At 42.7% G+C, this 60,948-nt stretch overlaps 2 protein-coding genes and 1 long non-coding RNA gene across 4 annotated transcripts; all 3 read right to left on the bottom strand.

Moving 5' to 3' along the window:
- Nucleotides 1-332: 332 nt before the first annotated feature.
- Nucleotides 333-5,880, bottom strand: LOC141110520 (uncharacterized). The gene is made up of 3 exons (XR_012236300.1): nucleotides 5,770-5,880; nucleotides 4,416-4,596; nucleotides 333-1,359 (listed from the first exon to the last, which is right to left on the bottom strand). It is a non-coding gene; the product is annotated as an uncharacterized lncRNA (long non-coding RNA).
- A 15,314-nt stretch (nucleotides 5,881-21,194) lies between these two features.
- LOC141110519 (C3a anaphylatoxin chemotactic receptor-like) lies at nucleotides 21,195-30,602 on the bottom strand. Its single transcript, XM_073601902.1, has 2 exons — nucleotides 30,386-30,602; nucleotides 21,195-22,611 (listed from the first exon to the last, which is right to left on the bottom strand). Exon 2 carries the CDS (start codon nucleotides 22,554-22,556, stop codon nucleotides 21,609-21,611), a length of 948 nt encoding a protein of 315 aa, XP_073458003.1. The 5' UTR covers nucleotides 22,557-22,611; nucleotides 30,386-30,602; the 3' UTR covers nucleotides 21,195-21,608.
- A 17,637-nt stretch (nucleotides 30,603-48,239) lies between these two features.
- LOC141110518 (formyl peptide receptor-related sequence 3-like) lies at nucleotides 48,240-59,107 on the bottom strand. Of its 2 annotated transcripts, XM_073601901.1 has the most exons (4): nucleotides 58,964-59,107; nucleotides 56,046-56,129; nucleotides 50,568-51,584; nucleotides 48,240-48,443 (listed from the first exon to the last, which is right to left on the bottom strand). In XM_073601901.1, exons 1-3 carry the CDS (start codon nucleotides 59,095-59,097, stop codon nucleotides 50,588-50,590), a joined length of 1,215 nt encoding a protein of 404 aa, XP_073458002.1. In that variant the 5' UTR covers nucleotides 59,098-59,107; the 3' UTR covers nucleotides 48,240-48,443; nucleotides 50,568-50,587. The 2 variants fall into 2 exon arrangements, with proteins under 2 accessions (XP_073458002.1, XP_073458001.1); XM_073601900.1 differs by having other exon boundaries at nucleotides 48,240-51,584.
- Between the last annotated feature and the right edge of the window lie 1,841 nt (nucleotides 59,108-60,948).

Here is a 60,948-nt window from a genome sequence, read left to right as displayed (position 1 = left end):
GGGAAGCAGCAAGCAAGCGAGCAAGTGCGCACGCATTTGTTGACTGGCTGGCTGAAGGGGGGGGGGGCGCTGGCTGGCTGGCCGGAGAGGCCGTGGGCCGCCCCAGCCCAAGCAAATTGAGCACCATCCGCCACTGCTCTTGATTGCAAGCTTGTAGCGCCTGGTAGTTGGTAGTTGTATATTAAGTAATACCTTTTATTGGCTAACTCAATTTATTCAAGATACAGGCTTTCAGGACCCCTTAGATTCCTTCTACAACTTTATCCATTTCTGAAAACCTACATAATGGTGTATAGAAGCTTCAGTTCAAATAAACACTGTATGCAGCAGTATTTGCAATGCAATTTATTTTAAGTTTATTTAAAGTCACTCATTGCATTTTGCATTCTAATTTTGATGGATGTTCTTGAATCCCGGCTTCGCTTTTTACTTAACAAGGCATAAAGAACGGGATTCAGGCAACAGCTGACCGTCACCAGGCAAATGCAAAGAGAGCTCATGGTGAAGTCTAGATGCAAATGTCGGCTATTGGTCCGCTTTGCTATAAATGGCCACACATTGTATGGAAACCAACAGCCGAAAAAGCCTCCTACAGCAGCTGCAATAATCTTGAAAGTCCTCTGAAATGCCTGTGGACGTTTATATTTATCAGTATGCAATTTGTAGATAATTAAACCGTAGCAGATAAGGATTACGGCAAAAGGCAATGCAAACATGACAAGACTTCGAGAGATCATGAAATATTTTTTAGAGGAGCCATATGATGGGACCTCATGCTTACGTATTACATAATCTTTTAGGTATTTGTGCTCTGGGACAGCTGCAAAAAACGTATGAATTTCATCAGGGAAAATAAATATTTGCAGTACAACGAGTGCAAAACACAAGATCCACAGAACAACCGAAGCAGTGATGGCTAACCCACGGGTTTTATGTATTTTTGCCCAAATCGGCCAAAAGATGGTCACAAATCGATCAATACTAATGACCGTTAAGAAAGCAACACTGGTAAAAGAGTTTATGTGCAGCATGGTAACGTTAAAATAGACAATGGGTACACAAACTTTGTTATGATCCAATAAGAGCCATTCGACTATACGCACTGGAAGAGAGATACAGCACAAAAAGTCAGCGATGGCCAAATTGAGAAACCAAACCGCATTGACGGTCTTCATTCTGCAGCCTGTGATCCATATGACCAAACCGTTTCCAATGACTCCCACAATAAATGTGAAAAAGTAACAACTGATAGTTGTTACTTTTGTGATGGTGTAGGCTAGTTCATATGAGGATTCGGTATACATTGTATCCTTTTGTCTTTTTGCAACTTAAACCAAATTCTTCAAGCTAGATGCGCTCCTATAAAAAAAAAAAAAAAAAAAGTAAGAAGTTGTTAAAAAGGCAAGGAAATTGATGAGTCCATTTACCAATCTTTACACCCAAGATTTACACATCTTTGACACAAGGTTCACACACAACTTTCACATATGATTCTTTTGAAATTAAAAGTTCTAATCTTCAGTGCAAGTCATAGTACTCATTTTCAGATATTTACAGTTCTTAAATGAAGTTACAAAAAAACACAAAAAACTAAAGTATGTAATTACAGCTACTACTAGTTATTCACATTTAGATGGACTTGCCCTACAATGTTGAAGATGTTTCACCAGAAGCATTTTTAGCCACACTAGTTACTCAGTTACTTTAACCCTTTCATGCCTAAGCCTATTTCTGACATTTGTTGCTCACAAGTTAAAATCCGTATTTTTTGCTAGAAAATTACTTAGAACCCCCAAACATTATATATATATATATATGTGTATATATATATATATATATATATATATATATATATATATATATATATTTAGCAGAGAATAAAATGGCGATCATTGCACTATTTTATGTCACACTGTATTTGCGCAGCGGTCTTCAAACGCAATTTTTGGGGAAAAAAGACAATTTTATGAATTAAAAAAAAAGCTAAACAGTAAAGTTAGCCCAATTTTTTTGTATAATGTGAAAGATGATGTTACGCCGAGTAAATAGATACCTAACATGTCATGCTTTGAAATTGCGCACCTGTGTGGAATGGCGACAAACTACGGTACCTAAAGATCTCCATAGGCGACGCTTTTAAAAAAAAATAACGGTTACCAGTTTAGAGTTACAGAGGGGGTCTGGTGATAGAATTATTTCTCTCGCTCTGACGATTGCGGCGATACCTCACATGTGTGATTTGAACACCGTTTACATATGCGGGCGCGACTTACGTGTGTGTTTACTTTGCTGCGCTAGCTCGCGGCGACAGGGGCGCTTTAAAAAATATATTTATTTTCCTCCTATTTATTTTATTTATTTTTATTTTTTTACATTGTCTCTTTAAAAAAAAATGATCACTTTTATTGCTGTCACAATGAATGTAAACATCCTTTGTGACAGTAATAGGTGGTGACAGGGGATCGTGGTTCAAAAAGACCCCAAATCCCTACTTTGCATGTCAAAGTATTCAGATTGCCAAAAACGGAATACTGTAATTTTTTTTTTTTTTAAATCGCCGCCATTAGCAGCCGAGTAAACCGTCTTGACGTCGCTTCCGTGTTTACACATAGGAGACTGTTTCCGGCTTTCTTCCAGTCTCACTCTAGCCAGCGGAAGGGCAGTGCAGCTGCAGGCATCACCCCGGTATAACCCCTGAAAGCCAATGAAGGCCGCATAAATGCGTACAGTAGGCGCTAAGGTTCACTCGTACAAACAAATGGCCACTGCCCCCACCTATAACTGCCCTTCACAGCAAGGAACACATGGAAGGGCAACGAATGTCAAACAAAGCCAAAGAAAATTTCTGGCTCAACTTGCTAACCAACCTGCAACCAACCAAATTAGCCTAATGCCGCGTACACACCACTGGACTTTCCGGCAGACTAGGTCCGATGGTTTTCCTGACGGACTTTTGGCGGACTTCCGATGGACTTTCCGAACGAACGGACTTGCCCACACACGACTGGACTTTCCGGCAGACCAGGTCCGACGGTTTTCCCGACGGACTTTCGGCGGAGTTACAGCAGATTTCTGAACGAACGGACTTGCCTACATATGGACTAAAGTCCGTTCATTTTGAACATGATGAGGGGATTAGAAAAGGAAGTCAATCTCGCCGCTTTTATCGGCGAGATTGACACCTTGCGAGCCCCATCGTGGGAGCCAGCGCAGAGCATACCAGACCCTTAGGCCTGGTAAGGATTTTAAGGGGAACCCCCTACGCCGAAAAAACGGCGTGGGGGTCCCCTCAGAATCTATACCAGACCCTTATCTGAGCATGCAGCCCAGCCATTCAGGAAAGGGGGTGGGAACGAGCGAGCGCCCCCCTGCTGAAACGTACCAGGCCGCATGCCCTCACCATGGGGGGGTGGGTGCTTTGGGGAAGGGTGTCCCCCTTCTCCAAAGCACCCACCCCCCCATGTTGAGGGCATGTGGCCTGGTACGGTTCAGGAGGGGGGGGCGCTCGCTCATCCCTACCCCCTTTTCTGACCGGCCGGGCTGCGTGCTCGGATAAGGTTCTGGTATGGATTTTGGAGGGACCCTCATGTCGTTTTTTCAGCGTAGAGGGTTCCCCTTAAAATCCATACCAGACCTAAGGGACAACTTTCTCACGCTCGCTGCAATAGGAAAATGTGTTTTTCCTATTGCAGCAAGCGCAAGATGTACAGTACCCTGACGCGCGATAGGATCGCACTAGAAACGTTCTCGCGGGCAGGTGCTGTAGCTGCCCTTGCGTCGTATTTGGTCTGTCGGACCAGCATACAGACGAACGGATTTCCTGATAGGAACTGGTTCCGGCTGAGTTCCGGCAGGAAGATTTGAAACATGTTCCATTGGCTGGCTGTTGGGGTAGACCGTTCAACATGAACAGAAACAAACAAGTATTGTATCATTCGATACGATCAAAAATATGTATAATACCATTCGACATGAAGATTCAATGAAGCAGCTAAAAACATACGATCGCCGCGAGCGGACATTTGCGGCCAAATGCTCCGCCCATAGGCTATAGAAGAATTCTAATATTGTTTGACTAGTAATAACAATTAATAATTATAATTATTACTAGTCAAACAACATTAGAATACAATATAGCTTGTGGGTGGAGCATTCGACTGGAAATGAACGATCGCAGCGTCATACAGTTTAGCTGCTTCGTCAAATCTTCTTAGAACATCCTACAGACACCATGAGCCTTCAATTGACAGATTCGACCTAAATTAATTTGGATTTTTGTACCAATGCATTTTTTAACGAAACAAAATAAATAAAAATGAATTTCGGGAGTAACTAAATAAATGTATTTTTTGGACGAAACCGAAATTCCGAAACAAAATATTTCAGTGTGCACATGTCTACTGAAGTGAAAGCACCTGTAATGAGTCTAGGAGAAGATGTCATCTGACAGCCCTCGTGGCCAGTGGCAGGTCTCTATGTAGGGGTGGAATTCAGAACGGGATCTCCACTTATAAAGATGAACAACCCACAAGGTGATTGGAACGTGGTGCTTCTTCATGGCTCAGTACCATCCTCATTCCTGGGTAGCCAGGGTTGCTATTGATAAGACACAGACGTTATATATTAGGTATAACTATACTAAATATTAAAGCCTTCAAAGGGTTATGACCTCAACCTCAGAGCAAGAGCCAATAGTCAGTATCACAAAAATCGAAGTAAAGTAAAACATCAGTACTGTTTATTAAAAAGTCAATGCCACATTTTATTCACCCTTTGCTTATCTGTATAGCCAAAACTTTTTTTTTCCGTTTTGGATACAGTAGGGAAGGGTTATAACTGTTGTCACTTTATTTTTATTTATTTATTATTATTTTTTGCTATATTTGTCTTGTTGGAGAGGTTTCCCTCCACTTCCTGGCATGGTGAAACAACAGTTGGCGAAAAGAAATTTATACAAAATGATGGAAATGAGATGCTTTAAAGAAAAGATACCGCATGTGAACACTTATCCCCCCCCCACTCATTCTGGTGACAACTCTAAAACTTTTGCTTTCCAATCACTTTAACTGTGCGTCAATGACTCCAACCTGAATAAATATAAAGGCATTTAAGGACAGAATTAAGAATAAGCATAGAGAATTGGCATAAATAAAAAGAAAAAGTGACAAATGCCACATAAAGGTGGAAATGAAATAAAAAGAGCCAGCTAAAGTACAGATTAAGTATTTATAGAGGCTTTTAATAATAACAATGAATAATAACAGTGATAATAATAATAATAATAATAAAAATGCAGAATCTATTTGATTCTACTATATACACTTGTGTAAGTATTTGTATGTATGGGAATGTACTGTATGCCTTTGGTCTACAATAGGTATACACTGAATTCCAAATATTAGTAAATGTTCTGTACACCTGCATTTCTTTGTATACTATAAGTATGACATTTGTCTCATATATTTTGAAAAATTCCAATAAAATAAGACTGTTCAGAAAAATGCAGATTCCATATATATTTAATGCCTATGTATGCAAACTGAATACATTTTGTAAGAAAAGTATTGAGAGGTTTTGTAACTTGTACACATAAGTGAATTCATTAATTTCCCTCTTACTGTCTCAATTGCTTTGTCTATCTCTCTCTTTCCCGAACCTCTCTATAAAATGACATCAGTTAGAATTTTGACTATGCGTTGTCTACTAAATGGCGTGCTTCCTATAATTTTTATGACTCTCTTACAATTTTTTACAGGTTTATTCTCTTACCAGACAACTTGTACTGATTAACATGGTGCCCTCCTTGAGTTGGGTGTTGTTCAGCATAGAAAAGTCTTCCAGTGAATAAGATTCCACACACTTTATAAGCACATTTATGAAAACTTATATTTATCTGCTATAGTTTAAAGAACATCAGTTCCTGTTTCCTTCCCTTATCAGTAAAGGCGCATAACCATAAAAAAAAAAAAAAAAAAAAAAAAAAAAGTTAAAGCAGACATATACTTTAATCGTTGTACATAGTTAACATATTACAATTGTCTTTGGAGCCTGCTTGATGATCTGAATATTGAGATTAACATAAAATACTTTTTTGTGGTTTTGCCAATTAATATATTATAATAATAAATAATATAAAGTATATACTTTTAACCATTTTTATATTATTTAGCCACTTGCTGCCAAATCACGTACCTGGTACGCCATTTGACTTTAAGTGGTTGAACCAGGGTGATGTCTGCACTACCTTTTTTTTTTTTAGAGCCGATGGTTGGCTCTCTTGTAATAGCAATGGATTGGCTAACCAGCTGCTTGGTTGTTATTACAAGCAGCGGGAGGGGGCGATCCCCCCTCCCGCCGGATTCCGCGACCTGATCGGGCTCTCCTCTCCCACCGGGAGATCCTAGCCACTAACCAGCACGTACGCCGGCTAGTCGGAGTCCCAAAGAAAGCCGGGATCGGCTGTGATCGGGTCACCGCTATGGTAACCTAGAAATTATGACATGACAATAGGGATAAAACTTTTTTGCGGAAGGGAGTTTAATAAGACACGTGACCACTCATTAAAATTAGAAGAAAAGAGGTTTAACCTTAAACTACGTAGAGGGTTCTTTACTGTAAGAGCGGTAAGGATGTGGAATTCCCTTTCCACAGGCGGTGGTCTCAGCGGGGAGCATTGACATTTTCAAAAAACTATTAGATAAGCACCTGAACGACCACAACATACAGGGATACACAATGTAATACTGACATATAATCACACACATAGGTTGGACTTGATGGACTTGTGTCTTTTTTCAACCTCACCTACTTTGTAACATCTAATCGTTCTATTTTACCGGCATCTTTCATTTTTTGAAAATCAAAATTATTTAAAAACGATGATCTTACCGCTTTGAATGCTTGTAAAGTGGTTGTAAACCCTTACACACCACTTTTACTTACACGTAAGCCTATAATAAGGCTTACCTGTAGGTACCGTGAATATCTCCCAAACCTGCACCGTTTAGTAGATATTCACTGTATCCGCGTGTGCCGACGTCATCAGCTCAAGTGCATTGAAGAAATGGCTTGCTCATGCCATTTCTTCAGCTCCTGTGGCGTTACCGGCGGCTCCCGCACGCGTGGGAGTGATGTCATCGCGGCACCGGCTAATCACAGCGCCGGAGCCCATGATACCCAGAAATGGGTCTGGGAGACATGTCACCGGCGACATCAGTGTGCCGGGACAGCTGCGGGGGCTTCAATCTAAGGTAAGTATTTCATAATGAGCTAGTATGCTATGCATCTCACATGACTATATGTCTATACATGACTACGCAATTGTCATTCAAAGTGTGACAGCGCTGAAAGCTGAAAATTGGCCTGGGCAGGAAGGGGGTAAAAGTGCCGGAATTAAAGTGGTTCAGGGGCGGCCCATTCATTACTGGCGCACGGGCACCGCCCCCTTTTTCCAGCCACCCCCTCTATGACTAATGGATAGATTCATGAATCTATCCATGGCCACCGCTGCCACTCCCTTTTGAGGCGTCCGGCCCCTTTTTGGACGCCGGGTGCCTAAATTTCAGCGGCGGGGTGTTTTTTTTGAAGCACCTGATTAGAGCCATAGGCTCTAATAGGCTTCAAAAAAGGTGGACTTGGAGCACAGAACATTGCGCTGGAAGTCCACCCAGATGTGTTAGAAAAGCAAATTAATATTTGCTTTTCTAACACTGAACTGCCTCTCCGCCAATCAGATAGCGTGGGTCTAATACCCGTTACCTTATTGGCTGAAGGCACAGGTGCCCTATTGGACACCTAGCAGAACGGAAGAAGAGAGAAGGGGGAAGCATGGAGGACAGACTAGCCATCCCAGAACTCACCGCCGTCACCTGCTGCCTGACCCGCCACTAAGATGGGGTAAGTCCCAGGCAGACAGCAGGTGGGCAGGGGTCACACTGGTGGCATTTAATGGGCACAGGTGGCAGCATTTGATGGGCACAAGTGGCTGCATTTGATGGGCACAAGTGGCTGCATATGATGGACACAGGTGGTTGCATTTGATGGGCACAAGTGGCTGCATTTGATGGGCACAAATGGCTGCATATGATGGGCACAGTGGTTGCATATGATGTGCACAGTGGCTGCATTTTATGGGTCATAAGTGACTGCATATAATGGGCACAAGTGGCTACATATGATGGGCACAATAGCTGCATATGATGGGGCCAGTGGCTGCATTTTATGGGGCATAAGTGGCTGCATATGATGGGGCACAAGTGGCTGCATATGATTGGCACAATGGCTGCATATGTTGAGCACAGTGGCTGCATTTGATGGACACAATGACTGCATATGATGGACACAAGTGGCTGCATTTGATGGGCACAAGTGGCTGCATATGATGGGCAAAAGTGCCTGAATTTGATGGGCACAGTGGCTGCATATGATGGGCACAAATGGCTGCATATGATGGGCAAAAGTGTCTGAATTTGATGGGCACAGTGGCTGCATATGATGGGTACAGTGGCTGCATATGATGGGCACAAGTGGCTGCATATGATGGGCACAATGGCTGCATATGATGGGCACAGTGGCTGCATATAATGGACACAAGTGGCTGCATTTGATGGGCACAAGTGGCTGCATATGATGGGCAAAAGTGCCTGAATTTGATGGGCACAGTGGCTGCATATGATGGGCACAAATGGCTGCATATGATGGGCAAAAGTGTCTGAATTTGATGGGCACAGTGGCTGCATATGATGGGTACAGTGGCTGCATATGATGGGCACAATGGCTGCATATGATGGGCACAATGGCTGCATAGGATGGGCACGGTAGCTGCATATGATGGGCACAGTTGGTTGCATATGATGGGCACAGTGGCTGCATTTGATGGGCACAATGGCTGCAATTTATGGCACAGTGGCTGAATTTGATGGGCACAATGGCTGCATTTAATGGGGCATAAGTGACTGCATATGATGGGCACAAGTAACTGCATAAAATGGGCACAATGGCTGCATATGATGGGCACAGTGGCTGCATTTGATGGGGCATAAGTGACTGCATATGATGGGCACAAGTGACTGCATAAGATGGGCACAATGGCTGCATATGATGGGCACAGTGGCTGCATTTGATGGGGCATAAGTGGCAGCATATGATGGGCACAAGTGGCTGCATATGATGGGCACAATGGCTGCAAATGATGGGCACAGTGGCTGCATATGATGTTCACAGTGGCTGCATTTCATGGACACAATGACTGCATATGATAGGCACAAGTGGCTGCATATGATGGGCACAAGTGGCTGCATACGATGGGCACATGTGGGTGCATTTTATGGGCAAAAGTGGCTGCATATGATGGGCACAAATGGCTGCATATGATGGGCACGATTGGCTGCATATGATGGGCACGAGTGGCTGCATTTGATGGGCAAAAGTGGCTGCATATGATGGGCACAAATGGCTGCATTTGGTGGGCACAAGTGGCTGCATATGATGGGCACAGTGGCTGCATATGATGGGCACAAGTGGCTGCATATGATGGGCATAAGTGGCTGCATATTATAGGCACAAGTGGCTGCATATGATGGGCAAAAGTGACTGCATTTGATGGGCACACGTGGCTGCATATGATGGGCACAGTGGCTGCATATGATGGGTACAGTGGCTGCATATGATGGGCACAATGGCTGCATATGATGGCACAGTGGCTGCAATTGATGGCACAGTGGCTGAATTTGATGGGCACAATGGCTGCAATTGATGGCACAGTGGCTGAATTTGATGGGCACAATGGCTGCATTTGACTGGGCATAAGTGACTGCATATGATGGGCACAAGTGACTGCATAAGATGGGCACAATGGCTGCATATGATGGGCACAGTGGCTGCATTTAATGGGGCATAAGTGGCTGCATATGATGGGCACAAGTGGCTGCATATGATGGGCACAATGGCTGCAAATGATGGGCACAGTGGCTGCATATGATGTTTACAGTGGCTGCATTTCATGGACACAATGACTGCATATGATAGGCACAAGTGGCTGCATATGATGGGCACAAGTGGCTGCATACGATGGGCACAAATGGCTGCATATGATGGGCACGAGTGGCTGCATATGATGGGCACGAGTGGCTGCATTTGATGGGCAAAAGTGACTGCATATGATGGGCACAAATGGCTGCATTTGGTTGGCACAAGTGGCTGCATATGATGGGCACAGTGGCTGCATATGATGGGCACAAGTGGCTGCATATGATGGGCACGAGTGGCTGCATATGATGGGCATGAGTGGCTGCATTTGATGGGCACAAATGGCTGCATTTGGTGGGCACAAGTGGCTGCATATGATGGGCACAGTGGCTGCATATGATGGGCACAAATGGCTGCATATGATGGGCATAAGTGGCTGCATATGATAGGCACAAGTGGCTGCATATGATGGGCAAAAGTGCCTGCATTTGATGGGCACAAGTGGCTGCATATGATGGGCACAGTGGCTGCATATGATGGGTACAGTGGCTGCATATGATGGGCACAATGGCTGCATATGATGGGCACAATGTCTACATAAGATGGGCACGGTAGCTGCATATGATGGGCACAGTTGGCTGCATATGATGGGCACAGTGGCTGCATTTGATAGGCACAATGGCTGCAATTGATGGCACAGTGGCTGAATTTGATGGGCACAATGGCTGCATTTGATGGGGCATATGATGGGCACAAGTAACTGCATAAGATGGGCACAATGGCTGCATATGATGGGCACAGTGGCTGCATTTGATGGGGCATAAGTGACTGCATATGATGGGCACTAGTGACTGCATAAGATGGGCACAATGGCTGCAAATGATGGGCACAGTGGCTGCATATGATGGGCACAAGTGGCTGCATACGATGAGCACAAGTGGGTGCATTTTATGGGCAAAAGTGGCTGCATATGATGGGCACAAATGGCTGCATATGATGGGCACGAGTGGCTGCATATGATGGGCACGAGTGGCTGCATTTGATGGGCAAAAGTGGCTGCATATGATGGGCAAAAATGGCTGCATTTGGTGGGCACAAGTGGCTGCATATGATGGGCACAGTGGCTGCATATGATGGGCACAAGTGGCTGCATATGATGGGCACAGTGGCTGCATATGATGGGCACAAGTGGCTGCATATGATGGACACAAGTGACTGCATATGATGGGCACAGTGGCTGCATATGATGGCCACATTTGGCTGCATATGATGGGCACAGTGGCTGCATTTGATGGGCACAGTGGCTGCATTTGATGGGCACAAAATCTGCAATTGATGGCACAGTGGCTGCAATTGATGGCACAGTGGCTGCATTTGATGGGCACAATGGCTGCATTTCATAGGCACAGTAAGGCTGCAATTGACATTTTTTTTTTTAGTATCTTTCAGTTTGTTTGCGCCCCCCCCCCCCCCCCCAAATTTTGAGCACCAGCCACCACCGAAGTGGTTAATATTTTTTATAAGCAGTGAAACAGAACAATCACTGTAGATCGTTTATAATGGTAGATCACGATGCAGAACTGATACTAGTTCAAACAGGAAGCTAGGAACTGTGATAGCGGATCACCACAAAGCAATGTTCAGATCAAATATTGGCACAAAATAAAACATTGCTGCAGTTTCAAGAAAGTAGAACTCTTTATGTAGGATAAACTAATCCAACTCACAAAAATAGGACAATCTAACTCAAACTATTTACTCAAATCCACTACACAGCAGTAAAGCTGCATGTGCGGTCTCATGGAAAAGCTGGAGACCTTCTATGTATGCTTTGGCAATGTAAGCTTATACAATGCTTCTCGTCTTGAATGGCTGTGTTTATTGTTTAGATTTGTTGCCCAAAAATATGGCTATTGGGTACCCTGGAAAATCTACAACTTAAAGCAGAATTAGAGCCAAACATAAAAATAAATAAACCATAAAATGATCAAATAAAAAATGCTTTTCTGTAATATTGACTTTCAATTTGTAGTTGTTCTGAACAGTTTTGCAAGGTTTATTTACTGTCTGTTTCCCCTACTGAGGAAAAGCACTATTTAACCAGGCATATATTGTCACTGGGGAAGAAAATAGAAAATCTAAGATCTTTTTGGTTGTGTTATGAACATGAATAGATTAGGGAAAATTTTCCACAGGGAGCACCTGCTCTGGTAACAACATCTAAGGCAGCCCATACATTAGTCCTTTTTTTCATTCATCCAAAAAAAAAAACAAATTTCCCTACCCACACAATAGGGGAACCCTTCCTTGCTGATTTATTGTATTCTGACAGTCTGGAGATTTTCCCACCGTCAGAATACACTCATCAGAGATGCAGACTATAGCCGCCAGTGCAGATCAATCCGGAAAAGCCAGACAGGGTGGTTGCACAGAAGTCAATTGGTAGAATGTTCTGTACAAGCGGCCTGCCCAAACATAGATCAAAATTTGGCCAGTCCCTGCTGAACCAGATGAATTTCTAATCCATGTATGGTCAACTTAAGAAGAGTTGTACCTTCAGTTTGGAGTGATTATTTTTAAATTGTAGCACCACCCCCGTATGAGCCGCTAAAATCCTCTCTTGCCTCAACTCTTCCGCCAGGCACACAGTATTTTCCACAGCCAGGTACACACTTAGGCTAGTTTCTTGAATAATCAGACTAGGGATTTTGGTTGTTTTTGATGTATTATTGAAAGCTTGGATAGAGAATGTGGTGGGATACTCCAGATTCAACTAATTACATGGAGGACAACTTGACTGTGGAATTCCTACTTGATGCAACATGCACACCTGAGCAAGTCCTCTATGGGAAGGATGGACTGTTACTCTTCAGGACACTAGTCAGTATCCCCTTTCTGCTGTACCCAGTAGCTGACTCTCCTAGCACAGAGGGATAGCCTAAAGAACCAGGCCCCAAAATCTTTAGTCTGTATTCACAAGAGTCTCAAACAGATCCTCTTCGGCACGGCTCACCTCAGTCAACTCTTCAGAACAAATGGGTCAGCTCTCCATCTTCCCGGCCTCCAGCCTGAGACCACATGGCAGCAGGTGTTGAGGAGGGCCATTGGCGTCACCAGCCTGGGGACACAGGGGGCACTGACCCCCCCAACATCATACTGGGGCCCCCCATGTGCCCCCCCAACAGGGCCGGACTGGCCTAATGGGGCTGTCTGCCCTGGGACTCTGCCGTGCATGGCTGCAGCGCAGTGCTCCCCTCCCTCCTTCTTACACAGGCAGCGGGAGACCCAAGACTGCAGTGTCACGGAGCTTTGAAATGTTCTGCCACGCTATGAGAAAAGTCCCGCCCTCCTCCTAGACCAGGTCGTGTGATAGACGCAGTGTTCTGTTTATCACACGAGCTGGTCTAGGAGGAGGGCGGGACTTTTGTCATAGCGTGGCAGAACATGATTTCACAATCACACTCAGCTCAGTGACACAGCGCTAAGGCTGCAAGATGGTGAGGCTGTCATGAGGGCATAGAGGCTACAATGAGGTCACAGTAAGTAAGGCGGCAATGAGGGCATGGTGAGACTGCAATGAGGGCACAGTAAGACTGCAAGGATTGGGCACGGTGAGACTGCAATGAGGACACAGTAAGGTGACAATGATGGGCACAGTAAGGCGGCAATGATGGGCACAGTAAGGCGGCAATGATGGGCACAGTAAGACTGCAATGATAGGCACAGTAAGGCTGCAATGAGGGGACGGTGAGGCTGCAATGAGGGCACAGTAAGGTGGCAATGATGAGCACAGTAAGGCTGCAATGAGGGCACGGTGAGGCTGCAATGATGGGCGCAGTAAGGCAGCAATGATGGGCACAGTAACGCGGCAATGATGGGCATAGTAAGGCTGCAATGAGAGCACGGTAAGGCTGCAATGAGGGCACAGTAAGGTGGCAATGATGAGCACAGTAAGGCTGCAATGATGGGCACAGTAAGACGGCAATGATGGGCACAGTAAGGCGGCAATGATGGGCATAGTAGAGCTGCAATGAGGGCACGGTGAGGCTGCAATGAGGGCACAGTAAGGCGGCAATGATGGGCACAGTAAGGCGGCAATGATGGGCACAGTAAGGCTGAAATGAGGGCACAGTAAGGCTGCAATGAGGGCATGGTGAGGCTGCAATGAGGGCACGGTGACGTTGCAATGAGGGCACAGTAAGGTGGCAATGAGATGGGCACGGTAAGGCTGAAATGATGGGCACAGTGAGGCTGCAATGATGGGTACGGTAAGGCAGCAATGATGGGCACAGTAAGGCTGAAATGAGGGCACAGTAAGGCTGCAATGAGGGCATGGTGAGGCTGCAATGAGGGCACGGTGAGGCTGCAATGAAGGCACAGTAAGGTGGCAATGAGATGGGCACGACGAGGCTGCAATGAGGGCACAGTAAGGCAGAAATGATGGGCACAGTAAGGCCGAAATGATGGGCACAGTAAGGCGGCAATGATGGGCACGGTGAGGCTGCAATGCTTTGTCCGTGCTGCAACCCCTCCCTCTTCCCCTCCCACCCGCCACATTTTGATTACAGTTTCAGGAAGAAGAAGCCAGAATCAATCCTCAGATTGCCAACATCCACGTGAGTTTATACATTTTTATAGTTGCCCCCCTACTTTTGTCCCTGTCCCCCCATGTGCCCCCCCTAAATATGAAAGCTGGAGACGCTACTGAGGAGGGCAAAGTGTCCCCTCCTCAGCTGGACTCTCCTCTCTGAGCAAAGACCCCTTCAGTGGCGGTCCGTGCATTGTGGGCACGAGGGCACCGCCCCCTATGCCTGCTCCTCCCTATGCATGCGCAAGTCCCCTTTCAGGACGCCGGATGCATGAACTCCTATGGCGGAGTGGAAGGGGGTGTTTTTTTTAAGCACCTGATTAGAGCCAGAGGGTCTAATAGCCTTCAAAAAAGGGTGGGCTCGGGGCGCAGAGAGTGCGCCCTGATCCAACCCAATGGTGTGACCATAGCGAATGAATTTTTGATATTTTCACACCATAGTGCCTCCCCGCCAATCAGGAGGCAGGTCAGTGAGACCTGTTTCCAGATTGGCCAAAGCGCCAGGTGATCCTTTTGGATGCCCAGTGCTTTGGTGGAAGAGGAGACAGAGTGGAGGAGGCTGGAGGAGGGGACTCTCACGCCACCGGTGCTGCCTGGAGGAGACACAGGAGGAGAGGACACCACAGCCCGGTAAGTGCCAGACCTCCTGGATTTTTTTCCTATAAGTGTGCCGTGAGACACGTGAGGGAGGGTGCTGTCATGCTGTGTGACGCAAGTCCCGTTAGTGTGTGGCGGGGTGGGGCTTGCTATCATGCTACACTATCTGTGATGCTGATCTGTATACTCTATTTGTGATGCTGACCTGTATACTCTATCTGTAATGCTGATCTATATACCCAATCTGTAATGCTGATCTATATACCCTGATCTGTGATGCTGATCTATATATACTATCTGTGATGCTGATCTATATACTCTATCTGTGATGCTGATCTATATACCATATCTGTAATGCTGATCTATATACTCTATCTGTGATGCTGATCTATATACCATATCTGTAATGCTGATCTATATACTCTATCTGTGATGCTGATCTATATACCATATCTGTAATGCTGATCTATATACCCTGATCTGTGATGCTGATCTACATACACTATCTGTGATGCTGATCTATATAAACTATCTGTTATGCTGATCTATATACCATATCTGTGATGCTGATCTATATACCCTATCTGTGATGCTGATCTATATACCGTATCTGTAATGCTGATCTATATACCCTATCTGTGGTGCTGACCTGTATGCACTATCTGTGATGCCGATCTATATATCGTATCTGTGATGTTGATCTATATATCATATCTGTGATGTTGATCTATATACCGTATCTGTGATGTTGATCTATATACCGTATTTGTAATGCTGATCTATATACCGTATCTGTAATGCTGAGCTGTATACTCTGTCCTGTGATTCTGGGGCTGTATACTCTGTCTTGTGATGCTGATCTGTATACTCCTGACACTATGGGTGGAAGCAAGTGGAATACAGGGGATAGAGTGGGTGGATTCTATAAGGAGTGGGGCTTATGTAAAGTGGAAGGTGTCAAAAGGAAAGGCGGGGTTTAGCGCCCCCCCCCATCCTAAAACTTCACCAGCCACCACTGGACCCCTTCCTGTGTGTCTCACTAAATATAAAACTTCCAATGCACTAATCCCAACACACACATTCCTGTAGAAAAAAACGTGTGCTGTAGCAACCAACGTCTGAAACCGTGTAAAGTAAAAGCAAACAAATGTCATCAGCACACCAAGGATCTCCAGAGTGGGTCCAGAGCTTTAATCAGTGGTCACATAGTTGCAGCAGATTGAAACATTTCAGAGCCACACAGGACACATGCCTGATGAAGAGGGGGGGGGGCGCTCTGAAACGTTGCAATCTACTGAAACGATGTGATCGCTGATTAAAGCGCTGGACCCGCTCTCGAGATCGTTGGTGTGCTGGTGACATTTGTTTGCTTTCGCTGAATATAAATACCCCTTCCCAGCATGCATAGGGGCCCCATGCCTGTAATTGGCTGGGATGGCTTTCATATTCATGCCCTGATCTACATGAGTCTCTCCTGTCTATCCAGCAATTTCCAAAGCTTCCTGGATACAGATCAGTCAACACAGATACAGAAACACTTGTGAAGCACACAGGACTCACTAGCTGAACCAATGTAGCCTTCCTGTTATGCAGGAAAGCTGCTATATTTTACCTCCAGTCTCCTGTTAAGCAGAAGACCACATTCTTCCAACTATATACATTCTATCAACTTACCTAGGAGGGTGCTACAGCCTTCTAAATTGGTCTCCAGGACAGGAAATAAAGAAAATTCTCCCCAATTAATTACAGTAAGCCGTGTGTAAAAAAAAAAAAAAAACTGAAAGGGATTATGCACAGCATATAATATTTTATGTTCCACCACAATATAGTGATTTTTTTGTTAGCCATTGCTATCAGCCGAAATGGGTAGGGGACATAGTCAGCCTGTGATATTGCAATCTGACCACAGGAATGCCATGTGATGGTGTTGGTGTCCTGTAGGTCCCATTAGAGGAGACAAGGATGCAAATTGACTAAGTCAGCATGGGTCTACTTCTCTGCTTGAAGCACATCGTACTTATGGGAACTGATAGGGTCACCATGTATTTAATATGGATACAAGTTCCTACATTAAAAAAGTAACTAGTATACTGACTCTGAGGGATAGTAGAATGAAGTTCCAAATTCTGAAAATAAAGGTCAACATACATTTTATTGCAATACTCACCAGGGACACTATCATGGCATGACATCTGTATGTCCCCAGAGTTCTATCTTCTTCCCATGAGATAAATAAACCACATATTGGTAGGTTATTTGGCTCCCACCCAAGATCCCATGACTGGCCTTGGGGCACCATGTTTGTTGTTGGATCATGGAACGTTTGAATGTTTATTGGCATCTCCATGACCCTAGCTAGTGATCCCTAGCTGAGCATGGATAGAAAGGTCCTTTGGCTGCTGTATTGTGCAAGCAGAGCCAGACTCTGGGGGTTATTTACTAAAGGAAAATCCACTTTGCACTGCCAGTGCACTTGGAAGTAAAGTCGCTGTAGATCTGAGGGGGACATGCAAGGAGAGGAAAAAACAGCATTTTAGCTTGCACATGATTGGATGATAAAATCAGCAGAGCTTCCCCTCATTTCAGATCTACCCCTTAGGTTTAGAGCGACTGCACTTCCAAGTGCACTTTCAGTGCAAAGTGGATTTGCCTTTTGTAAATAACCCCCTCTGTCTAATATTTGTTGGTAGCTTTAGTTTGTGTGCTAGGCTTTAGGACTATGATGGGGCATTATTTTGAGGGAGCAGGTTACTGATTTTATTTGTTTGTTAATTGGCAATCAAAGAAAAATTTATAAAGGCATGAAAAGTATTGCAGGTTTTTGATGTGTTTACACCTTTATTGATATAGTACATAATATTGCATGTTATATAGGACACAATAAACAACAGGTAAGAAATGTACAATGCTCGCTAAAAGAAATAACAATAATTTACACAATAATATTACAACATTTAAAAAAGAGTATGAATAATATTAAAGACGACTGGATATAATATACATTAAAGATAACTAGATATAATAAGTTCTGTAATGTTACCAGTCATTAAAGTGTGACTTCATTTTTGTTCAGAAATAATGTTGTTGTTTGTTATTGCTGCAGTAGCTTTATGAGGAGGACAGGCGGGCGGCTAAGAAAGAGGCGTAAAAACAGATGGCTGGACCAAGTTTTTATCTCCCCATGGCAGTCCACCAAAATTGTAACACTACTGCCTGACAAGATGCTGCATTTATCCTGGGTTGGAGAGTTTGACAGGCGGCACTGACAGTCATACTCACCCATTGAGATCAATGGAGCTGTACTGCAACTGTAAGCCAACCACTTGACTTGCAGCTGTTTTTTTAAATCAATCCTTTTTATTATTTTATATGAAAACAACATTAACACAATACAGACAAAACCACAAAAATAAAAATCACACCAAACAAACCCCCTCCCCCCAAAAAAACCCCCAGACCACCCCCATTCAACAAACCCCACCATCCCCCCCCCCCCCCCCCGCTCACTCGGAGTATATATGACACACAAAAAAAAGAATAGAAAAAAAAGAATAACAATATCCAGTATTACAAAGCACACAGTACCCAATGGTTGACATGATACCTAAGTCATAGATTGAAGCCACCTAGACCAAATAACATCAAACTTATTCAGGGAGTTCCTTACGGAATATGTATGCCTTTCGAAGAGAATAATCCTTGCAGTTGTTGCATGATCAAGCAATGTAAAATTGTTTTTTGGCAATTAGAAAAGTAAAAAAAAAAATTTTTAAATTTGAGTCAGGAGGTGGCAGTGGTGTCTCCTGAACACCTGCCAGCCACTGCTAGACTACCCTCTAAAAAGTGATCCACCACAAATCAGTTTTCATACTAAGGTAGGCTTACTGCCTGTCTGAAAGAACCCTTCCAGAAGTTTCAGTTGCAGAAAAGTTGTATACAGTATTAAGTGATAATCCAAAATAATACACAAACCAAGAGCGCTATATGGAAAAGTGACCACAAGATGGTGCTGTAATGTATAGATATATCAGTTCATTGTAATGGGATCTTACAAATCAATCATTTATACTAATGATCCAAGGGCTGTAATAAAGAGGCGGGACCGTGAAACGCATTGCCATGTCAATTAGGTAGCTTGCTAGCCAAGCCTCTCTCTGTTACAGTGGCTGGGGCTTCCTTCTGGCCATCTAGCTGTTCCTGATAGGCCACTTCCAGGTCACTGTGACATCACTTCCGGTGTGTGGGTTGGTGGCTGGCTATTGCTCTCCCATTACATCAGCGATTACTCCCTTGGCGCCCCCCTGGAGTTCCCCTGGGCATAACATAGATTGGATTACACACCTAATGCTAAACCTGGTGATCCCCAAATTGATGGGCTAGTATGCAACATCTAATGTTCTTGCCCCCACTACACAGTCTTATGCAAGCTTACCGCTGTAAACTTTTTAAACCTATAAGATTTTTGATGCCTTTCTTTGCACTTACCTACCTCCCACCCACCGTATAGACAAATGACGGGGGACGGGATGCTCTGTTGTTCTATGATGTTGCTCCAGTCTCACCACGCATGCGTGCCCAGATGTGCTGTGCCACTGGGACGTGGCTCTTTACCCATGTAATCAGTTGTGTCCAATCACAGCTGATCACAAGTAAACAAGATAATGCAGTTTATCGGCTCTCCTCGCCTCACAATGACAGAGTGTGAGGAGAGGAGAGACGATCAGAGGAATTTCCTCAGAGGGGAGATCTGTACAGATAATCAGGGCACTGATCATCAGTACAGCCCAAACAGTGCCCACAGTGATGTCAATTTGTGCCTATCAGTGATGCAAGTCAGTGCTGCCTTTCAGCGCCCATCAGTGGCTACTCATTAGTGTCACCCATCAGTGCCCATCAGTGCCACCCATCAGTGCCCATCAGTGCCGCCTATCCATGCCGCCTATCATTGCTCAAAAGTGCCTCCTATCAGTGCCTATCAGTGCCCATCAGTGCTGCATATCAGTGCCACCTATCAGTGCCCATCAGTGCTACATATTAGTGCCTCCTTTATCAGTACCACCTCATCAGTACCCTTCAGTGCTGTCTCATCAGTGCCCATCAGTGCCACTTCATTAGTGCCCATCAGTGAAGGAGATAAATTACCTATTTACAAAATTTTCGGAAAAAAGCTAAGACAAACTTTATTTTTTCTAAATTTTGGTCGTTTTTTGTTTTTGTTTTTTTAGCAAAAAACAAAACAAAAACCCAGCAGTAATTAAATACCAACAAAAAAAGCTCTATTTCTGTGAAAAAAAGATAACATTTAATTTTGGTACAGCGTTACATAACCGTGCAATTGTCATTGAAAGTGTGACAACGCTGAAAGCTAAAAATTGGCCTGGGCAGGAATGGGGTAAAAGTGCTGTACTGTTTAAAGCGGTTAAATAACATTTTCACTATTGGATCATTTGCATATACAATTGATTTGTGAAATCCCATTACAATGAACTGATATAGCTATACATTTCAGCACCATCTTCAGTCACTTTTCCATGTAGCGTTCTGGTTTGTGTGTTTTTTTGGATTATTATTCCACAGCTTCTAGTGGAATAGTCTGAGCAGCTGGATTGGTGACTTTCACTTGTTTTGGCTACATACTGTTCATTGGCGGACGCTCACGCAGGGCGCCTGGGCGCTGCCCCACTATCTATGCACCCGGCCCCTAATCTACATGCAGGGCGCCGGACACATGGATTCCAAAGGGTTATTTTTTTTTCCGAAGCACATGATTAGAGCCTGAGGCTCTAATTGGCTTAAAAAAGGGTGGGCTCTGTGCCCCAAGCCCACCCAGTTGTGTGACATTAGCAAATTCATATTTACTAATATCTTCCTGTTTACTCCTCCCAGCCAAACAGGAAGCTGGTCCTGAGATCCATTTGGCCAGGATCCTAAGATCTGATTGGGCGCAAGTCCTAAGTCCTGATTGGCCGGGAAGAGAAGCGACCGCTGGGACTCGGGAGGAGAAGCAGGGGGGAAGCCACTGAAGCTGCAACCTGGATGGCAGGGGGGCTGTCGGGCAAGCAATGTGGTGATCGCGCAAGGGGGAAGCAGCGATCAAGCGAGCATGCACACGTGCCCGTGGGGGGGGGTTGTTGACTTGTTGATTGGCTGGCTGGAGGGGGGGTAGCTAGGTAGCTTGCCAGGGAGGCCGTAGGCCGCCCCATATCAAGCAAATTGAGCACCCTCCGCCACTGCTCTTCATTGCAAGCTTGTAGCTCCTGGTAGTTGGTAGTTGTATATTAAGTAATACCTTTTATTGGCTAACTCAAGCTATTCAAGATACAGGCTTTCAGGAACCCTTAGATCTTTTCTCCAGCTTTATCCAATTCTGAAAACCTACATAATTGTATATAGAAGCTTCAGTTCAAATTAAAACTGAAAGTAACAGTATTTGCAATACCTGCAATTTATTTTAAGTTTATTTAAAGTCACTCATTGCATTTTGCATTCTAATTTTGATGGATGTTCTTGAATCCTGGCTTCGCTTTTTACTTAACAAGGCATAAAGAACGGGATTCAGGCAACAGCTGACCATCACCAGGCAAATGCAAAGAGAGCTCATGGTGAAGTCTAAATGCAAATGTCGGATATTGGTCCGCTTTGCTATAAATGGCCACACATTGTATGGAAACCAACAGCCGAAAAAGCCTCCTACAGCAGCTGCGATAATCTTGAAAGTCCTCTGAAATGCCTGTGGACGTTTATATTTACCAGTCTGCAATTTGTAGATAATTAAACCATAGCAGATAAGGATTACGGCAAAAGGCAATGCAAACATGACAAGACTTCGAGAGATCATGAAATATCTTTTAGAGGAGCCATATGATGGGACCTCATGTTTACGTACTTCATAATCTTTTAGGTATTTGTGCTCTGGGACAGCTGCAAAAAATGTATGAATTTCATCAGGGAAAATAAATATTTGCAGTACAACGAGTGCAAAACACAAGATCCACAGAACAATCGAAGCAGTGATGGCTAACCCACGGGTTTTATGTATTTTTGCCCAAATCGGCCAAAAGATGGTCACAAATCGATCAATACTAATGACTGTTAGGAAAGCAACACTGGTAAAAGAGTTCATGTGCAGCATGGTAACGTTAACATAGACAATGGGTACACAAACTTTGTTATGATCCAATAAGAGCCATTCGACTATACGCACTGGAAGAGAGATACAGCACAAAAAGTCAGCGATGGCCAAATTGAGAAACCAAACCGCATTGACGGTCTTCATTCTGCAGCCGGTGATCCATATGACCAAACCGTTTCCAATGACTCCCACAATAAATGTGAAAAAGTAACAACTGATGGTTGTTACTTTTGTGATGGTGTAGGCTAGTTCATATGAGGATTCGGTATACATTGTATCCTTTTGTCTTTTTGCAACTTGAGCCAAATTCTTCAAGCTAGATGCCCTCCTATTAAAAAAAAGAATAAAAAAAGTAAGAGATTGTTAAAAAGGTAAGCAAATTGATGAGTCCATTTACCAATCTTTACACCCAAGATTTACACAACTTTGACACAAGGTTCACACACAACTTTCAGATATGATTCTTTTGAAATTAAAAGTTCTAATCTGCAGTGCAAGTCATAGTACTCATTTTCAGATATTTACAGTTCTTATATTAAGTTACAAAAAAAACACAAAAAACTAAAGTATGTCATTACAGCTACTACTAGTTATTCACATTTAGATGGACTTGCCCTACAATGTTGAAGATGTTTCACCAGAAGCATTTTTCGCCACACTAGTTACTCAGTTACCTTAACCCTTTCATGCCTAAGCTTATTTCTGACATTTGTTGCTTACAAGTTAAAATTCGTATTTTTTGCTAGAAAATTACTTAAAATCCCCAAACATTATATATATATATATATATATATATATATATATATATATTAGCAGAGAATCTGGAGAATAAAATGCCGATTGTTGCACCATTTTATGTCACACTGTATTTGCGCAGCGGTCTTTTAAACACAATTTTTGGGGAAATAAGACACTTTCATGAATTAAAAAAAACCTAAACAGCCCAATTTTTTTGTATAATGTGAAAGATGATGTTACGCCGAGTAAATAGATACCCAACATGTCATGCTTTGAAATTGTGCACACTCGTGGAATGGCGACAAACTTACGGTATCTAAAGATCTCCATAGGCGACGCTTTTAAAAAAAAAATAATGGTTACCAGGTTAGAGTTACAGAGGGGGTCTGGTGCTAGAATTATTTTCTCACTCTGACGATCGCTGAGATACCTCAAATGTGTGATTTGAACACCGTTTACATATGCAGGTGTGACTTACGTGTGTGTTTTTTTGCTGCGCGAGCTCGCAGGGATAGGGGCGCTTTCAAAAATATATTTATTTTTCTCTTGTTTATTTTATTTATTTTTATTTTTTTACATTGTTCACTTTTATTGCTGTCACAATGAATGTAAACATCCTTTGTGACAGTAATAGGTGGTGACAGGTACTCTACTACCCCAAATCCCTACTTTGCACATCAAAGTATCCAGATTGCCAAAAACGACGATTCTGAATACTGTCATTTTTTTTTTAAATTGCTGACATTAGCAGCTGAGTAAACCGGAAGCGACTTTGTGACGTCTCTTCCGTGTTTACACATAGGAGACTGGAAGGAAGCCATTTCCGGCTTCCTTCCAGTCTCACTCTAACTGGTGGAAGTGCCGGATCATGGATCAGGTCTCCCGGTGGGACAGGGGGCCCGGGAAGTGTGGTGGAAGGCAGCGGGAGGGGGGGGATGTCCTCTCCCCTCCGGGATAACAGACAAGCTGCTTTTAGCCGCAATGGTTATTATCCCTAAAAAGCCCACCGTCCGCTCTAAAAAACAGTACTGGGGTGATGCCTGCAGCTGCAGCCATCACCCCAATATAACCCCTTCAAACTGGGTCCGCATATGTGCGTACGGTCGGCGCTAAGGATCACTTGTACAAACAAATGGCCACTCCTCCCACCTATAACTGGCCTTCACAGCAAGGAACACATGGAAGGGCAACACATGTCAAACAAAGCCAAAGAAAATTTCTGGCTCAACTTGCTAACCAACCTGCAACCAACCAAATTAACCCAACAGTTTGCATTAAAACAGGGGTTTAGTTTGCACACATTTGCAAACACATGCTTAAGCTGCAGAGCCACTTCACGGCACCCCAATATTATCTGCAGTCCTAACTCTATACATTTTTGAGAGCGCCCATAGTAGAAGCACATGCCCTCTGCCTAACCATTACAATAAATGTGCTTCTACTTTAATCCATTCCCCTCTGTGTCATAAAATACATCAAAGAGAAGTGTGAGAATAAGAGCACCACACTGATAGTTTAAGAGTCCAAAAGCATTTATTTCACCTAAAGTATCAAGTCGATGTGTTTTGTGAGCTAAGCCCCCATCACCTAGGCTTGCAATGTTGCATAAAATGAAAGGGAAGGTCTCTGTGAGTGCGGGTTCACACTACAGCAACTTGGGATCTGACCTGTAAGTCCTCAAGTAGCCCCAAGTTGCTGGACATAAGAAATGCCATAGAAGTAAATGAGAGCTGTCTTAATGTACACTACTGAAGTTGCTCCGACTTTAGAAAAGGTTTTCGTACTGCTTCAAGGCGACTTCTAGGCAACTTGTACCCATAGATTTCAATGGAATTTGCCTCCAAGTCAGATCTCCATGTTAAAGTGCCTTTACAGGAAAAAGAAAATAATTTACCCAGGTACTTCCCACGTTTACCCAGGCAACCCCCTCCCTCACACAGAGCTGATTCTTCTGTGATTGGCCACAGCCAAAGTCACCTATCCTGGAGGCAACTTTAAGTCACCTTGTAAGTTGTGCAAAGTCACGCTGAAGTCGCCTCCAAATCGCCTTACAAATTTGCGCTGTAAGTCGGGTTGCCCCTGTGTGAACCGGCACTGATTGTTGTAAATTTTAAGCTAACAGGTTTCATTTACTAAACCAAATAAGCTGTTTATTTTGCAAGGAATTTTGCACTTTGGAAATTGAATTTTCCTTTAGCTTAATGAATGAGTTGACGCTCTGCTGATCTCCAAAATCCTATCATTTGCAAGCAAAAAAGTATTGTTTTCTTTGCACATGACTGGGTATTTGTTTGAAAAGTAAATTTTCACAACATTCACTAAGGGATAATTCTCTTGCAAAGTGCTAATTGTCTTCAAACGGGAACAGCCTGTTTGCATTTAGTAAATCAAACCCTATATATCTTTTAGGGCAGCAGCTTCAGCAGCTGGTGTTTTTTTTTTTTTTTTAAGGGAAATAGTTTTATCTCATGTAACACAATGGGGTTGATTTACTAAAGGCAAATAGACTGTGCACTCAAAGTGCAGTTGCTCCAGAGCTTAGTAAATGAGGTAAAGTTTCACTTTGCAAAGAATACCCAATCAGGTGCAAGGAAAATTAAAAAAAAAAACAAAACAGCATTTTTGCTTGCACATGATTGGATGATGGTAGTCAGCAGAGTTTCTGCTCATTTACTAAGCTCTGGAGAAACTTCTCTTGCAAAGTGCACAGTCTTTTTGCCTTTAGTAAATTAACCTCATTAAATATAGAAAAGTGCGGCACTAAGTAAGAATGGTATGGACTATATAACAAAAACTATTGTTTAAACATTCAAAACTTGTGCAAACATATCTAAATGTACACAAAAATAGAAAGTGCAAAGTTAATGAAATTTAAAGTCCACACTGTGAAAGGTGAATAAAAACATTAAAATGAAGTCTGAAAAATAAGTGAAAAAAACAACAAGTGTTGAAGTGTTGATTTCCGGTGAGTAGATATCAACCTCCAAATATGAAGACAATAATACGTGAAAATAAAGTAATGGGAGAAACCACCACCGATAAAACTGAGGCTTACCGGAGCGTATGGACTCAACAAGGCATATGCCAAATAAGTCGTCAAAGCTTTGTGGTGACAATGCACCAATGATTGGAAACATCAGCGTTTAGGGATGTTTGACACCGGAGGTTATAGTCACACATTCCTCCAGGGAGTACACATCACAAGAGCAAAACTTGGAGGTGGAATCCATTGCATGGGTTCACAGATTTTAACCATAAATGAAATAAAAATTCCACACAGTGTGAATCCGCTTAACAGGAAATTTATTAAAGAAATAGTAGAAAACACTCACATTTGAGCAAAAACAACAAGCACTTGTATGACTGGAATATTAACGCAATGGAATCAGTAGGCTCAACTTGACGCGTTTCATCTGAGAAAATATCATCTGGGGTGATGGAGCTATTGGAGCTAAATGGAGCTATTGCAAGCTTCAATCTGTAGGCTTGTATTAGAATAAACCAAAGATCCAATGCCTCTCATCTACTTCACTTGAAATAATTGTGTCAAGGCAGATAGCAAGCAAAGAAAATAAAAGAAAACATCTGATATAACTTGAGCCTCCACCTATATTGCCTAAAAACAATTGATCAGGGAAGTTAACCCTCTAGCATCTTCTCAAAAGCTTACTGCCATTAAACTAGCAAACAGTCTGTGAGATAGAATGGGAGCCTCCAGTAAAGGCTTCTGATTCAGATATTTGATTGTAAAAAGTCAGCAGACGACTAAGTAGGTAGCATCCTTGCAACACTGGATTTTAAGTTCAAAGTTCTCCAGGAGCACCGTCTGCTGGGCTCATGCAGAGATATTGGGTAACAATATTGTATGGTATTTGCTCAGTGTTACTTTTTTTGCAGTTTTTAAACCATTGTTTTAAGTGTGATAAATTAGTTTGCATGGACATTACCAAACCGAAAGTAACCATGCAATTTATGTGGACAATAATGTATGGTAATATAGGTGTTCACTTGCATTTGGGTAATTTTTAAAACTGTATTCAAAAATTTACAACGATAAAAGTAATTTCTCAATACAAAGGCAGAATATCCACGCTCAGACATATATATATATATATATATATATATATATATATATATATATATTAGATCAGCAGCCAGCACAACTTTGTTAAATGCAAAACAAAACATAGATAAAAATAATATGCAGTGCTTAATAAAGTAATCATAAGTCCATTTAAAAAAGATATCAGAAGATGGAAATATGGAAGATGGATACACACGGCACCACTGTGATGGGGCAATTCTCCTTACCAGAAGTTGTGGACCCTCAAATTAGAGAGTGGTCAATAGCACATCATTGTTGTTACACATAGCTATTCCCTGAACCCCATGAACTCCTGCCCACAGAACTGCCTCCAACATCAGCAGTAACTCCAAGTAACCGGCACCTTAACCGATATCTTCATCTGATTCTTTCAGTTATTTATCCAGACAGCTCCCTGGAAGGAAGGAAATGGAGCTGGCTGGAAGAATTACTTCCCAGGAAGGCGTTCCTTTCTCAGCTTAGGAAAGCCAAGACACACCTGGAGAGCAAACCCTTGAGAACAAAGAACTTTACACCTTGCTGGGCTGGATCCCCTGAGAAGTACAGTTATTACCACTAGTAATGGATGAAGATATTAGTTACTTGAAGTTACTGCTGATGTGCATGGCTATCTATTAAGAGTACTGCTTCTCACTGTGGATTGTGAGCCATCCAGTTGATGTTGGAGGCAGCTCTGGGGACAGGGATACTGTGCTATTGACCACTCTATAATTTGAGGGTCCACAACCTCTGGTAAGGAGAATAGCCCCATGACAGTGGTGCCATGTGTATCTATCTTTCACATTGAAGCTGGTGCCGATATTTCTATCTTCAGACATCTTTTTTAAATGGAATTTTGCGTGATTTTATGATTGATTTTTTAAGCGCTACATATTATTTTTATCAATAAAAGTAAATTAAGTAATATTTTCTAAACATCATCTTGAACCCAGATATCATTAGGCATTTCCCATTGAGCTAAATTATTATTATGCCTAAATGCATTGAGATAAAACAAAGTTCACTAACCATAAAACAAAGTCAACTACTAACCATACAATGACCTAAATAAAGGAAAACCTTCACTTACATACATTATGGAAAATGCAGCATGGGTTTAATCACATTCTGTCATAATCCATCTAGCTCATCTATTGTTATAAAAAAAAAAGAAAAAAAAACAACATCTCTTAGAAGCCTCTAATGTAAGTTGATCTGCCACCCTTATTGTCTAATTTCCTTTTGTTAGTGAAACTAAAGCCGCGTACACACGAGCGGAATGTCCAACAGAAAAAGTCAGACGGAAACTTTTCATCGTCTATTCCGATCATGTGTATGCCTCATCGGACTTTTTTTTTCGAAAATTCTGACGGACCTAGAAATGGAACATGCTGTGAGTGGAGGAAAAAGTCCTGACAGCCGCACATCAAGAGAATATAATCCAACGAAATTTCTTTATTATAAAATAGGATCAAATCATGTACAAGACACCATGGATAGAATGTACAGGCAATTAGCTGATTGCCTGTACATTCTATCCATGGTGTCTTGTACATGATTTGATCCTGATTTTATAATAAAGAAATTTCGTTGGATTATATTTTCCTAGTGTGCGGCTGTCCGGACTTTTTCCTCCACTCACAGCATGGATTAGCATTAGCCAGCACCTGGGGCTTTTTATCTCTGGAGAGTAACATCCATTTCATACCTGGTTTGGATCCAACCTGGTGCGGGGAAAACACTTGCGCTAGAAATGGAACATGTTCTAAATATTTCCGACTGAACCAATTCCTATCGGGAAAACCACTCATCTGTATGCTGTTCCAACGGACTAAAAATGACGCATGCTCTGAAGCAAGTATGAGACGGAAGCTATTGGCTACTGGCTATTGCACTACCTTTTTCTAGTCCCGTCGTACGTGTCATACGTCACCACATTCTGGACGGTCAGACTTTGGTCGGACTTTGGTTTGACCGTGTGTAGGCAAGACCGCTTGAATGGAATTCCGTCAGAGTTCCGTCAGAGAAACCTTTGGAGTTTATTCCGATGGCAAAACCGGTCGTGTGTACACGGCATAACCCTCTTTGACACCCCCTCATTAGCCTGTGAGATAGAAAGTAGGAGCCTTCATTGGGGGGCTTCTGATTCAAATATTTGATAGTACATAGTCAGTAGATGGCTAAGTAGGTAGCATGCTTGCAACAATGGATTTAGGGTCCAAAGTCCTTCAGAAAGTCAGTGAGCTGGGCTTATGTGAAGACGTGGGATAATCTATTTACTCAACGTTAAATTTTTGGATTTAATATACTATTGTTTTGGGTGTAATAAATTAATATTTTTGGATGTGATAAATTGGTTTGCATAGAAACTATCAAGTCGAGAACAGAGTACCCGTGTTATTTATGTGGAAAATAATGTACAATAATATAGATGTTGACTTGCGCTTGGGTTATGTTAAAACTTGTATCTAAAAATATACAACAATAAAAGTGGTATTTTCTAAACATCACCTTGAGGGAAGTTATCATTAAGCATTTCCCATTGGGCTAAAGGATTAATCATTGCTATATGCTACCAAAGCAGAGGAAAAGGATAACTGTATTAAAATTTGTATTCATGAATGCATAAAATAAATGTGGTGTTATACCTAAATGCATTAAGAAAAAACAAAGCATGTAAGAGGAAACCATGGACATTTTACATAATAGAAAAATATTTATTTACTAAGGCTCCATTCACACTTGTACAACTCCAAAGTTATACCGACTTTGGAGTGCGAGTTTGATGCAACGTTGAACCAACTTTGAACCAACTGTGCATGGGTGCAACTTGGATATGACTTTGCCTTTGACCAGTGATAATGGACAACTGTTGCACTGTATAACATTCAGGGACGACTATCATGCAACTTTTGAGGGTTAACATTGAAGTCTATGACCCTCAAGTTGAATAAAAGTTGGACCAAAGTAGTGCATGAAATACTTTGAAGTTGCTGCAACTTTAAGCCGTGCATATTTGAATGGTTATTATTGCAAAACATGTGGAACGACTTGTCATGTGACATTTATGTCCAAAGTGTGAATGGAGCCTAAAAGAACAAGCAAAGAAAACAAAAAACTTTGAATGAAAGATGATAGAAAAATATTTAGCATCATTTACAATGGTCGGCATTAGGAACCCAATCATCTACAAAAGAAGTTGAAATTACATTTGGAGTCAGTCTAGGAAAAAGAATTGAGTAAATCAGTCCATGTAAATCCATTTTTGACCCATACCTACCTTACTCACATAGACTGGCCTTTCAAAGATGTGGCAGGTAGTTCAGTTTATAAATTGCATGTATAAGTTTGCTTCTGCAATCTGCATGTATAAGAAATTGCTTCTGAAGTTTGCTTTGGTGCTTGACTATCTTCTTCTACGATCTGGACGATGATCAACAGCCGTAGCCACGTCCAGCCTTAGTGCTGTTTATACTGTATACTTTTGTCTCAGTCTTGTAACGATATGTTAGTGTATCGGCGTATTATTATCTACTATCTATCATTGGAAGAACACATGATCCACATCACGCTATGATAATACAATAAGATACTGCATATCAAATGCAAAACATTTCTTGTAATGTTGGGTGTTATTGTTTAAGCTTAAAGCTGAATTCCAGGCTAGTGTAAAATCCAACCATGCAATGGGCTCCCTTTCACTGCATGGGTTACATGCTCATTTTGTCTAGATGGGTTGGAATAACTACAGAAGAGCTATTGCTCTTCTGCACGCTCTAATGTCCATTAATGTGGACAGGCTCTTGCAGTCCTCACATACAATACCAGACCAATGTAATGAATGAAGGATATCATCCTGGGAGTTCTTAGAAGGTTAGTTGACCTTCTTTGATATATAGGTCCATTCAATGTGGCGAACATAACATCATAAATGTTGGTGAAGGGCAGCTTCACAGAATTTAAGAAGAAGAAGCTCATCAGAGAGTGTAATGCGTACAGGTGTGAGGTGCTGCCATTGAGGACGTTTTTTGTTTACATCACTATTGATGATATGCATGTTTTTCACATTCTTATGTATTTTATCCCTAAGTTATATTTTAATAAATGTTACTAGCAGAGAGCACTATGGTTTGCTTTTGTCTTTATATGGCCACACATGACTGAATGAGATCCCGGGTGGAGGTCTAAACTGTCTAGGTGCACTGTGATTAGGATTTGTGTTCCCAAGGTATCCTGAGAGATATTATATCAGGCCTGTGTGAGTTTGTAGTGGGGTCTACACATTGAGAACCCGGGAGGTGGTCTGTCTTGTCCAGGAACACCAGGAGTAGGAGTTGGTTCCCCGAGGCATCCTGAGAGATATAAATACAGGCGTGTGTGACTCTGTGGTCCACTTTTGGAGGTGAGCATCCATTCCAGCTAGAGGTGGTGGTCATTGAAAGGAGAAGTCCAGCCTGGGCTCATTTGGCTGGACTTCTCCTATGGGTCACAGGAGTGCAATTCGTTTTGCACTCCTGTGACCCGTTGTAACTGAAGTCCGCTCTCTGCTGATGTCACTGGAATCAGTCTAGGCACTGCGTCATCGTGACAATGAAGTATGGATCCGCCAGGTGCCTGGACCGATACCCATCTCAGCCTCTCAGCGAGTCCACTTTGTCCGCTACAATGTCACAGTCCCGCTATAAGTAGCTGATCACCACCATTACTAGTAAAAAAATAAAAATAAATAAGCATTCCATAAATGTATCCCATAGTTGTAAACGCTATAACTTTTGTGCAAACCAATCAATATACGCTTATTGGGATTTTTTTTTACCAAAAATATGTAGGAGAATACATATTGGCCTGAATTGATGAAGAAATTAGATTTTTTACATTTTTTTTTTTTATTGGATATGTTTTATAGCAGAACGTAAGAAAGATTGTCTTTTTTTCAAAATTGAAGCTCTTTTTTGTTAATTGCGCAAAAAATAAAAACCGCAGAGGTGATCAAATACCACCAAAAGAAAACTCTATTTGTGGGAAAAAAGGATATCCCTTTTTATTTGGGTACAGCTTCACACGACCGCGCAACTCTCAGTTAAAGTGACCCAGTGCCGTATCGCAAAAAAACGGCTTGGTCATGAAGGGGGGTAAACCTTCCAGAGCTGAAGTGGTTAATGTGATTTCTCAACAAAATAAAGCATGGAGATATGGAAGGATGGGCAAGTTTGCTTTAAATAATAAAAATGAATTAAATAGCATTTTTGGTTTGTGGTGCTCAGAAGTAAGTATAGTTTCCACTTTAATAAATCAATTCTAGAAAAGCATCACAAAGTTTAACCAGTTCCGGACCGCCCACTGTATACACGTCATCACTGTGACGTTATATATACCGTGGTTATGGCAGCAGAAGATAAGCCATAACACCAGCATATTTTTGCTGTGAGATCTGAGGTCTTTTTGACCCCAGATCTTGCATTATTTCCTCCTTATTTCTATTACAAGGGATGTTTACTTGTAATAGGAATAACAGTGATCAAACATTTTTTTTTAAAGGGACAGTGTAAAATTAAAAAAACAAAGTAAAATAAAAAAAAAAAATTTAAAATTTAAAGCACCCCGTCCCTCCTCGCTCGCTCGCAGAAGCGAGCGCATACGCAAGTCGCGCCCACTTATGTGAACGGTGTTCTGTAACTCTAAACAGGTAACCTGTAAAAAATGTTAAAGCGTCGCCTATGGAGATTTTTAAGTACCGTAGTTTGACGCCATTCCACGAGTGTGCGCATTTTCAAAAAAGTGTATTTTTCCCAAAAAAATTGCGTTTGTAGGACCGCTGCATAAATACAGTGTGACAAAGTATTGCAACGATCTCCATTTTATTCTCTAGGGTCTCTGCTAATATATATATATATATACTTTGTCACACTGTATTTATGCAGCGGTCCTACAAACGCAATTTTTTTGGGAAAAATACACTTTTTTGAAAATGCGCACACTCGTGGAATGGCGTCAAACTACGGTACTTAAAAATCTCCATAGGCGACGCTTTAACATTTTTTACAGGTTACCTGTTTAGAGTTACAGAACACCGTTCACATAAGTGGGCGCGACTTGCGTATGCGCTCGCTTCTGCGAGCGAGCGAGGAGGGACGGGGTGCTTTAAATTTTAAATTATATATATAATGTTTGGGGGTTCTAAGTAATGTTCTAGTAAAAAATCCTGATTTTAATTTGTAAACAAGGAATATCAGAAATAGGCCTGGTCCTTTAAAACGGTGTTCCAGCCACAATTTTTTATTTTTTTTTAAGTCAGCAGCTACAAACACTGTAGCTGCTGACCTTTAATAAGGACACTTACGTTTCCAGGGAGCCCGCAATGTCGGCCCCCCGAGGCCGATCCGCCCATCGGATTAGGTGCAGGCGCCGCCATTCCAACTAAGGGAAACCGGCAGTGGAGCCTTGCGGCACTTTTTGAATGGCCAGCTTGTCTTCTGGGACAGGTCCCAACGGGAGGCTCGCCGCAGAAGCAGACGGGATGTCCTTAGCCAAGGCCCGGCTGGATCGGAAGTACTCTTAGTACTTCTAAAAAAGGTACTAGAGAAAGAAAATTTTTTTTTAAATATCAAAAAACGAGGGGTGGAGAGGTGGTCTTTCGTTAAGGACCACCTCTCAAAATTGGGTGGAACTCCACTTTAAGTGGTTAAACAACTAAATCTATAATGTTATAAGGCATAGAACATTTTGTTATTACATTGTTAACATTCTCTACTTCTTTAATAAGTCAATTGCAATATGTAATGCTTCTGTTACAATTTATTAGAATATAAAATCACTTTTCTGAGTTCATTAGTCCTTGTTCCATTTTTTTTTTAACCAACAGGCAGCAGGAAACTCACGCTAATCTGCATGTGGTTAGTTCAACCTTTGTTTTGTTACAGGCAGATTTATCTGTGTTGACTTCAGGCCGTTCGCTGAAGATGTATTCCAGTCTGGCTGGCATGGGCTTTATAAAATCTTTTTTTTAAATCTTGGTAACACAAAACATAGACAAGTGGATTGATGCAGCTGTTGAAATAAGCCAAGCAGACGCAAATTTCCGAGATGATCATGTTGGCTTTCCAGTATTTGGTGTTGTAAGGAACAAATGGCCACATATTGTAGGGAAACCAACAGATGAAGAAGCAAAGCACAATGACCTTTAAGTGATTTGTGAAATTTTTGGTCTTTTAAGAGATCTGATTTTGCAAGCGATTAGAACATAAGAGATGGTAATTATGATAAATGGTAATGAAAACATACATGCATTTTGGATGATAAACATCTTATAAACCTTTTGATTATCTATATCCTCTCTAAGCCATGCCTCATACTTAGGAAAGCAGTCTGAGTTGTCTTCTATGATGTATTTACGCACCACATGCGGCACGCTGCTCAACACACAAAGCAGCCAAGTTAACACTGCTACTATGCTGGCCAGCCTACGTGTCCTGTATATTCGACTCCAAAATGGCCACATGATGGAGACACACCTGTTGATACTGATCACAGTCAAAAAATAGATACTAGAAAACATGTTGATGAGCATCACGGACATGGCAAGTTTGCACAGATCTCTGTCAAAATACGTTTCCCAAAACGCCCATTGTGAAATACGGAGAGGAAAGGCGAGGTTGCAGATGAGATCGGCAATGGCCAAGTTGAGGAACCAAAACATAATTGGCGGTCTTCATCTTGAAGCTGGCAACCCAGATGACTAGACCATTTTCTATGACTCCAATAATGAATGTGATGTTGTAGCAAACGATCAATAGAATCTGTGTAATTGTATAAGCTTTGGACATTGACGTAAGAAACCAGAGGAACTCAACATAGTCTGAATAATCCATTTGATGTGACGGCTATTCAAGCAGTCTTGAGTCCAGGTATCGGACTGAGAAAACGCTGCCATGTTTTTGTTTTTTCTATGCTGAAAAAGATAAGTTCTAAGCAGCAAATAACATTTGTACTTTATATGATTTCACTGGAAAATCATGTACAGTCTGGAGGAAAGAAGGAAAAGGACATGATTTAAAGGGGTTGTAAAGGTTCCTTTTTTTTTTTTTAAATACTTACCTCCTCTGTGCAAGGGTTTTGCACAGAGTGGTCCGATCCTCCTCTTCTGGGGTCCCCCAGCGCGCTCCAGGCTCCTCCCTGCATTGAGTGCCCCCACGGAGAGCTGCATTCCAACAAGGCACTCGTGTGGGCGCGCTCCCGAGTCCTGCTGCTGCATCCATTGACACAGACAGCAGGACTCGGCCCTACCCGCCCGGTTTCCACGTCCAGGGCTGGTGCTACCACTAGGCAAACCAGGCAGCTGCCTAGGGTGCTCTACTGCCTAGGGCGCCCGGCCACTTCCTACTTTCTGTCTGCAGCAAGCAACTAAGTCTCAGAATCAGCAGGCAGCCGCCGCTCCGTTTGCACATAGTGTCTGTGTCCCGACTCCCGAATGAATAGAAGCAAGCAAACATTCATTGATGGGTAGGCTGCATTGATGGGCGCTGGTGAGGCTGCATTGATGGGTGCTGGTGAGGCTGCATTTGATGGGTGCTTCATTAAAAAGGTGGGTGGAGTCAGGGGTGGAGCCAAGGGGGAGGTTTCGCCTAGGGTGTCAAAAATCCTTGCACCAGCCCTGCCCGCATCACTTGATTGACAGCAGCGGGAGCCAATGACTGCTGCTGCTATCAATCTATCTAATGTGGACCCGAGGAGCTGCTGGGCTTGTTCTTGTTGCTGGAAAGTTCGAGTTCAGGTAAGTAAAAGGGGGGCTCTGGGGGGCTGCTGCACTACAGAAAGTTTTTCACCTTAATGCATGGAATGCATTAAGGTGAAAAACCTCAAGGGTTTACAACTCCTTTAAATACATGAAGGGGGGTGAAAAAGGTTCAGGAGGGCAGTTTTTTCAATATGAAACCAAAATCAAGAACACGGGGACATGACCTCAAACTAACTGAAGGGAGGTTCAAAAATAACATTAGAAGGCATTATTTTACTGAAAGGGTAGTTGATGCTTGGAATAATCTAGCATCAGAGGTAGTGAGATAGTCAACAGTAAATGGCTTCAAACATGCTTGGGATACATATAGATATATAGCCAGACAACCAAGGTTAAAGTGGAGTTCCACCCAAAAGTGGAACTTCCACTCATCAGATTCCTCCCCCCCTCCGGTGACACAGTTGGCACCTTTCAGGGGGGAGGGGAGTACAGATACCTGTATATTACAGGTATCTGTACTCACTTCCGGCATAGATAGCCGCAGAATCTGCGGTTATTTACGCCACTTCCTGCTCCCTCCCCGCTGCCTGCTGGGAAATACACGTGTCCCAGAGGCAGCAGGAACCATCCGTATTGCGCTGCGCGACTCGCGCATGCGCAGTAGGGAACCGGGAAGTGAAGCCGCACGGCTTCACTTCCTGATTCCCTTACCGAAGATGGAGGCGGCAGCACCCGAGGACGGAGAGACGGTTCCGCCTCGGGTGCCGACATCGCGGGCGCCCTGGACAGGTAAGTGTCCATGTTTTAAAAGTCAGCAGCTGCAGTATTTGTAGCTGCTGACTTTTAAAAAAAAAATTTTCGGCGGCGCTCCGCTTTAACAAATAAAACAAAACAATAAAAAAAACAAAACAAAAATATAATGGCAGACTTGATGATCTGCTCTGTCTTTTTCTGCGGTCAATATTCTATGAAAATAATATACTATATGACTTAATGCTAAAATCCCATACCATACCTTACAATGGGCTGTCCATTGGGACTCTGCTCACCGTGAAGTCGACAATGGCAAGAAGGATTCTCCCAAAGCTTTCTTCTCGATATATTGTAGAGTTTTATATAACTGGTTCATCATTGCACTGTTACCACTTTGAACTGATTTGTCTAAAAGCCAAAAGTAAAAGGAAACACACGGGACACAGATAAGATCATCGATAAGGGCTTTATAGATGTAACTGTTAAAAAAATTTTAAAAAATAATATTTGGATATATTTTATAATTTCAGTGCAATGCAAAAATATTCAAATTTTAACCACTTCAATACCGGGGCACTTTCACCCCCTTCCTGGTCGGGCCAATTTTGAGCTTTCGGCGCTGTTGCACTTTGAATGACAAATGCGCTGTCATGCAGTGCTGTACCCAAAAGATTTTTCCATTTTTTTGAGACAGAGAGCTTTCTTTTGATGGTATTTAAGCACCACTTTTTTTTTTTTTTTTTTGCTAAACAAATAAAAAAAAGACAGAAAATTTTGAAAAAAAAAAGTTTTTCTTTGTTTCTGTTATAAAATTTTGTAAATAAGTAATTTTTCCCCTTCACTGATGGGCACTGATGAGGCAGCACCAATGAGGTGGCACTGATAGGCACTGATAAGGAGGCACTAATATGCAGCACTGATAGGCAGCACTGATAGGCAGCACTGAGAGGCAGCACTGAGAGGCAGCACTGAGAGGCGGCATGGATGGGCACTGATATGTGGCACTGATATGCAGGACTGATAGGTGGCACTGATAGGCAGCACTGAGAGGCGGCATGGATGGGCACTGATATGTGGCAATGATATGCAGGACTGATAGGTGGCACTGATGGGCAGCCTTTATGGGCATCCGCAAACACCAATCCCAACCCCCCGGTCTTATCCCATCTACGGCACGGCATCGCTTCCATCCTGGTGACGAGAGAGCCTGCAGGTGTGCCACCACAGATAGGAGCATAGGAAGAGGAGGAGCCGCACAGTGCAGGTAATCATACCATGTATCTAATTTTACAATCCCTGAATGGGGCTAGACTGGGAGAGAGAGAGAAGCAGCACAAGGAGCTATTCAGTTTATGTTCTGACATGGTGTACGCTGATAGAAGGGGAGAACAGAGTGACAAAGAGATAAGCTTATCAGTCTCCTGCTTCTCTTCTTGAAGCAGGAGGACAAAAACTTGTACGTGGTAATTAACTGCAGCAGAGAAAAAAAATGAGGGACAGGGCTGTGCTATATGACAGAGCAGTAAACATCTAAGGAATGGATGAACAGAAATACTACTCCTTTGGCAGGTCAAACTGTTCTGATATTTAATCTGTGTATTTAGCTGCTTGTCTTAAAGCGAAGCTCCACCCAAAAGGGGAAGCTCCGCTTGTTCGCACCCTCCCCCCTTCACTGCCACATTTGCCACTTTTTTTTGGGGGAGGAAGAGGGAGCGGGTAACTGTCACTCCCCCCCCCAAAAAAGTGGCAAATATGGCAGTGGAGGAGGGGAGGGTGCGAACAAGCGGAGCTTCTGGATAAGATCACCGTGACAATCTCCGAGCAATTCCGGCCCCTTTCCATTCCCCCTGCTGCCTTCTGGGACACACACAGGTCTCAGAAGACGGCAGACCATTCGGAAAGCGTAACGCGACTCGGGCATGCACAGTAGGAAACCGGCTGTGAATCCTGAAGGCGTCACTGCCAGTTTCTCTTACTTACAATGCCAGCGCCTGCACCTGAAGCCAATGGACGAAGCGGGATCCCTGGACAGGTAAGTGTCCTTATATTAAAAGTCAGCAGCTACTGTATTTCTATCTGCTGACTATTCATTTTTTTTCTCTTTAAGTTTAGCTTTAGAGATCTCATAGCATTAATTTAAAATGTGACTTACTGCGGCCAGGTGAAAATGAATACTGATGCATTGTTATGGGCTGCTATGCATTAAACACTCATAATAAAACAAATGCATCTGCCGTGGCTCTAATTTACTAGTAGCTGCGTGGTTATTATTCTTGCCCTCAGACTTCAGTGCTTTCTAAAGCCTATACCCACATGAATCTTTGATGACAGCTATTTTGTCCAAGAATAATTTTTCATTAATTGTGATTAGTACATTTGGCTTGCAGTGCTAGGGTCCTCAGTTACACTATATTGTCAAAAGTATTGGGAAAGTATTGGCTGCCTTTGCACATATGTGAACCCAGTCTTAGTGAATGGCATCCCAGTCTTAGTCCGTAGGGTTCAATATTGAGTTGGCCCACCCTTTGCAGCTACAACAGCTTCAACTCTTCTGGGAAGGCCGTCCACAAGGCTGTGCAGGCCAGTCAAGTTCCTCCACCCTAAATCCATGTCTTTATGAACCTTGCTTTGTGCACTGGTCCAAATCATTTGGTGGAGGGGGGGATTATGGTGTGGGGTTGTGTTTCAGGGGTTGGACTTGACCCCTTAGTTATAGTGAAGGGAACTCTTAAAGCATCAGCATACCAAGACATTTTGAAAATTTCATGCTCCCAACTTTGTGGGAACAGTTTGGAGATGGTCCCTTCCTGTTCCTACATGACTGCGCACCAGTGCACAAAGCAAGGTCCATAAAGACATGGATGAGCGAGTCTGAGGTGGAGGAATTTGACTGGCCTGCACAGAGTCCCGACCTCAACCCGAAAGAACACCTTTGGGATGAATTAGAGCTGAGACTGTGAGCCAGACCCTCTCGTCCACATCAGTGCCTGACCTCACAAATGCACTTCTGGAAAAATGGTCAAACATTCCTATAGACACACTCCTAAACCTTGTTGCAGGGGCGGGTCCAGGGGGGGCAACGGAGCCTGAGAAATGTGTTGCTGGGCGGGTGAGAGAGCGGGCGTCTCCGCGAGCGGTTCCGCGGGAGGCTCCGTGGCGCCTCTGTGGGTGGCTCCACGGGTGGGTGAGAGAGCGGGCAAGCCGGGCGGCGTGGTTTGTGGGCAGTCGGCGCAGTTTGTGGGCGGGTGGACCAGTTTGCCGGGTGGCTCAGTGTGTGTGTGTGTGTGTGTGGGTGGGTGAGAGTGGGAAAACAGGCTCGGTGTGAGCGTGCAGCTGGCCAATCAGCTAGCCGGGGGGGCGGAGGAGCAGAGAGATGAGATCATCTCTCACCGCCCCACATCCCTGCCGTAACATCCACCCTCACTGTGCAGGCAGTGTGGGCAGCAGAGAGATTACATTATCACTCTGCTGCCTGACTCTGGGACAGCAAGAGACAAGCAAAACACCACCTTAGCAGGCAAGTGACAATCTGCAAGGGGTGGCAGGTGACGTGGCAAAGTGACAATTGACAACGTGTGGCAGGTGACGTGGCAAAGTGACAATCCACAGTATGTGGCAGGTGACGTGGCAAAGTGACAATTTGCAAGGTGTGGCAAGTGAAAATCCGCAACATATGGCAGGTGACGTGGCAAGTGACAATCTGCATCTGGTGGCAGGCAAGTGACAATCCGCAATGTGTGGCAAAGTGACAATCCACAACGTGTGGCAGGTGACGTGGCAAAGTGACAATCCACAGTATGTGGAAGGCGACGTGGCAAAGTGACAATTTGCAAGGTGTGGCAAGTGACAATCTGCATCTGGTGGCAGGCAAGTGACAATCTGCAACGTGTGGCAGGTGATGTGGCAAAATGACAATCCGCAAGGTGTGGCAGGTGGTGTGGCAAAGTGACAATGCCCAACGTGTGGCAGGTGACGTGGCAAAGTGACAATCCGCAAGGTGTGGCAGGTGAGAATCCACAACGTGTGGCAGGTGATGTGGCAAGTGACAATTTGCAATGCGTGGCAAGTGAAAATCCGCAACATATGGCAGGTGACGTGGCAAGTGACAATCTGCATCTGGTGGCAGGCAAGTGACAATCCGCAACATGTGGCAAAGTGACAATCCACAACGTGTGGCAGGTGACGTGGCAAAGTGACAATCCACAGTATGTGGCAGGTGACGTGGCAAAGTGACAATTTGCAAGGTGTGGCAAGTGACAATCTGCATCTGGTGGCAGGCAAGTGACAATCTGCAACGTGTGGCAGGTGATGTGGCAAAATGACAATCTGCAAGGTGTGGCAGGTGGCGTGGCAAAGTGACAATGCGCAACGTGTGGCAGGTGACGTGGCAAAGTGACAATCCGCAAGGTGTGGCAGGTGAGAATCCACAACGTGTGGCAGGTGATGTGGCAAGTGACAATTTGCAATGTGTAGCAAGTGACAATCCGCAACATATGGCAGGTGACGTGGCAAATGACAATCTGCATCTGGTGGCAGGCAAGTGACAATCCGCAACGTGTGGCAAAGTGACAATCCACAATGTGTGGCAGGTGACATGGCAAAGTGACAATCCACAACGTGTGGCAGGTGCTGTGGCAAGTGACAATTTGCAATGTGTGGCAAGTGAAAGTCCGCAACATATGGCAGGTGACATGGCAAGTGACGATCTGCATCAGGTGGCAGGCGATGGTGGCACACTCAGGGCTCCCACTGATTCTGCATTATGGTGAGTTGAACCATTTCATTTTATACTACAATGTAATAATAGAAATAATGCGATTCAATCATCCTGACACCATAACAACCATGGTGCCAGGATGATTGAAGTGCCAACACCAACCATTTTCCCGATAAATTGCCCACAAAAAAACATATTTTCTGTCAGTGCCCCTCCCAAGACAAGACTCTGGATCCGCCCCTGCCCTGTGGACAGCCTTCCCAGAAGGTTTGAAGCTATTATATCTGCAAAGGGTGGACCAACTCCATATTGAACCCTACAGACTAAGAATGGGATGCCATTAAAGTTCATGTGTGTGTTCCTTTTGACCATGTTGTCACCTTTGTTATATTGTATTATTCACTGTATTCCTGTATACAGCTTTGACTCATCCTAAACAGAACGAAGAATCATAATTGTATTACCCAGTTGTTTCCTTCTGCCTGTATTGGAGTTATGCCGCGTACACACGACCGGTTTTGCCGAAGGTTTCTCTGACGGAACTCCGACGGAATTCCGCTCAAGCGGACTTGCCTACACACGGTCACACCAAAGTCCGACCGTCTAGAACGCGGTGACGTACAACACGTACGACAGGACTAGAAAAAGGAAGTTCAGTAGCCAATAGCTTCCGTCTCGTACTTGCTTCAGAGCATGCGTTGTTTTTGGTCCGTCGGAACAGCATACAGATGATCGGTTTTCCCAATAGGAATTGGTTCTGTCTGAAAAATTTAGAACATGTTCCATTTCTAGGTCCGTCAGAATTTTCGAAAAAAAAAAAGTCCGATGATGCATACATACGATCGGAATAGACGATGAAAAGCTTCCGTCGGACTTTTTCTGTCGGACATTCTGCTCGTGTGTACGCGGCTTTTGATGTTTCTACAGACATGTATATGTCATGCACATGTTATGATGTATAAGTTATACTGTACCTATTTTTAATAAAAAAAACACAGTATACTGTAAATAAAAAATTATAAAGTGTAAAGTCAGACATCCCAATACTTTTGTCAAGATGTATATACCTATTTTGACCATGGTGCTTGCATGGTCTCTGAGTTTGTTTGACTCTTCTCCCATTAGATCTGTTTGCCTCTACAACCCAATAGCATTCTGTAGGTGAACTTACATTTGACAACATCAAAACCACTTTTGAATTTACTTTTTTTGGCAAGGTCAACACTGGCACTGATACAGTGATGAATACTGAGCTCAGAGCTAATACAACCTAACACAATGTGTAAAAATGTCCAATTGCTTAACCACTTTAAGACCGGGCCTCTTATTTAGATGTGTTGTTTACAAGTTAAAAACAGTTTTTTTTGCTAGAAAATTACTTAGAATCCCCAAACATTATACATTTTTTTTTCTAACACCCTAGACAATAAAATGGAGGTTGTTGCAATACTTTCTGTCACACACTGTATTTGCACAGCGGTCTTACAAGCGCACTTTTTTTTGAAGAAATACACTTTTTTGAATTAAAAAATAAGACAACAGTAAAGTTAGCCCAATTTTTTCTATACTGTGAAAGATAATGTTACGCCGAGTAAATTGATACCCAACATGTCACGCTTCAAAATTGCGCACGCTCGTGGAATGGCGACAAACTTTTACCCTTAAAAATCTCCATAGGCGACATTTAAAAAATTCCACAGGTTGCATGTTTTGCTTTAAAGAGGAGGTCTATAGCTAGAATTATTGCTCACGCTCTACCGATCGCGGCGATACCTCACATGTGTAGTTTGAACTCTGTTTTCATATGCGAGCGCTACTCACATATGACGTTGCTTCCGCCCTGCAGTGTCATGGAGACGGGTGGGGGCCATCTTCCCCTCACTTGTCTCCATGCACAGCCACAGGAAGAATCCGATCGCCCCGCTGCTGCCGACGGCTCCAGTAAGCGGCAGAGGGCACCGGATCGCAGCGGGGGGGGCCCTCTCCCGCCGCCTATAAAAGGGATCTCGCGGCAAATCCACCGCAGAGACCACTTTTATCATGTACCGGACTGCCGGCTGAACACGGGGATACCAGGGTTATGGCAGCTAGCTGCTGCCATAACAACGATATCCGTTCTCAAAGTAGGGACGTACATCGGCGTGTGGCGGTCCGGAAGTGGTTAAAGCATTCTAAAAAATCTTGGTAACAGCAGCCTCTAACAGAAGACATTGGTTAGTGAGATTTGGTGTCAGGATCTTGATGCCTAAAGTTGAGTTCCAGCTTAAACCTAACTAGCCTTAAAAACGTCCCCTCACCCTCTCCTACAGTACTACAGAAATAAATACTCTTGCGCACAGGTGTGTAAGCTAGATGATCCAAAGGGTTCAAAAAGGACAATGAATTTCGGCCTTGCTGCTCTCCAGGATGGGAATATCCTAGTAGTAAACGATAAGAAAGAAAGAGAGCGCACCAGCCTAGTGCATCATCCCAAGGTATATTTATTTTATTAAAACCAAGATTAAAATCTACTCACAAAGGTAGGAAGAAAAAATCGCACTATTAACCGCCAGCAGCGGTTCGTACGTCCTCTTCCTAGGACCTGGAAACTGCTACCAGTGGACCAATCGCCTTGTGATCGTTAATAGTGCAATTTTTTCTTCCTACCTTTGTGAGTAGATTTTAATCTTGGTTTTAATAAATAAATATGCCTTGGGATGATGCACTAGGCTGGTGCGCTCTCTTTCTTTCTTATCGTCTCCTAAAACCTATGCTGACTAGTGTAGAAAAGATGTATATACCTTTTTTTCAGCCCACTCTGGTCTGGTCATGTGATCCCCTGTGTCAGCCAGTGGCAGCTGCAGGGGAGAGAATGCTTGACAATGGCTGGTAAAGCCTGGAGCAGTGAAGTCACCCATAAGCTTCCTATGGACCATCCGCTGTTGCCTCTTCTTCCTCCCTCCTGCCTCCCCTGCTGACTGACATAGGGGATCCAGACCACATGACTGGACTGGAAAAAAAACAGCATGAGGTACCCTCCCCAATTCTATAGCAGAACCTTTGTGTCATTTTTTGGGGGGGCCTCCTGCTTTTATTTATTGTTAGTTTCGGGATTCCCCCTTAAACTCCATACCAGACCCAAAGCGGGAGATTTACTAAAACCAGTGCACCCAAAATCTGGTCCAGCTGTGCACAGGCATGTACTGGCCATCGGGACTACAGGGAGCTTCCCGGTGGGCCGATGGCTCAGTGGGCCGGTTTCAGTGAAAGCCTGTCAAAGTAATGGCTTTCTTGGTTCGCCCTCAACTTCACGCAGTGATATGAGAAAGATGAGAAAAATACAGAGGAGAATAAGTGAAATAATAAAAGAGATTAGTGAGGACTCCTTATGTTATGCTACTTATGTTTTTTTGCACAATTCCGTATAGTTTATATACTGTTTTTGTGCTTGTTTGCACAATTAAAGTGGGCAGGTCTGGATGAAGTCCAGGGCCAAATTTTTGTCCCAGTCCAGCCCCGGCTGTGCATAGTAACTAATCAGCTTCCAAGTTTTATTGTTAAAGCCTAATTGAACAAGCTGAAGTTAGAAGCTGATTGGTTACTATGGACAGCTGCACTAGGTTCTGGGCGCAGCAATTGTGGAGGCCCCCCATTAACATCGCTATCAGACGCTCATCTAGGATAAGGGTTTGGTATAGATGAAGGGAATTCCTGGCTGCTCTGGTTATATAAAGAACAGGGGGGGCTGGAAGCTGTCATGGCTGTCATGCCATCAATTTAAACACACGTTTTTTCTCACTGGCAGGGCTAGAGCATCCCCCCAGTGTGTAGTGTAAAGCAATTTTGCATTTTTAATCTTTCATTTTAAGCATTACTAAAACTGCTGCTCCCTGACTAATGGAGATTTTACTATTTTTTTCTTTAGTACATGTTCTCCAGGACAGTGCCCACCCATGCCATTTGTTTGACAATACCTAGCATTGTGGCCAAAAAAATAGTTATTACTGTTTTTTTTTTTAATATGGCCTCCAATTACATAATGGGGTTTGGGTTCGGCTATGAACTTTAGTCATGTTTGCCGAACCTGCCTCTAACCAAACCCCGGTATGTTTGGCTCTTCATTAGTGTTGTTAAGCTTAGATGTTAAGGGTTATATGGTTTATGCGCTGGGATAAGGGATAAGAGCTGAATCTAGGGGGGAGGTAAATTTAGGATGTTAGGTGTAATCCTGGACTCTAAACGCTCCTTTTGGCCCCACATCCAATCACTATCTAAAGCTTGCCGACTTAACTTAAGCAACATCTCCAAAATACGCCCCTTCCTAACCAACAGTGCTAGAGAGCTCCTGGATCACTCATTGGTCATATCTCTTCTCGACTACTGCAACTCCCTCCTCATTGGCTTACTTTTACATAGGCTATCCCCCTTCAGTCCATCATGAACACTGCTGTCAGACTCATCCACCTTACTAGCTGTTTAGTGTCTGTTACTCCTCTATGGCTGGCTTCCACTCACCCAGCAAATTAAATTCAAATATTAACAACAACCTACGAAGCCATCCACAACTTGGCCCCAGCTATATCACTTAGCTAACCAACCAAATTATTTTCTTCCTTCCTCCCAAGACCTTCTGCTTTCTAGCTCCCTTGTCACCTCCTCCCATGCTCACCTCCAGGACTTCTCTCGAGCCAGTCCCATCCTTTGGAACTCCCTACCCCAATTTGTCACCTGTTAGGTGATCTCTGAAAACTCAGGTCTTCATAGAAACCTATTCTGCCCCCACAACTGTCCTTTTTTTCTCCATCAGCTCATCTCCCACAGTTCTTACCTTTTGTATTACTTGACCCTCCCTCTAGATTGTAAGCTCTAATAAGTAGGTCCCTCCAATTCCTCCTGTATTGAATGGTATTGTACCTGTACTGTCTGTCCCATGTTGGAAAGCACTGGACAAACTTTTGGCGCTATATAAATCCTGAAAAAATAATAAATAATAAAAACGTTAAAGCTGAAACCAGGGCTGGAATAAGTGGGGCCCCCTTGCAAAGGTAAAATTTAGGTTTTGTCTTGGGGGACAGGAAAAGGTGAAATATTTACCATATTCCTCACTCCCCTATGCTTCCCCTCTTCCTATGACCAGTCCCCCAATTTGCTCCTCTTCACTACCCAACAAGTCGTAGCTCTGCAATCTATAGAGCAGCACCCATTATGGCTGAAGCCTTCATTACAGTTGGTTTTACTTTCTGAAAGTCTATATTACCCATGTTCACATTTTGCAATCACGGATGGATATTTTTCATCATGTGAATAACAGTTACAAGATAAACATCAAAAAACTGCTCTTAGATTAAAACCTTTTGATATTTTAACAGAATCTTGAGGGTTTGGTCTCATGAAATGTTTATCCTTCAGCCCATCTTCTGGTTTCTTCTATCGCCGCTTTAGAAGAAAACTCGTGTTCAAAGTTCCTTATGTTCTTTTTAACTCTGTCCTGCTTCCAGCAATATAGAATTGTATAATTTACTTTTCACACAGGCCATACAATGCCAAAGAACCTTTTCAAAATACAATGGATCTCTTCCTGGGCCTCCCGTCCCACTGGGAGACCCGATCCACAATCCGGCACTTCCACCGGATAGGCTGAGTTTGGAACAAAGCCGGAAATGGCTTAGTTCCAGTCTCCTATGTAAAAACACAGAAGCGACTTCACTTTTGGTTTACTCGGCTGCCAACGGCGCAGATTTAAAAAAACTACAGTATTCAGAATCGCTGTTTTTGGCGACCTGAATATTTTGAAGTGTAAAGGAGGGATGTGGGGTCTTTTAAAGAGTACCTGACACCACCTATTACTGTCATAAGGGATGTTTACATTCCTTGTGACAGCAATCAAAGTGATCAGATTTTTTTTTTTGTAAAGTAACAATGTTAAAAAAAAAAAAAAATAAGAAGTAAAAAAAAAAATTTAAAGCGCCCCCGTCCCCATGAGCTCACGCAGCAAACCGCATGCGTAAGTCGTGCCCGCATATGTAAACGGTGTTCAAATTACACGTGAGGTATTGCCGCGACCGTGAGAGTGGCAGCAATAACTCTAGCAAAAGACCTCCTCTGTAACCTGGTAACCATTACATTTTTTTAAAACGTCGCCTATGGAGATTTTTAGGTACCGTCCTTTGTCGCCATTCCACGAGTGTGCGCAATTTCAAAGAATGACATGTTAAGTATCTATTTACTCGGTGTAACATCATCTTTCACATTATACAAAATAATTGGGCTACCTTTAAGGTTTAGTTTTTTTTTTAATTCATGAAAGTCTTTTTTCCCAAAAAAATGTGTTTGAAAGACTGCTGCGCAATTACCGTGTGACGTAAAATATTGCAACGATCACCATTTTATTCTCTAGGGTCTCTGATATTATATATATATATATATATATATATATATATATATATATATATATAAAATGTTTGGGGGTTCTAAGTAATTTTTTAGCAAAAAATACGGATTTTAACTTGTAAGCAACAAATGTCAGAAGTAGGCTTAGGCATTCTTTGCTGTCAAGCGAAGCTATGAGCGCTGCTGGCATCTGAAACTTCCAAGTTTAGATATGTTTACTTTCCACACATGTTTTGTAACTAAATGTTGTTAAAGGATATGTTCACCTTTTCTAACGTGTTACATGTTATACCCATATTCAGGGTGTAACATTTAACATATTAGAAATGCATCGCCCCAGCACCGCCTGAGTTTTTTTTTTTGACGGTAGTCTGTGAATGGGAAACTACAAGTTCTGATAGCCTTTGCAGCTGTCGGCTTGTGGTTCTCAATGAACTACCAGAGTGCTGTTGAGCTCTCCACGCAGTCAATAGAAGGTAAGTCCACACATCACCTCACTAGGAGGAGGTGATGTGAAAAGGGGATTTTTAAGTGCCACAAAGGTACCACATCAGTACAATCTGTTATAAAAACACACATTTTATTTATACAAAAGTCAATAGAACATATGCATCAAAACATATTAGAAGGTACAATCAACATGTATTATGACCATTTCATGCAGTCAAAGCGTGTTTAAGTACATATGGATCGGGTATGTCTGGATTGATGCGTTTCACCCAAATGAGGGGCTTCCTCAGGATCCACGATTCAATATCAACAAATCTAAATATTAATAAACAGCACAAACAATATATTAATAAAAAAACATACATGAAACATAAGTATATACAATACATCCTATTATTTCGGTTATTAGAAAATAACTGAAAACAACCATGTCTAATAGGAGGAAAAAAAACTGGGTACAGGAGGTACAGGAAGATAGATGCACAGACAGTCTGCAGGACCGTGGTATTACACCCATGATCTGCTTTTTGTGGGTGCAATGCTTTACAGATCCTAACAAAAAAACAAATAATTGCTTACTAATAATAATAAATGCATATTTTAAGGACACAGCTCCCAATCTCCTCTGCAGCCTCAGCTGCACAAAATAAATGGATAGGAATACCTCTGAACAGAGCTTCCCGTTCATTTGCAAACTGAAGCACTAAACTCAGTATACTATGCCACAGTTATGAATGAATAAAGTCAGTGATTGGTATGGATCACTGCTCTATTCATTAAGACAAGGAAGGGGCCAGTAAATATCACATTAACTGGCTCCTTCAACACTCTCCTTCCTGACAGTTCCCCCGTAGCAGCCGGCGGGAGAAGGGAGGGGGAGACCCAACCGTGCAGGATGAAGGGGGGCAGAGGATCACACAGGGGCCTAATGACAGCAGGAGGTGGATGGGAGGGGTGGAGGGGTGGCGCCAAAACGAAAAAATCCCCTCTAGTTTCCCCCTGCAGCTGCTGAAAGGCTGCCGGAAGAAAATGGAGGGGATTGGTTCCTCTACATGCCGCCTCTCCTATCCACCTCCTGCTGTGATTGGGTCCCTGTGTGATACTCTGGTCCCCTCCCTTACCCCCTGCAGTGCTGTTGATTTCCCCCTCCCTTCTCCCCCCAATCAGGACTCCTGTGACCCCTGTAAGTTGCCCCTGACAAGAGCCCTCCCTCATCATCTCGAGTTCCTCATATAAGTATATGACAAGTGTTGTCTGCCTTGAGTTCCCTACTTCTAGACTACAAAAGACCTCCTCCTTATGTTATGGAAATGAGATGAGATTTCAGTGCAGTAGATGCAGAATTGACAGCTAAAACAGGAAAATATTTTTTTTTCAGGATTAACACACTTTCTGTACTTCCAATGTTTTAAAAGAAAAGTTCGGAAAAAAAAAAAAAATTCATATGCACCTGGAGGGCTGCAGCACTGATCCCAGCTGCAGCTGTCCACCACCTTTAAAAGAGAAGTATGTTTTTTGTTTTATTTTGCAGTTTCATACTTACCTAGGTGAATGCAGCATCGCTCCAATGCTGTATCTGTCCCCTGTTGCTTCTGCACTGAGAACCGAACGATCCAACACCGCCAATCAGCAGCTCTCCGCTCTGCCCCCCTGCGCTCACTGGAGCGCTGAGCTGTGGAGGGGTGGGGAGCGGCCATCTCAGGGTCTCAGTGGGTTGCTGAGAGGCTGAGACAGGTATTGGTCCAGGCACCTGGCGGATCCAGACTTTATTGTTGTGATGACGCGGTGCCTGGACTGATTCCTGTGACATCAGCAGAGAGCAGACTTCAGCTCTCACCTCTCTGCTGAAAATGGATCACAGGAGTGCAAAACGAATTGCACTCCTGTGACCCATAGGAGAAGCCCAGCCAAACTAGCTCAGGCTGGACTTCTCATTTAAAAGTGAGAACTGAGCGATCAAACACTGCTGATCGCACAATTCTTGGAGCTCAGCCTGCAGAGAGATGGTGACTGTCTCCAGCTTTCTGCTCTGCCCCTACAGCGCTCATTGGAGAGCTGAGATATGGAGGGGGTGGAAGGGGCTGGCTCAGGTTCTCAGCAGCTCCTTGAGGAGCTGAGTCAGTTGCTGGTCCAGGCATCTGGATCGATCCAGACTGTAAAGCCGGTATCTTTCCCAAACTTTGACTGGGTGCTTGAAACTGAGAAAGGGTCACAAGAGTTCAGAACTAAATGCACTTCTGTTAATCACAGGAGAAGTATAGACAAAAAAAGCTTTGGCCATACTTCTTCTTTAAAGGAAACAAAGTATAGGTACTTGAGCTTGTATTGCAGAGATTTTTGTTTTGTTTTATATTTGTCCAGACATACACTTTATTGTGCTATTATACAAAGCTAGCCATCATGATATAATTTACAGTCGTGGTAAAGAAAATAGCACACCAAGATTAGCATAGATATAGTTAAAGCGATGAAGTTTGCAGATTTGCATTGGTATGTGTGGTGGCCCCATCTCTGCAGCCCAATTCAGAATCTTCATTGAAAGCTTTGTTCAGTGTGGCTGGCAAGGACTTGATGAATTTCTTCTTAAAATCATGGCAGAGGAAGACATAGATAATGGGGTTGATGCAGCTGCTGAAGTAAGCCAAGCAGATAGTAATTTCAGAAATGAGTCTATCAAGGCTCCAGTAATTTCCACTGAGAGTTATGAAAGGCCAGGTATTATATGGAAACCAGCAGATGAAGAAGCACATTATGACAGCTATGATGAGTCTAAAAGGACGTCGAGATTTATTTGGTTTTCGAACTTTTCTAACCTTAAAACAAACCAGGGTATATGATATCAAAATAATTGTGAAAGGGAAGGCAAACATGCATATATTTTTTAAGATGAACATTGTCTTTCTTGTCTTTATCTTATCTTCGTTATCATAGTACCAGCCTTTAGGAAAACATTCCGTGATTTCTTCATAGATATGGTTGAATAGAATATAGGGGATGCTGGTAAGCAGGCTCAAAACCCAAGTTAATATAGAAATGATACGTGCTTTCCTGGGTGTTCTGTGTATTTTGGTCCAGATTGGCCACAAAATGGAAACACATCGGTCAATGCCAATGATGGACATGAAGTAGATACTAGTAGACATATTTATGTATAGTAGAGTTATGCCGATTGTACAGAGATGATGATCGTAAGAAATATGAAAATACAAAGCCCACTCTGAGATCCGCAGAGGAAGAGAAATACACTTAATAAAATCAGCAATGGCCAAGTGGAGGAACCAAACTGAACTTACGGTCTTCATCCTAAATCCAGCAATCCAAATGACTAAACTGTTTCCTACTAAACCCAAGACTAAGATCACACTGTACCATGCGATAGACATTTTTATAATGCTATCTGTATCAATGTAAAAAATATCTTCATCTGTATCAGAGTCGTTCAGATTAGAATAATCGCTAAAAAAAAAAAAAAACAACAAAAAATATTAACGTCCTATAGAATATCAATATGAATAATATCTAAAAATTGCACTCCTACAACCTCACAAGTCAAATTAAAGTCCGAATAAGCTTTCAGTTTGATCTGCTACATATATTCCATGTCTAAAAGACAAAAAAGAATTCAAACATTTACAGTTTGTTTAGTTTAGAAAGAAGCCACAACCTGATTAAAAAAACCTGTCCCCTGACAGCATGCTGCAGAGATGGACCCTTGCTCTCTGTGTGGAAGCGAAAGTCTCCCTGTAGGGCAGAGGTTCTCAACCCTCTAGGGCCGTGACCCCCTTGATAAAATTTCCCAAGTTGAAGGGACCCCTAACAGTAAAATTTTCATAGCGTGCGTTGTCAGCACCCAAGGGAAGACAAGTAATTTGCACCCCTAACCCACGGACATTTAGAGCTCCCTGAGTCCCTTCCACTCATACAGTATTAAAACCCCTTATGGTACATTTTAGGATGTACTACTCTCTCTTTATTCTCCTTCCTTTCCCTTTTATCTCTCTCTATCCTATTGTCTTGTTTTTTTCTTCATCCCTCTCTCTAGCCGTTTTTGTTCTTTCTCTTATTCTTTCTCTCCCTTTTTCTTTGTTCCCCCCCCCCATCTTTTCCTCTCCCTTCCATGTATTCTCTATTTGTATTCCTTCTCTTACTCCTTGGTGGGGGGGATGGGATGAGTGGCAGTGCTGGTGGGGGTGGGATCAGTGGCAGTGCTGGGGGGAGCTCTGATCAGCCAACTTAGGTGCTTTTGATCAAGGTCATCTGCTGATCTGAGAACTGTAGTGGGGACTTTTAATGGCAACATTAAACACAGGTAGTGTTATTCACTGTGTCTCCAGCTCTGTGGTGTCTCACAGCAGTGACACCTATGCCGAAATTTAGGAGATAGGGTCTCCTCCAGCCCCTCCCACTTCACATTCCTCACCAGTCAGCTGATCTCTAGTCTCTGCCCCCAGCCATGCCGTGAACTGAATGGGCGGCTGCGAAGAGGCTGAATGGGCAGCCTCCAGGAACAGCCCAGCTGGGCGGCCACAGGCTCCAGGGACAGCCCTGCTGGGTGGCCGCGAGAAGGCTGGGAGAGCGGTGTGGGCTTCAGGAACAGCCCAGGATTCGGTGACCCCTGGCAAATTGTCATTTGACCCCCGAGGGGGTCCCGACCACCAGGTTGAGAACCACTGCTGTAGGGGTTCAATACACCCCCTGCTGAGCCAGATCTACAGCTCATGCTCACTGCTAATGTTAGACCACTGCAGAGAGACTAAAATTTTTTGAGCATTTTCATATATACAGTAACACAAGTCAAATAGACCTCGTAAAAGAAAACAAAAAGAGATACAAAAATAAAAGGAAAATCTTGGCTAAGTACACAACATAAGTGTAACATCATTAATGAAACGAGAAAGAACAGAGTGGCTACTTTTTAAAGAAACATTACAAACCTCTTCAGCATAGTGATTAAATATACAGTGCATCCGGAAAGTATTCACAGCGCTTCACTTTTTCCACATTTTGTTATGTTACAGCCGTATTCCAAAATGGATTAAATTCATTATTTTCCTTTAAAATTCTACAAACAATACCCCATAATTACAACATGAAAGAAGTTTGTTTGAAATCTTTGCAAATTTATTAATAAAATAAAAAACAAAAAACATGTCCCCGCCCCCTCTGACATCACGGGGAAAGCCTCAAGGAAGTCCCCGTCAAGTTCCCATGCGTCAGAGGGGGCGGGGTCACCATGTGGCCATGCCCTCCATTATTTAAGAACCGTCAGAAGACGAGAAGCGTCACACAGCGGGAGCCTCCTATCATGGATGCGGAGCGGCCCCAGAACAAAGAAGAGAAGAAGACGCCACGGAGGAAGATGCCGGACGAGAACACCGGAGCAATAGGCAGAGGATCGGAGGAAGAAGAAGATGGAGGAAGAAACCAAAGGAAGATAGAAGAAAGAAGAAAGAAGATGGAAAGAAGAAGCATTTAAATAAAGCAATTGTCAAAAACTGTCTTTTGTAATTTTTAACATTTTTGACACTTTTTTTGTGAAATAGTAGGGGTACCCCCTTACCAATTCACACAGGGGGGCTGGGATCTGGGGGTCCCCTTGTTAAAGGGGGCTTCCAGATTCTGATAAGAGACGCCCACCCGCAGACCCCCACAACCACCGGGCAAGGGTTGTGGGGATGAGGCCCTTCTCCCCATCAACATGGGGACAAGGTGCTTTGGGGGGGACCCCAAAGTACCCTCCCAATGTTGAGGGCATGTGGCCTGGTATGGTTCAGGAGGGGGGGCCGCTCTCTTGTTCCCCCTCATTTCCTGCGGCCTGCCAGGTTGCATGCTCAGATAAGGGTCTGGTATGGATTTTTGGGGGGACCCCACGCCATTTTTTTTAAATTTTGGCACGGGCTTCCCCTAAAATCCATACCAGATGGTCTGGTATGGATTTTGAGGGGGACCCCCACGCCTTTTTAAAAAAAAAAATTTTGGCGCGGGGTTCCCCTTAATATCCATACCAGACCTGAAGGGCCTGGTATGGAATTTAGGGGGACCCCCACGCCATCTTTTTTTAAATTTTGGTTTGGGGTTCCCCTGTGGGGAAATCCCATGCCGTTTTTTTCAATGAACTTTTACAGGCATACTATAGACACCCCCCAGGTACGAAATTTGAAGGAATATTACACTTTTATTGTTTCACTTTAAGCATTATTAAAATCACTGCTCCTGAAAAAAGTCTGTTTTAAAAAAAAAAAATGCATTGATCCATGTCCCCTAGGGCAGTACCCAGGTCCCCAAAACTTTTTATGACAATACCATGAATATAAGCCTTTAAAATTAGCACTTTTGATTTCTCCCATAGACTTTTAAAGGGTGTTCCGCGGCTTTCGAATTATGCCGCAAACACCCCAAATTGTTCGCTGTTCGGCGAACTTGCGAACAGCCAATGTTCAAGTCGAACATGAGTTTGACTCAAACTCGAAGCTCAACACTATTTAGGGGTTAATCCTCTGCATTGCTGTTTTATCATGTATGCACAGATCCTCCCCTCCTGCATTGTCTACCTTGGAAAGAACAAGCAAGGTAGCCAACCTCATCCTACACATGCTCAGTTGTGTCTTTTATGCTGGAGAAAACAGTTACTTGTTCTCAGAGCTAGCCAGGTCACATGATATTGGCATCACACATGTGGGCGTGTATACCGGCTGTAGTGTAAATCACCTTCTACCCGAACTCTCAGCACTGAAGAAACTCTGCAATTTATCATGTAATCGTGGTATACAGATCATCCAAAAAGGTATATATAGTGGCAATATTTTAATGTAAAAAGAAGATTTATAAGCTGTGGGCACTGGAGGGGGGGGGGATGGGCGGATGAACTATTTTCATAATACTGGGTTTAGTCACACGTTAAAGATTTACAAATAAAAATCTTATGTTTAACCGCTTCAGCCCCGGAAGATTTTAACCCCTTCCTGACCAGAGCACTTTTTGCGATCCAGCACTGCGTCGCTTTAACTGACAATTGCGCGGTCTTGCGACGTTGTACCCGAACAAATTTGACGTCCTTTTTCCCACAAATAGAGCTTTCTTTTGGTGGTATTTGATCGCCTCTGCGGTTTTTATTTTTTGCGCTATAAACAAAAAAAGAGCGACAATTTAAAAAAAAAACTCAATATTTTGTACTTTTTGCTATAATTAATATCCCTATTTTTTTTTTAAAAAAAGCAAATTTTTTCTCAGTTTAGGCCAATATGTATTCTTCTACATATTTTTGGTAATAAAAATTGCAATAAGCGTATATTGGTTTGCGCATAAGTTGAAAATAGGAGATAGATTTATAGCATTTTTATTATAATTTTTTTTTTTACCAGTAATCTGTGATTTTATCGTGACTGCGACATCATGGCGGCGGACACATTGGAGAATTTTGACACATTTTTGGGACCATTGGCATTAATACAGTGATCAGTGCTATAAAAATGCATTGTTTACTGTAAAAATGTCACTGGCAGTGAAGGGGTTAACACTAGGGGGCGATCAAGGGGTTAATGTGTTCCCTAGTGTGTGTTCTAACTGAAGGGGGGAGGGGACTGACTAGGGGAGATGACAGATCGCTGTTCATACTTTGAACTGTTCATACTTTGAACTGTTCATACTTTGTATCCCTGTTCTCGCCGTGTTACGAGCGATCGCGGGAGTCCGGCGGCACTCGCATCGGCTCCGGGGGAGAGCTGAGGGCACGTGCGCCTCCAGCGGCGCCTGCGCCCCTAGTGGCCACTAGAGGGAGTGACTTAACATAACGGCGATTCGCCTGCCCGTGCCATTCTGCCGCAGTACAACTGCGGCAGCTGGTTGGCAAATGGTTAAATGATCCTGTGTATCTATTCATGTTAAAATTATAAACAAATTTGTATGAGAAATAAATACCTGAGTGTATAGTCAAAAGTCTCATCGGAGGTTTCATCTTTTGAGGAAGACGTGGTCATGTTGAAGTTCCTAAAGTAGGGAACACTGAAACCACAGGGAAGAGAAATAATTTGAATGTACTGTAAGCTTTTTCTGTTAAATACAGTATACAATCTTAGACTGAATTACTTTATCATTACTGGAAATTAAATGAAAGATAACAAATTGAGAACTGCCAGGTCCATCTGATGAAACGCATCAATTGTATGGTGACATCACCACCCTGATATGTGGACACACTGATTAGAGGGAGTTTGATAAACAGGCAGTTGTGGATTGTAATTAGTACCGTATATACTCGAGTATAAGCCTACCCAAATATAAGCCGAGGCACCTAATTTTACCACAAAAAACTGGGAAAACTCATTGACTCGAGTATAAGCCTAGGGTGAGAAATGCGCAGCTACTGTAAGTGGAAAAGAGGGTCAACAATGCCCATTTGCAGCCTCACTGTGCCCATTTGCAGCCTCACTGTGCCCATTTGCAGCCTCACTGTGCCCATTTGCAGCCATAGGCCCCCCGAACTTCAAACTCGGTAGTTAAGGGCTCCTAGATGCCCGCTAGCTGCAGCCAAAATGTGGCGTCTCTGGACCCAAAGGGTCTTGAAATGACATTGCTGCAGATGGACACAGTTGACCGACTTTGGGGCCCCGTATCTCAGGGCCACTTGGTGCCAGGAATCCCAAATTCGACGTACAAACCCAGTGGAACTATCACTACAACATATCCAAAGGGGTATCTACCACCAAGTGGCCCCGAGATACAGGGCCCCAAAGTCGATTCAGAAAATGTCAAGCACTTTTCTGCAGCAGAGAATGACATTTTCCAAACTGAATTTGGGGCCCCGTATCTCGGGGCCACTTAGTGCTAGGAACCCCAGCTTTGGATATGTTGTAGTGCTAGTTCTACTGGGTTTCATCATGTGGATGGCCGGGTGCGTGTGCTTCACTTACCTGAGGAAGAGATGGCACCAGGATGCGGTATAAGAAGGCAAGTTGGCAGAGGCATTGTGATGCTTTGGGCAATGTTGTGCTGGGAAACCTTGGGTCCTCCATTTATGTGGATGTTACTTTGGTATGCATGTCTCAATGGGTCAGGGCTGTTTTAGCAAAAGGGAGCCATAATCAATATTAGGTGGGTGGTCATAATGTTATGGCTGATCAATGTATGAAGTTTTTAAAAAAAAAAATATATATATATATATATATATATATATATATATATATATATGTGTGTGTGTGTGTGTGTGTGTGTGTGTGTGTGTATATATATATATATATATATATATATATATATATATATACATATAAATAGAGAGAGAAAGAGAGAGAAAGAGAGTACTGCGCAAGAGTCTTAGGGGGGTGTGAAAAAATTCTGTAAACTAAGAATACTTTCAGAAATAGAAGCGTTAGTTGTATATTTTTATCAATTAACAAACTAGAAAGTAAATGAACAGAAGAGAAATGCAAATCAAACCAACAATTGGTGTAACCACCCTTTGCCTTCAAAGCAGCATCCATTCTTCAAGATACACTTAGACACCCAAGTTGCTCAATTTGTCTCAGTTTGGAAGGGAGGGATAGTATTATTTCCAATAATCAGGCAGTGTAGAATGTATTAAGTACATCATTAAGTATTATTATTATTATCATTATTATTAATAATTATATTATTATTCAGAATTCATACTGTATAGAGCCAACAGTTTTCACAGCTCTTTACAATAAGCACTTGAATGCAATAAAATGGTGCAAAGTTTTCAATAGATAGAGAAGCCCATCCATATGGGGGAACAAAGTGCTGCTCACCCCAAATTATGTAACAAAACCAAAAACAGAGACAGAAAACCCACAGGGGCTTTTAGGCAGCAAAAAAATACAAAATAAGTCAATTGAATATCTAAAAAATATATTTGATCGATACAAATTTACATAAAGTTTCAAAAAGAAAGTGTAAATATAAAAACATGACCTCTGGTATATGTACCCTCTATACTACACAGGATGTCCTAATGGCATAGATAAACAACATTATATACATGAAAATGTTTTCAAACTTGATATACTGCTCAAAAAAACCAAACGCGTTTCGATTTATGCTAGTTCAAATCTTCCTCAGGGGGATAAGACTATATTTATTGGAGAGGTTACAGGTAACCAGAGTATATACTAAAAAACACATAAGCAGGTGGGTTTCAGAACAGTCGCCCAACAAGCTGACACACTGGGCCCCAAATTGAGCCTACGAGAGATCACATCTGCTGAGTGGGAGGAAAGTGAGACACACATGTACCTTAATTCAATGATAGATTAAGTGTCAGCTCCTTATGTGTTATATAATTGGAGTTCCTGCTATGTATATACAATTATGGAATCTCAGATGTGGACAGTCCAAGAGTTTCATTTATATGATGACAGTATTCCCATAGGAGACAGGGTAATAAAGGCAAGCCGCTGTATAGCAAAAAATCCTCACACAGAATGATGTGGTGTGTTGGCTCCAGAAGGCAGTATAGAATTTATTAAATAAGTCCTTAAGTATTATTATTATTTTTATTATTAATAATAATATTTATATTATTATTCAGGATTTATTCTGTATAGCGCCAAGAGTTTGCACAGATCTTTACAATAAGCACTTGAATGCAATTCTTTTATGCATTTAGTAATACACTGATACTTTATCTGTACAGGTGTCTAAAAAAGAAAAAAAGATACATAAACGTGTACAACACTTACAATAAAAACCTGTAGATTTCTGACTGTTCATCAAAATTGATCTAAGGTCTGTCCACCTAGGGCCTTGCTAAAAATGGATCTTAGTCACACAACATCTATGCACGTTCCATTTACCAATTATTTTCAATCAGAAAGAAATACCTGTCTGAAGTCTTGTAGTCCGAAGTCTTATTTTCCAAGAAAGAAATGTTCATGTTGATGTTCTCAAAGGTTAGAATGCCAATGCCACAAGAAAGAATAAAATTATCATCTGAGTTTGTTCTGTTAAAAATCATTCATAATCTTATCATTGATGTTTTATCTTCACATCCTTTGATGGAAATTACATGATACAAATTGGTGGCGTTCACACAAATTAAATTGAGAAAATATAGTACAAGGACATGCAACAATCTTTATTGCTGACTGTTCTAAAACCCAAATTCATTTGATCAATTTATTTCTCTAAATATTTTCTTTTATAACTGGATAATAAAAAATGATGACCGTATACAATCATATTATTTTGAGAATAATCACATTGATATCAATACAATTGAAATAGGAATGTTCACAAATCATGTATACCCCTAGAATGAAGAAAGAGAGATGAAATGTAAGATCTAGCAATGAGTGTTACCATTTAGAAGCTAAAAAAAAGAATGTTATATATATATATATATATATATATATATATATATATATATATATATATACACATATACACGTATACACAGTATCTCACAAAAGTGAGTACACCCCTCACATTTTTGTAAATATTTTATTATATCTTTTCATGTGACAACACTGAAGAAATGACACTTTGCTACAATGTAAAGTAGTAAGTGTACAGCTTGTATAACAGTGTACATTTGCTGTCCCCTCAAAATAACTCAACACACAGTCATTCATTTCTAAACCACTGGTAGCAAAATTGAGTACACCCCTAAGTGAAAATGTCCAAATTGGGCCCAATTAGCCATTTTGACCTCCCCGGTGTCATGTGACTCTTTAGTGTTACAAGGTCTCAGGTGTGAATGGGGAGCAGGTGTGTTAAATTTGGTGTTATCGCTCTCACTTTCTTATACTGGTCACTGGAAGTTCAACATGGCACCTCATGGTAAAGAACTCTCTGGGGACCTGAAATAAAGAATTGTTGCTCTACATAAAGATGGCCTAGGCTATAAGAAGATTGCCAAGACCCTGAAACTGAGCTGCAGCATGGTGGCCAAGACCATACAGCGGTTTAATAGGACAGGTTCCACTCAGAACAGGCCTCGCCATGGTCGGACAAAGAAGTTGAGTGCACGTGCTCAGCGTAAAATCCAGAGGTTGTCTTTGGGAAATAGACGTACGAGAGCTGCCATCATTGCTGCAGAGGTTGAAGGGGTGGGGGGGTCAGCCTGTCAGTGCTCAGACCATATGCCGCACACTGCATCAAATTGGTCTGCATGGCTGTTGTCCCAGAAGGAAGCCTATTCCAAAGATGATGCACAAGAAAACCCGAATTGAAGTTTAGTCTTTTCTGAATTTCTAATATGTCTGTTCCGATAATCTCACCACCTCAAAGAGGAGCAGATCGTTTGTGGTGGTTCCCGGGAGAGACTCAGAACAAATCCCCAATGCAGCAAGCCGTGTGGTCTCCCCTAGATGCATTTCAACATTCTGTCTTTGTCAATAGGCGTATATATACACAGTCATGGTCAAAAAATATTGGCACCCCTGCATTTTTGTCAGATAACGCAGGACTTCAACAGGAAAATAGTTGCAATTACAAATGTTTAGAAAGTTCCAAAAATGAACTGGACAAAATTATTGGCACCCTCAATGTAATATTTGTTAGCACACCCCTTGGAAAAAATAACTAAAATCAATCGCTTCCTGTAACCATCAATGAGTTTCTTACCCCTCTCTGCTGGAATTTTTGATTCACCAACTGCTCCAGGTCTCTCAGATTAGAAAGGTTCCTTTTCCCAACTGCTGTTCTGAAATTTTTTCACAGGTGTTCTATGGGATTTAGACCTGAACTCATTGCTGGCCATTTCAGTACTCTCCAGCGGTTTGTCCATTTCTGGGTGCTTTTTGACGTGTGCTTTGGGTCATTGTTCTGCTATAAGATCCATGACCTCTGACGGAGACCCAAGTTT

The sequence above is a fragment of the Aquarana catesbeiana genome, linkage group LG10 (assembly GCF_042186555.1).
Source record: "Aquarana catesbeiana isolate 2022-GZ linkage group LG10, ASM4218655v1, whole genome shotgun sequence".
Classification (NCBI taxonomy): domain Eukaryota; kingdom Metazoa; phylum Chordata; class Amphibia; order Anura; family Ranidae; genus Aquarana; species Aquarana catesbeiana.
This window is presented reverse-complemented; position numbering and strand designations above follow the sequence as displayed.

What these genes read in the sequence shown, in the direction of transcription:
- LOC141110519 (XM_073601902.1), bottom strand. Translation starts at nt 22,556, where the DNA reads ATGTATACCGAATCCTCATATGAACTAGCCTACACCATCACAAAAGTA.
- LOC141110518 (XM_073601900.1), bottom strand. Translation starts at nt 59,097, where the DNA reads ATGATTTTTAACAGAACAAACTCAGATGATAATTTTATTCTTTCTTGT. An exon ending in GACTACAAGACTTCAGACAG is followed by an intron (nt 56,130 to 58,963) that starts GTATTTCTTTCT and finishes CTGTGGTTTCAG; the next exon opens with TGTTCCCTACTTTAGGAACT. An exon ending in ACTTTTGACTATACACTCAG is followed by an intron (nt 51,585 to 56,045) that starts GTATTTATTTCT and finishes TTTTTTTTTTAG; the next exon opens with CGATTATTCTAATCTGAACG.